General features: G+C 40.7%; 2 protein-coding genes and 1 pseudogene across 9 annotated transcripts in view; 1 reads left to right on the top strand and 2 right to left on the bottom strand.

Annotated features, from left to right (window-relative positions):
- Positions 1 to 4371: 4371 nt before the first annotated feature.
- Positions 4372 to 8915, bottom strand: LOC138818991 (serine/threonine-protein phosphatase PP1-gamma catalytic subunit pseudogene; annotated as a pseudogene).
- Ndufaf4 (NADH:ubiquinone oxidoreductase complex assembly factor 4) lies at positions 8701 to 31433 on the bottom strand. Of its 5 annotated transcripts, XR_011369353.1 has the most exons (6): positions 31247 to 31433; positions 30469 to 30572; positions 26489 to 26763; positions 22216 to 22260; positions 15445 to 15578; positions 8701 to 8774 (listed from the first exon to the last, which is right to left on the bottom strand). XR_011369353.1 is itself a non-coding variant. In XM_070010534.1 (5 exons), exons 1-4 carry the CDS (start codon positions 31380 to 31382, stop codon positions 22236 to 22238), a joined length of 540 nt encoding a protein of 179 aa, XP_069866635.1. In that variant the 5' UTR covers positions 31383 to 31433; the 3' UTR covers positions 13702 to 15578; positions 22216 to 22235. The 5 variants fall into 5 exon arrangements, 3 of the variants coding, with proteins under 3 accessions (XP_069866635.1, XP_069866636.1, XP_069866637.1); XR_011369354.1 differs by lacking the exon at positions 22216 to 22260; XM_070010534.1 differs by lacking the exon at positions 8701 to 8774 and having other exon boundaries at positions 13702 to 15578.
- A 28057-nt stretch (positions 31434 to 59490) lies between these two features.
- Positions 59491 to 60948, top strand: part of Klhl32 (kelch like family member 32) — a 195429-nt gene continuing 193971 nt past the window's right edge. For 2 of the 4 annotated variants that reach the window (XM_070010229.1, XM_070010227.1), the window contains exon 1: positions 60307 to 60715. The gene's annotated coding sequence lies outside the window, so the exon portion shown is untranslated. Of the gene's footprint in view, positions 59564 to 59743; positions 59804 to 60306; positions 60716 to 60948 lie in introns of those variants that run through there. The other 2 variants (XM_070010225.1, XM_070010226.1) reach the window with 2 other exon arrangements.

Genomic DNA, 60948 nt, shown 5'->3' with positions numbered 1-60948 from the left:
CCATGAGCTCCCTTTAGAGGGCACCTTGTGCATGACTATAAAATAGAGAAACACAAGTCAATTTCAGTCAAATCAGGGACCTAGTAAGAAAACTCACCAAAGAGATGAAGCCTTTAGACAGCCAAAGTTATACAAATTGGGAGAGCCAGGCACCAGTGGCTCATGCTTGTAATGCTAGGCTGAGACATGAGGAAGGCAGTTGTTTCCAGCCAGCCTGGGCAGGAAATACTGAGAATCTGATCCCCAGTTGATCAGCAAGAAGCAGTAGTAGACCTGTAGTTCAAGTGGTAGAGTGAGCTCTGAGCAGAAAAAGCTCAAGGACAGGACCTAGGTCCTGTGTGTGCCCTAGGACCATATGCCATGGGAACAGAAATAAAATTGAAGAAAGAAAGAAGACACCAGAAGGTGGAAACAGCTCCCATAGTTCTAGTTTGACAGAATTAACATTAGGAAAAGCCCAAAGACAATCTACTAATTCTATGGGATACACAAAAGATACCGGTGTTATTCTTCTTAGAGAATACAGCCCTTAAATCATAGAAGCCGAGGTGCAGAGAAGAATCACCCATGACCCAACTGTATCCTGAGCTCACCAGGCCCAAGCCAGAGGCAGGCTCTGCAGGTCTGAGGTCACCTTGCTTATGCTTACTGCTGGGGTCACACCAGCACAGGGAATCTGTTACATAATTGCTTTCATCTGCATTTTTAACCTTCCTTGCCAACTACTGCAAGCTTCCCTTCATTTGTGCTTTCTGAATAGTTTCCCTTTCATCCTCTCAGCATGTGTCTTGGTGAAATATGTCCTCCATTTGGGACAACTTTCTAAGACCCTTCTTTTGAAATACTCAGAATTGGCTGAGAAGGTAGCTCTGTGGCATCATATTTTCCTTTTGCTTCTGCCTGGAGTGGGGCATGACCTTAGAATCTTGTGCTTTCTCTTGGCTTTGGTTGCTCAATGCCATGTATCATTGGAACCACATCCCCAGTTCCAGTCATTTTACAGAAGATTGGAGATAGGAGTGTTCAAACTTTCCTGCTTGCTTTGCCTTTGAACCTCAATGCTCAGATCTATCTCACAAGGAGCTAGATTTTTTTTTAATTTAATTTAATTTTATTTGTGAACATACTGTACAGAGAAGTTACAATTACATGGGCAGCATTGCAGCCTCCTCCTTTGTTTACCCTTCACATCCCTTCCCAGCCTCCCCCCTCCCCCCCAATCCCAATCCCAATCCTTCTCCTTCCTCCCCCTTTCCCCCCCCCCCCCCGCACCAACGTTGTAAAGCTCGTTTTGGACATGACAACTTGTACTTCTCATTGTTGCAACAGGTCCACCTGTATCCTTAAACAACTGGTTTTTCCCCATCTCCTCCACAAGTTATACTGACATCAAATATAGTGAAGGAGCTAGATTTTCAAGTGTGACACACCAGCAATTGTCTGTTGCTAGGCCTGTTCCATTTCCTGGAGCTCTAAAGACCCTCTTGAGTTCCTGCTTCTGGAAAGACGGTTACTCAAAAGGCTGTAGCTCAGCAGAGCCCCTGAGTTGTGAGCATGCTTAGGTGTCTGTTGCAGACCCTGAGGTGCCAGGAGCTGGCAATGGTGAGCAAAGGCTCCAGGCCATTGACTCCAAGCCTCGGGGCTGCAGGTACTTGGCCTTTTGTTTGAGGCAGTGTTCCTCTCAGCTTCTGGGCCTGGGGGTTTATCTGAGGGAGTTTGGTAGACAAAGACTGTCTGCAATAGAATGAGGAAGGATGCTTACTTGCTGCTCTTGTTGGCACAGTGGGTCATGAGCATTTGACAAATAGAGAAAGTGTATATAGCTGAGGCTTTTGCTGGAATCTATAGAATTGTGCCTTCAGTCACACGTTCCTCTGTCTCCCCCTGCACCCTCCTTTCTTTTAGCCTCCCCACCCCAGTCCCAGACAGATAACTATACACCAGGGGTGATGAGCTAAAAGATTTCCTTGAACCATCAATAAAACAGAGCACAGCTCAGTGAGCACCTACTTGTTTACAGGCTGAGATGCTGTCTCCACACTTCCAGATGTCTTGTGATTGTCACAGGCAGAGAGGGAGGGCAGCAATAAAATCGGTGGCAACAATTACATTTTTTCTTGAGTCGCTTCAAGATCGTGGATGCTACCTTTGCTGCAGGACCGGGGATAGGAGTGGTGCTGCCTTCCCTGTCTCCCTCTGGGCCCCGGGCGGCCATTTCTGCTGCTGCTGTTTCTGTTGGACGAGGTGTAGAGGGGTGCTGCCCTTGAGCTCTGCCTCTGGGCTCCTGGCGGCCAGTTCTGTTGCTAGTGCTTCTGCAGCACAAGGGGCTCGAGGGGTGCTGTCCTCCCTCTCTGGCCCTGGCCCCAGGCTCAATATTTCTAGTACTAGTGTTCCTTACTGCTGTCCATTGTGTCCCCTGGGCCCTGGGGGTTTGACCCTTCTGGGCCTCGGGCAGCCAAGCTGATACCCTTCTCCCTTTTTTTTACTCCTTGTCCACGTATTATATAATATCTGGGGGAGGGAATCAGCCCTGCTGCCCACCTGCCTCTCCTGCTTAGGGGGCTGGGTACATCAGCTGAGTAGGTTGGTGCTTGGGGAGTGTAGTTGCTGCAACTTCTGGAACAGGGCTTGGCATGCTGCCCTCAGTGTCCTTCTGTGTGTCAATTGTTCTGAGTCTCCAGAGGAGGCAGGGGAGGCACATTGACTTGCTGCCTTTCCTGCTACACTCGTGCTGCTGCTCAGCAAGCGGGCAGGCAGTCCCATGGTGCCCAGGCTCGCTGGCTCTCTTCAAGACTCGTTTTTGACTGCAAAGCAGGCAGGGGGCAAAGCGGAGACCCGGGAAGTGGGCTCCTCACCACATCTTTGGCCTGATCTTGTTGCTCCTCGAGCATACAGGAAGTGGCTCTCTCTTTATTGAACTTTCTCTGCCCAAGTGGGCTGCCCACACCGCCCTCCTGAAGCACATGCATGAGGCTACCATGTGAATGATCGCAGGTTCAGATGATGCCGGCTGGGGCTTGGTGAGGCTGCTGGTGATGTTGGTGTTTGCTTTAGCCAGGGGTGGCGTAGTACTTGTCTGATGGTTGGCCTCTTCTTTGGATTATCGGTCATCAGATAGAAGAGCATTCTTGAGTTCAGAAGAAAAGGATTTTCGTAGTTTGAATGTGCCTTCTAAACCTCAATTCTCAGCACAGTCCATGATCTCCCTTTAGATGGCACGTTGCCCCTGACTATAAAATAGAGCAAGACAAATCAATTTCAGTCAAATAAGGGACCTAGTAAGAAAACTCACCGAAGAGATAAAGGCTTTTGACAGTGAAAATGATACAAATTGGGAGAGCCAGGCACCAGTGGCTCATGCTTGTAATGCTAGGCTGAGATGGGAAGAAGTATTCCTCTCATCTATTAGGCCTGGGGGTTTATCTGAGGGAGTATGGTAGACAAAGACTGTCTGCAATAGAATGAGGAAGGATGCTTACTGGCTGCACTTGTTGGTTGTTGGTACAGTGGATCCTGTAGATAAAGGACAACATAGTGGAGCATGTTCATTTCCAGCGGGAAAGCAAACAGGGAAGTTTGAAAACTCCTATCTCCAATCTTCTGTAAAAGGACAGAAACTCGGGATGTGGTTCCAATGATACATGGCATTGAGCAACCAAAGCCAAGAGAAAGCACAAGGCTCTAAGGTCATGCCCCACTCCAGGCACAAGCAAAAGGAAAATACGATGCCACAGTGCTACCTTCTCAGCCAGTTCTGAGTATTTCAAAAGAAGGGTCTTAGAAAGTTGTCCCAAATGGAGGACATATTTCACCAAGACACATGCTGAGAGGATGAAAGGGAAACTATTCAGAAAGCAGAAAAGAAGGGAAGCTTTCAGAAGTCTATGGCAAGGAAGGTTAAAAATGCAGATGAAAGCAATTATGTATCAGATTCCCTGTGCTGATGTGACCCCAGCGGTAAGCATAAGCAAGGTGTCCTCAGACCTGCAGAGCCTGCCTCTGGCTTGGGCCTAGTAAGCTCAGGATACAGTTGGGTTTAAGGGCTGTATTCTCTAAGAAGAATAACACCGGTATCTTTTGTGTATCCCATAGAATTAGTAGATTGTCTTTGGGCTTTTCCTAATGTTAATTCTGTCAAACTAGAACTATGGGAGCTGTTTCCACTTTTTGGTGTCTTCTTTAATTTTGTCTTCAATTTTATTTTTCTTGTCCTTGTCCCAGGGCACATGGTCCTAGGGCACAGGACCTAGGTCCTGTCCTTGAGCTTTTTTACTCAGAGCTCACTCTACCACTTGAACCACAGCTCCACTACAGCTTCTTGCTGATCAACTGGGGATCAGATTCTCAGTATTTCCTGCCCAGGCTGGCTGGAAACAACTGCCTTCCTCATGTCTCAGCCTAGCATTACAAGCATGAGCCACTGGTGCCTGGCTCTCCCAATCTGTATAACTTTGGCTGTCTAAAGGCTTCATCTCTTTGGTGAGTTTTCTTACTAGTTCCCTCATTTGACTGAAATTGACAGGCTCCATGTGGCTTTTTCACAATATCTTCCAACTAAGGAGTATGTGATCTTCAGCTACTTACAGCTGAGAGTGCCAATTTGGGTTTCTATTATGGATGCAATCAGCCACATGGTCTACATTTAGGAGACAAGGGATGTCCTGACAATTGGCATTTTTATTGCCCCTGGAGTGAATTTGATATGACCCTTTGCCCTTTACACAAAGAGTTAAGAGGCTACAAACATCTGTCTCAAACCTTAAGGAAGTGTAAGATATTGAAATGCCTTAAAGATCAAAAGGGGATTAAATGAAGTAGGTAGCTTCCATTTGGGAACGACCTGACATAGCGAAGGGGCCTTGTTTGTCCAGAAGCCTTTCTATAGCTGCCATCTCCCTAAGAGAGTAGAGATAGCAATAATTAGGGGGTTACTTCCAACCCATGAGCCAGTTAGGAGACCATCAAGGTGAAGTTCTGGGTGAGGGGAGCTAGGAACACAAGTGATGGGAAAAGAGAGACACAAGAGATTGCAGTGCGGCCTGTGGCTTAGAAGGTATATATAAAGGGAGGGGGCGGGGATCCTTTTAAGGAAAGGAGCAGAAGGAGGAGGAAGGACAGCATGAAAGAAGAATCTGATGAGAGGAATGTTTTGAGAGTACTTAGCCTGAAGCAGCATCTAAACAGAGCTCATCAGGACTTCCCTTAGGGAGATGCAAAAATGAGGGATCAAAAGGAGCATTGAACAAGAGCAGTGAAGATCTCAACACATGGACAGAGTCAGGAAGTTTAGAATGTAAGAAATGTCTAACATTTCCCAAGAGTGTAACAGTTACATGGAGTAAGCTATGCTTGGACCTCACCTTCAGTCACCCAGTCTGTATTCTGTAAAGGCACATTACAGTAGGGGGCTTGGTGCTTTCACTTTCCATCAGTCAAGCCTAACTTCTAGGGTTTTGTTTGTTTGTTTTGTGGTTTCCAGAGCAATTTCTTCATTAAAATCTACTCAGTGCACCATCAGCAGTGGGCCTGTGTGTATTGTGCTGATAAATAAGCACTAAGAAGATTTAACCAGTTTGTCATTAAATAAGTCTCAGTTTTGTGTGTTTGTTTGTTTTTGTCAGTTGTGGGGCTTGAATTCTAGGCTTGGGAGCTGTCCCTCAGCTCCTCAGCTCCTCAGCTCAAGGCCAGAACTCTACCATTTGAGCTACAGTGCCACTTCCTGTTTTCTGGTGTTTTATTGGAGATAAGAATCTCAAGGCCTTTCCTGCCTGGTCTGGCTTTGAACCATGATCCTTAGATCTCAGCCTCCTGAGTATGCAGGATTACAGGCATAAGCACTTGGCCTAAGTTTCAATTTTTATCACATGGTATTGTACATGGTTATCTATTGAAACAGATTTCTTTTTTTTTTTTTTTTTTTTTTGTCGGTCATGGGGCTTGAACTCTGGGCCTGGGCGCTGTCCCCCAGCTCTTCAGCTCAAGGCGAGCGCTCTACCACTTGAGCTACAGCGCCACTTCCGGTTTTCTGGTGGTTTATTGGAGATAGGAGTCTCATGGTCTCTCCTGCCCGGGCTGGCTTTGAACCACGATCCTCAGATCTCAGCCTCCTGAGTAGCTAGGATTACAGGCGTGAGCCACCAGCGCCCGGCTTGAAACAGATTTCTTAACAGATCTTAGTATAAAAAAGTTATAGACACTGTGAGTTCTGTATAAACTGGTGGACAGCAAGTTAGTTCCTTTGTTCTGACTGACAAGCCTCAACTTCACCAAAGAATAAAGAATGTAGGCCAATGCTCAGTGACAGAGGCTTTGGCTTTCAAGTCCCAAGCATTTAAAGAATGGCTTCAGTTGTCAAGAGTAGTACAGGAGGGCTGTGCTTTAGTAAGGCACATCCTATCACAGGGGCTTAAGGGTACACTCCTACTGTTACAGCTAGGAAAACTCTGGTGCACAGGACACGACAAGGAGAGAAAGCAATACCTTTCCAACAAAATCTGAAAAAAAAAAATGTTCATGGTGATTTACATCAACAGTATGCATTACACAGACTCAGAGTACCCTAGGGCTGAAGAAAACGAGCATTTACACTATTTCATGGTTTGCACTGAATTAAAAAAAAATCAATTGTACACTTGCCCCTCCTACAGGACAAAGTGTCCTGGGGTGTACAGCTTTAACACCATCATTAACGTTGTTTGCAAAAGGAATGGGGAATTTAAAGACAAAATCATTTTTCTTTCGTTTGCTGTGATAACCAGCAAATGCTATCCTTAAATTGAAGAGGGGAGGGCCCACAGCCCTGGTCTGACTGAGCAGTCTGACCGGCACACAAGCGTGGTCTTAAAAATGAAGGCTATCTATAACTCTAAGGTACAAGTCCTGACCGCATGGCAGGGCGACACTATTTCTTTGCTTGCTTTGTGACCATACCTCGGGGTGGTGTGACAGGTCTTGTGGCATTCGGCTTCTTTTTTTCTGCAGGCTTTAAAATCTGGAAGGAACACATTAGCGTCTCATCCCTGCTCATCATGGCCCCTGCATTGTCAACTTCTCCACAGTAATTTGGCACAGAAAACAGTGACCAATTAACTGCCTCTTCGCAAAAAACTCAGATCTGTCTTCAACCACCTGATAGGCGCTACACATAAGGTGCAAATCATGCTTATGTAGAAATTTGGCAACCACTTCTACAACAAATGTGGAGGACATGCCACCTCTGTCATTGTCACCCAGCCTAAGTTATCTTGATCGGGGTCAGACCACAAAAGATCACAAAGACTACCTTAATCGGGCACATCAGCTAGTCGCATAATTCAACGAATCTGCTCCATAGATTGAAGATGTGGTGATTAAACCCCCATGACAGACAGAATATTTTCTCTTCCATGATGGCTGCTATCGGCCAGCAGTTAAAACAGTCCGCAAAAGTCTTCCAGAGTTTAATGTTGTATCTTCTTTTACATTCATCATAAAACCCATCAATTCTACTGATGCTGGCTCACTCGTGGTTGTCTTTGGGAAGAAAGAAGTTCTCAGAATACTTGATCTTGTAGGCCAGTAAGAGGCAGATGGTCTCCAGGGACTGCTTCCCCCTTGTCCACATAACTCCTTCAGAACATGTAGTTGCTTTCTGACAGGAAGCCCCTGTATTCAAAAAGTTGAAGCAAATCATAGATTTATGATATATGGATGTCACCATATATTTTGAGTGGTGCTTCAAGTTCTAGTAGGATAGGCTGACTAAGAAAGATCTCCTGGGACTTCAACCACAGTCCACTGATTTCATTCTCCTGCAACTGGACATATATATAATATACATTATATATATATATATTATTGTAAAGATACTATACAGAAGGGTTACAGTTCTGTAAGGTATCGAGCATTGTTACCTCCTCCTTTGTTTTTCCCTACCATCCCTTCTCTCGCCCCCTCCACAACTGCTCCCCTCCCAACAAAGTTGTATAAAGTTCCTTTGCTACCTAGTGTCTTGTACATCTCATTGTTACAATGGGTCAACCTGTATCCTTATTTCAGCATTTTGTTCTTTCCCCTCATGTCCCCAAATTAGAAAAATGTAGATATAAGATTCAGTGCACCAGAATCAAATACAGTGACAACAGGGGTTATAGCATAGGAGAAGAACCTACAAAAGAAACAAAAAACCATTACATAGTACATTATAACAAGGTTAAAAACCACAGCAAGAGAGACAAAATTACTTGTGTCCCTATATTGGGTTTCATTTCACTTAGCACCATCTTATATGGTCAAATGTACATAGCTTTTGACCTCTTCTGCTTGTCCCAGACAAATACTAGTTATTGCAAGTAAGGGAAACCATAGTACTTATGTTTCTTTGGGCCTGGCTTACTTCACTTAATATAGTTTTTTCCAAGTCTTTCCATTTCCTAACAAATGAGGTGGTGTCATTCCTTCTGATGGAGGTATAGAATCCCATTGTGTGTGTGTGTGTGTGTGTGTGTGTGTGAGTGTGTGTGTGTGTGTGTATAGAATCCCATTGTGTGTGTGTGTGTGTGTGTGTGTGTGTGTGTGTGTGTGTGTGTGTATCCCATTTTGTTGATCCATTCATCTACTGAGGGTTATCTGGGTTGATCCTTATCTTAGCTATGGTAAATAATTCAGTTGGACATTCTTACCTGGCTTGGACATTCTCACTTCCAGCAGTCAGTGTTTGATGCTGTGGATGTTGAGTTTGTCAATATCCACCACTGCCTTTTCACATTGCAATTTAACTGCCTTGGGACTTGATTCTAAGCAAAGAAGACAATGTGTTAATATTTTGGACATAGTTTTGTGAGGATTTAAATTTGTATTGAACTTTTTATTCTTTGTGCTGCTGGACACCAAATCCAGGGGTTGTGTATGCCATACATACCTTTACTGAGATACATCTTGGGGTCTATTTCCACTTTGAATGACTGAATTTCAGTGATACTAGTGAAAATCAAACTTATCCCTCTTAAGGTAGTTAAAAAATTATACCTGCAAGCATGCAGTTAAGATTACAATGCTACGTTCACTGGATCATGTTAAAATGACATTGATGTAAAGCTCTTCTAGAATATCAAGCCAAGTAACAAGAAACTGGTGTGGTGGCTCATGCCTATAATCCTACCAACATAGGAGGCTAAGATGGGAGGATTTTAGTTTGAGGCCAGTCTAGGCCAGTCTCAACAGAAGAAGCTTGGCATGGCACACACCTGTCATACTAGCTAAAGCAGAAAGAATAAATAGGAAGGTCCTGTCTAGACTTACACCCAAAAATTGTGGAATCCTTTGTCAAAGACAACAAGAGCAAAAACAGGACTGAGGTAGAACCCTTCAAGAGGTAGAAACTAGGCAAAGCATTGGTGGCTCACCCCTGTTATCCTAGCTACTCAGGAGGCTGAGACCTGAGAATCAGGGTTCAAAGCCAGCCTAGGCTGGTAAGGCCTTGAGACTCTTATCTCCAATAAACCACTAGAAAACCAAAGTGGCCTTGTGGCTCAAGCAGTAGAATACTTGCCTTGAGTTGAAGAGCTGAGGGACAGTGTCCAGGCCCAGAGTTCAAGCCCATGACTGACAAAGAAAAAGAAAAAGAAAAAGAGAGAGAGAGAGAGAAAGAGAGAGAAAGAAAAAGAAAGAAAAAAGAAAAGAGGTGGAACCTTCCTAGCAAGCATAAATCCCTAAGTTCAAACTCCAGCACTGCAATAAAAAAAAAAAAAACAGAAAAGAAGAAAACTATTGGAATCTCCTATTTCTGGGATAATGTCCTCTAGTTGGGTGCAGATAAAATGCAAAGACTTGGGAAGGAGGGAGGACTTGGGGAAGTGGGGAAGGAAGGGATTCTAGGAGAAAAACAAAGGAGGGGTAACAATGCTTGACAAGAAATGTACTCTTAGAAATGATGCTAAGTGAAATGAACCCCAAAATATGGACACGAGGTTTCTCTTTGCTGTTGTTAACATACTATGTGATTTTCTTTTGTTTCTTTTGTATGTTCTTCCCCCTATGGTATATCCCCTGTTGTCACTGATTTGGTACCCTGCATCTTGCATATACATTTATCTAATTTGGGGAGGGAAAGGGAATTAACAAAATGCTGAAATAAGGATGCAGGTTGACCCATTGTAACAATGAGATGTACAAGACACTATATTGAAAATGTACTTTACAACTTCAGAAGGGGGCCGGAGGACTCAGGGAGGTAGGGAGGGAAGGGATGGTAGGGGAAATACAAAGGAGGGGGTAACAATGCTCCATAGGAAATGTACTCATTACCTTATTCACATAACTGTAATCCCTCTGGATCTTTACAATAAAATATATTTGTATTAAAAAAGAAAAAAAATGAAAAGCACACAAACGTAAAAAAAAAAAAAAAGTGTTGGTGGAGATAGCCTAGGAATGCCAAGCGGCAAAGTTGCAGGGCGCAGGTCTGAGATGTTGTAATAACTCCATAATAGGGCCCTGATAGTCAGTGGGGCCCAATAGTCAGCTTGGCCCCATGGTCCAGCCTGCTGGAGGGGGCGGGGCATCAAGAGATGGACTGCCTGTTGGGATTGGAGAAGGGGCAGCATGGGGGAGAAGCATGAATACTTCTTTGAAACCATCAGTGGGTGGGTGGGTGGGGGGCGCAGCCTGGCTGGGTATATATAAGCTGCATGCTCAGAGGCCGGGTGGGGCTCCTGAAGAGAGGGGAGGTTAGAAGAACCATTAGGAAAAAGCCTTACTTAGTATGGAGTTAGCGCGGAGGAAGGGGAGGAGTAGGAGTGGAGGAGAGGTGGCAGGAGGGGAAAGCTTGCCAGAGCAGGGCAGGCCTGTGCAGCACAGGGCAGGCCTCGGGAGGCCATTTAGAGCTTCTCCAGGAGGTTGTTTGGGGCCTCCTCGGGGGGCCACTTGGGACCTCCCTCTAGAGAGCCCTTGGAGAGGCGCCTCCAGAGTAGAGCAGGGCAGGCCTGTCACATGGAGAGGCCTGCAGAGCAGGAGGAAGGGAAGGAAGGGAAAAGCCTTCCCTTTGGAGCTTTGGAGGTCTGAGGTTTGGTTTGCAGACCAACTAATAAAGGTCAGGGGGTCAGCACTGCGTACTGGAGGCTTGGAGGTTTGCTGGTGGAGGCTGCTCTTGGATCTGGGCATCTAGTCCAGGACAAGGTAGTCTCAAGACCCTTTTCTGGTGTGAAAGGGTTCACTGTCTGTGCCTCGATGGATTGTCTTGCCCTCAGGAGGTCATAAGTATGTTAGGGAGGCTAAAGCAGCAGCTAAGGGGACATTTGGGGGGAGCGGGAACTGCTGCAGGCCTTATTAGGCTGCCAGGATTAGAGGTGTGCACAGTGTGCTGCTGACATGTGTACCTAAGGGACAGACCCCCCCAGGACAGGCAAGGACACCAGAGCCGGTGGCTTGTGGGCACACATTGCCAGGCTCAAGAACCCCACCCCAAGCCCCAAAGGTCTATTCTAAGTAAGGGTCCTATCTGAATTAGGGATACTCCCTTTAGCCTCTACAAGGACAAAACCACTTCCCCTCAACTATTTTAGTAAGGCCTGTCCTGAAGATTTGTGAGCTACACAGACCTAGCCAAGCCCCATTCCTACAGTCTCTTCTCTCTACCTGAGGACCCTGCTCCACACAGGAGAGACAGATACTAGCAGCACCCACAAAGATGAAGCCACATCCTCTCACCAGAGCTGCCTTCTCCCTGTGCTCTCTTCTCAGTCCAGACACTGCATCATACTCACAGTGGAGATGATCTCAACACCAAAGCGGTTTGTCAGGTAGCCTCAGCTGGACTTGATGTGACTCGCAGGAGGGGTTCTTTTCAGTTAACTGACATTCCAAGATCCTTCGGTTGGTGTGACTTGGAGACAGAGGAGGACCACAGAGGGCTGTGGTCATGTGTCTTTGCACTCAATGTGCTCATCTTTAAATCAGTGTCAGCTCCCCGTTCTACCTTCCTCATAGGGAAGGTGGAAACCAGGATTTTTATGCTTAACAGAAAATGTCCTCATTATCTTACTCATGTATCTCTAACCCCTTGATATATGGCATCTTTACAATAAAAAAAAAGTATTTTTATAGCTCAAGGACAGCACCCAGGCCCTGAATGCAACACACACACAATCTTGATTGTAGTATAATTTGTTTTTTAACGAAAGCAACTAAATTGAATTTGATGGGATACATGTATTAGAAATTATTATACTCTTTCATTATGAAACCAAATACTGGTAATCTATTACCAAAATACCAAAATATGCAAGATAATTACTAAACTGGAATTTGTTCTCCGAAACAAAGTAAATATGCTCTTAATAGTTTCACTAGTAAATGTTCTCTTTCCTTTTTGTCTTTCTTTTTGCTTTTGCATATGTGTGTGTGTGTGTGTGTGTGTGTGTGTGTGTGTGTGTGTGTGTGTGTGTGTGTGTGTGTGTAGAGAGAGAGAGAGAGAGAGAGAAAGAGAGGGAGAAGGGAGAGGGAGAGAGAGTGTGTGTCTCATCACATATCCCAAACAGGCCCCAAACTTTCAATCCTACCTTTCTGGTGTTCTGGAATTACAAATGTGTGTCACTCTCCCTGGATAATAAATGTTTTCTTCGAGGTCACTTTTTAAATAGTTTATATTAGCATACATCATTCATGAAGTTGGTTTTCACTGTGACATTTTTAGACCAGCATACAATGTACCCCAGTCAAACCCACCCTGCTCTATCACTCTCCCTTACTCTACCATTCCCATCCTTAAATCAGTATCAACAGGCTATAGTTTTACTTTCATATATGCTTATACAGTATTTAAACCATATTCATCCTCATTTACCATATCCATTTGTCCTCCTCCCACCAAATAACATCCACTCCCCAATACAGCCTTTCTTACATGCCTGTCTTTGTTTTATAGTGTATACTAATTGTTCTCAGTGTGTGTCTTTTAAGTCTAGATTTCACAAATGATATTCATGATAATTCATGATATGTAGCTTTTTGAGTTTATCTTATGTTGCTCAACAAGATGAATCATCAAATGGGCAAGGAAGCTAAAGAGAGACTTCTCAGAAGAGATAAAAATGGCAAAAAAAAAAAAAAAGGGGGTTGGGGAGGAAATGTTTATCGTCCCTGGCTGTAAAGGAACTGCAAATAAAAACAACACGAGATCTACCTTACCCCAGTCAGAATGGCCTGCATCCTAAATTCAGCCAACAACAAATGCTGGAGAGGATGCATTGAAAGAGGAAACCTATTGCACTGCAGGTGGGAATGTATACTAATACAACCACTTTGGAAAGCAGTCTGGAGGCTCCTCAGAAAGCTAAATATAGACCTCCCCTATGACCTAGGCATCTACCTTGAGCAACAGGAAACAGGATCCAAGGACACAGGCACCTTCATGTTCACTGCAGTCCTGTTCACAATAGTCAAGATATGCTAACAACCCAGATGCCCCACTACTGATCAATGGATCCAAAAATTGTGGTACCTATATACAATGGAATATTATGCAGCCATTAGAAAGGACAAAATAATGGCATTTGCAGGAAAATGGATGGAACTACAGCAAATCATTTTGAGTGAGGTAAGCCAAGAGCAAAGAGACAAATGGCAAATGGCCTTCCTGATATGTGGTTGCTAAAGCCAAATTGGAAGGAGATATGACAAAATAAACAGGAGTCAAGAAACAAAGGACTGCCACTCATTTTGTCATGTAATTGCTAAATGATGCCATGTTCTTGACCACATATATGGTATATATATGCACACAATGGAGGGAAGCTAGGAGGAGGACTCAGAAATGGGAAAACATACAACAGAGGGTCCCATCAGCTGGTCTGGACATAGATGAAAATGAACTGAGCAACCCAAAGACAGAGATGGGAAGGGAGGAATGAGAGGGAAAGAGGGAACAGCTTACACTAAGCAAAAGGAAAGAAATGTAAACATCACCATATGTGGAAGAAATAATTGTATTGTCAAAGCTCATAGAATTCACAAACTTTATAGACCATAATTACAAATTTGCCTTGTGAAAGTTAAAATGTGTTTGTGATTTTAACTAAGTATCACTATTCCACAATACTGTGAAATATGTGAAATTTATGTAATCACCTAATCTCAAAAAAAAGAAAAAAAAATTGAGGAGGGACTTGGAGCGGTGGGTGATGTGATCAGACACTTTGTATTCATATACTGTTTTGTAGAATGGGAACTTCTTTGTACAACTACTTAAAGATAATAAAAAAGAAAAATTAAAAAATAAAGAAAAAAGGAAAAATTTGCTCAGATTCAGAAACCAATTTATTGTCATAGTTATGGTGATATCATTATCATGATAGTGTGGGTTTTATTTTATTATGAAGATCACATATTTATTTTTTTGATATAATCTTGCAGCTATAAAAAAAACTTTTGAGAAACTTTTGTTAGCCAGGGATGAAATTGAGGATGTTACTTCCCAATAGCTAAGACACCTGATATTCAAACATAGGGATGTTCTGCTGTGATACTCTTTAATTTAATTTACTTATGAAAAACTGTCACATGAATTAAAAAAGACTGCCCAATTTTATAAGCACTAGAATAAGTTTAGTAGCCCACAACTACTATCTACTAGTATTTTACCTCTGAGAGCAGAGAAACACTAAAATCTTACAGCATTTCCAGATCATCTTAAGAAAATTAAGTCTTATTACAAGGTAGGTGAATTAAACAATAAAGTGAGGAGAAGGGCCCTGGGGTATTCTGGGCTCTAGAAACTGCATTTAATTATTTGATTTTAGATATAAACCTGAATCTGGAAAGGTTTTGAAAATAACTTTGGCACCATCTGATACTATATAAATATTCAAAGGGAGAGCCCTAATTACTAGTAATGAAAATATTCCATTTCAATTAAACTGAGTTAAGCTTGACACAAAGTCAAATATACCAAGATCAAATATGTCCTTAAAAAATTTCACAATATGCAGCTAAAATGTAACACGGTTTGATATTATGGGATCATTTTTTCGTGTCCTCCCTGCTTCGAAATCCATATACTGAGGTTCCAACATCCAACTTCTAGAATGTGACTGTATTTGAAGATAGAGCTTTGAAAGACATAAATATCTAAATGAAGTTATTAGGGTAGGCCCTAATCTAGTGTGTGAGTTCTTATAAGAAGCAGTTAGGACACAGCAGAAAAGCCAAGTGGAGACATCTACAAGTCAGCAAGAGAATCATTGGGAGGAACCACACCTACATCTCAAACACCCATGCTTCAGAACACTGAGAAAATAAAGGTAATTTTTAAGCCCACACAGTCTATGGCCTTTTATTCTGCAGCTTGAGCAAGCTGATACAGTTGGAGCTTCTACTGCAGTTATATAATGAAATAATTCCAAGGTATATACATATAAATCCTAGCTATGACAAGGACAGTAGGAATTTAATGAAATAGGAATCACCTACACTTCGCCAGAGGGTGCACCTTCTCCATAAACATTAAAGAAAGGTCTCTCAGGATATCAGACTCTGCACAAAAGGCCTCTAGTGAAGCAGCACCACAGAGTCTCAGCCTTCAAGGCACCAGCCACCCCAGCACTCTGCAAAGAGAAAAATTAAATGCCAAACAATAGCTACCAGCATGGGGAAAAATCAAAACAACACAAAAAGCAAATCATTATGAGAACCTCTCAGGAAATGTATGTGCAGAAAGTGGAAGACCTTCTGTGTGCAATTACCAAATATGCCATCCACCCAAAGGGAATGGCTTCTGGGGCATATTTATGTAATTTCTCCTATTAAATGACACCTTCATCCTCCTTGGTACTTGCCTTAGTTAAGGCAAGTAAGTTCTGCTTAACAGGGCTCTCTTCTCTGCCTCCTTTGACACTTGATTGCAGTATTTTTATACTTCTGAGGATATATTAAATTTTTCCTGTGGTGGCACTATTTATACACATTTCTTATCTCAACTAGTGAGCAAGGAGTATATGTATGTTCGTACACCACTGACAAGCACTGATACTCATTAACTAGAATGAGCTAAACCACTCCTCTCTGAGATGTTAATTTTGTATGTTAGGTCATAGGTAAGTACTTATCTCAATAAAAAAAACCTTAGGAAAGCTGTTGTCCACATGGGAAAGTAGTAAGAGATGACTTTGGAAATGTTAACTAGACAAGTAACTCTATATAATTTAAGGAGACTGGATATTATCCTAAAACTGTCTGCAGAGAGTTATGAATGGTTATGAAATTCTCTGTGCAATCTGAAACTGCTATGTACTGTTGCAAAAGCTACCCAGCCAAGGCTAAAGAACACTTCTAGAATTCTCATACCCTTCTATAATCAGTACCTTATTTATTATAAGAGGTAGGGGAGTAGTCTTACAGTAAGCAGCCTTACGGTGCCACCTCAGTCAAATTATTAAAGTTCTTATCAGCGAAATGACAAATTGACATTTTTCTGATGATATACTGAAAAATGCAAAGATGGCTGCATGTTCTTTGAGATTTTGCATGAAGAAGTGCATCCTAGGTTCCTTAGCTTTAAACCAACTACCCTTATGACTAGTCTAATAGAATAAAGAAATGACACTTTTCTAGTTTTGGAGGCCAGGCCTAAAGAAGCTAGCTAACACAATTTCTCTGCCCAGCAACATTTGTTTTGGGATCCCAGTCAATCACCAGATGAAGTCCATGTACCACTGATAGCCTGACTTGATAGCTTCACTGGTCCACAGCATTAGCTTAATCCTTAGCCAGCAAACAGTATCAAGTGCTGCCCAAAATGGGGGCTATATCCAATGTGCAGCCCAGTTGAACATTCTTATACTTCAGGAGACTTGGGACTTGGTTATATATATTCCTACTATATCCTAAGTTTCTAGTTAAGAACCCAATACACAGTAAACAGATCAATAAATATTTGTGATGGATGAGTAACTAGCAATATTATTGAATTGAGAAGAAGACTTGCAAAGCCACTGTCAGTTTTCAAATTTATTAAGCAGTTTTAATATTTGTCTTTTTATTTACATACTTGAGAAAACAGAGGAAAAACATTTTAAACATCACAATACTAGCCAGGCTTTAGTGGCTCACATCTGCTATTCAAGAGGCTGAGATCTGAGGATCATGGCTCAAAGACAGACCAGGCAGGAAAGGCTGTAAGACTCTTATATCCATTCACCTGCCCCCTAAAAAAGCCAGAAATGGAGCTATGACTCAAGTGTTAGAACACTAGCCTTGAGCACAAAAATAAATAAATAAATAAATAAATAAATTTAAAAAAAAAAAAAAAGCTCAGGGACAGAGCCAAGGCCCTGAGTTCAAGCCCAAGAACCAGCAGTGAAAAAAAAAAAAAAAAAATCACATTGTTTTTATAATCTACATTCAGGAGTCACACATTTGCCCTACCTAGAAGTGGATCTCTTTATAAAATAGAATGACCTAAATATTTAATAACCTCATTAAGATTGTTTTGAGTCTTTAGAATCTCATAATCAGATTTTTAAATCTCTCAACTTGTTTCTATTCCTCCAGAAGCATCAGGGCTAGCAATAAAAGAAAAGCAATAATGTAACTAACGAATAACCTAAGAAGAGGAAAGGTACTCTTTCTTTGGTGACACTGTAGTACTTCTAGGAAGATACTTAGTAAGTCGAAATATTCTTTCTCCTTTTCCCTCTCCCTTTCTCTCTACCTGCACCTCTCCGCCCTTCCATAAGGCATATTTTAAATGGCTTTTTTTGTTCCTACCCTCCTTATTTGAACTGATGGCATGTTACATAGTGACTGTAGAAGCAGGAAGGGATACAGAAATGATTGACTAATATATGAATACTGGTCTAAGGAACAATGAATATGAAGTTTGATACACTTTGACTCTGTGCACTGGTTTCCCTATACTCATAATAATCTAAACAATAACTAGCTGCTCATTGTATCATTTCTGCTATGGGTAGTTACAAAGCAGCATTTGTCAACTCCCATAAAGATAAATCAAATTAATACCATATGTGGGAAGTTAATTTTTAAAACTCAAATTTAAATCTTACACAGTGCTGTGCAATAAGCATCCGTGAAAAAATAAAAGGACATTATAGATGATTATAATATATGATCAGTAATCTTTATTACATAGTTTTGTTAAATTATTGGATAATCTGTATTCTACTTACCCTCAAAAGGCATATAAATATGTAAGGGCAAGCCTGGCTATGTTTCAGATGCAATATGCTATGAAGTATAGTAAATTTGTTCAAATTGCATTAGTTCCAAATGGAATTTCTGCCAAACATATACACAGGTTAAATCCATATTTATCCTTCTGTAACCAGAAAAAGGCCTGGGAGTAATTTTAGAAAGTGTTGTATCTTTCCTCAGTGCCCCCTGCCTTTCCTCCCATGAGTAGATGTTAGTAATGATTCCTGTACATAATCTTTTTATTAGTCTGCAGGTGGTGCCGTCATAAGCAGGGTTCTTTGTTGTTCAGGTGACTGTCTTATTTCACAATTAAATAATCTTCTCTGTGCAGCCAAGATTTCTTGCTCATCAGGACTGAACTTGTAGTTATTTATTTTCAGAAATTACATCTCAATTTCCAGCTTGTAGATAGTTATAGCTGTTTGTATATACTTATATCCCATTTTGAGTAAATTCTTGTTCTAAAATTACTTTTTTTGTGCCAGTTCTGGGGCTTGAACTCAGGGCCTCTCCTTTAGCTTTTCTGCTCAAGGCTAGTACTCTATCACAGCTCCACTTCCTACTTTTGATAATTGGAGATGAGTCTCCAATTATGCCTGGGATTCTGTTCTAGATATTTAATTACCCAACTACAATTACACTAATGTATTTTTTCCACTTCTTAGTTTGTTCTAGAATATGATTCCAACCTATGAGAATAGACCCCCAAGGGACAGTAAAATCCAAAGAGAGAGAGGACACAGACAGACAGACAGAGGATTGCAAAGACAGAGGATTGCAAAGAGTGCAGTTTTCTGGAGACTTATCCATGGAAGGTTCCAGAATATTGAATTCGGTGCAGAATTAGGTGCTAAATATATCAAAACTTTCAAATAATGACTCTATGAGAGTAGGTAGGACTGCCTGGGTGATGGAGGCCTACCATTAGGATCAGGAAGACAGGTGCTGATTGGTCACAACAAAAGTGATTTAACCCAAGCCAGAAGTACCTGGCTTATCTCAAGCTAATAGCCCATTCCTGGTGCCATGACTTGGTCCTCAAACTCCACATGTCCCTCTAATATTTTTCAATTGTTATGCAGAGAAATGCAAGCAGGGTTACTCAGAGGCAATCATGGCAGTTACAAGTGTACATAAGGTCAAGCTGAAACTAAACATTTCACCTCTCCTAACTGGCTCAAAGAGTGTCACGTGAACTTCCCTTCCATGTGTGCTTTAAGCCCACTAAGTGTTTCAGCATTGTATGTTTGGTGGGCAGTGAGACCCTTTATCTAGCCTGTAAGCAGGGAGGGTCCACAGCAACAGGAGAAGCATAGTTCAGAAAGAGACAAGTATACAACCGAACCTAAAAACCAAATTCCCCATCTCAAGGAGCCATAGGAACCAAATCAACAATCTATTATTATGTCTCCTACTGAAGGAACAGGATGACCTACGGTATACGAGGTATATGTGTTTTGTCATGCTAACAGTACAAGCTCTGAGGAAGACAGTAAAAATAGCCACAACCTGAAGCTATGGACAGAAATATTAACGTTCATAGGGACTTGCAATGGTAGATGGGTACCATCAAGCAACACAATCCTGGTAGCATTGTCTGACCACACATAATGACCAATATCACAAGTCCATTAGTAATTCTTAAAATGAACAAGACAACTGAGCTCATACCTTGAGATATATCCTTTGGTCTACTCAGGGCATAAGCCATGATCACTGGCCTAGAGTCTGACAGGATCAACAAGGATCAAGCTAGGAGAGCGGAAGATTCCTCACAGCCAAGCCATGGTGGGGACAGGGTGGGTGCAATGTACTTGAGCATCTGCAACTGAACTGCCCTCTCCTCTGTTAGCAATTATGTATGCAAAACAACAACGTTCTCTGTCTATATTTGCAGTATAGTACCTGTATATGCAGCTTGACATAAGTGTTCTTTGGGAAAGGAAACAGAGCTCCCAGGCATGCATACTTAGATAATAGGTCACTGACAATGTTATGTGAATACCTATATATCACACTTAAGTTTTCAAGACCTTTGAAAGTGATAGTTTGTTTAGTTCTTCTATTAGGAAGGTCCATAAAGGCAACAGTTATTCTGCATGCTATGGTGCCCTGCTTAATATGAGGCCTTGGTATACTTCCCTGTTGTTTGTCCAAACTAGTTGTCACGGCACTAACTTACTACCAGTACTACCACTTGTAATTCTTCCCATTGGCTGCTCTGATTTTCTCCTGTGCCAAACTAGTTAGCAGTAGCAGATTGTGTTATAACAGCAGTTTAGACACTTGGGTTCCCCCTGCTGGAACCATGTGGGTACTGAAAGGACTGTAGACAAGTGGTAAAATCCCAACCTTCTTTAATTCTTCTGAGATGTCTCTATTTTTTTATCTTAGTTTTCCAGTTCATGAGTACAATGCATCTTAATCAGTGTCACCCTTTCATCATTTTTTTCCCATTTCTAACATAAGAATACGTAGTCTTAAATTTTCCCCCTGGACCAGGGAGATAAGAAGCACTCTCCCCTAATTCCTTGATATAATATTCTTTGTTCTTCTCTGGTGTCATTACTCTACATTTCATTTAGAGTTGCTGTGAGTCAGAGTACAGTCATCATCTTTATCACCCTCCCTTTTTTCTCAGAGGACCAGTCAACAGGAAGTTCGTTCTGAGGCCTATGATGATCTACTGTAGTCTTAGCTTAAAGGGAGGGGGGTGCCTACTCCTATATAACTGACAATGGTAGAATGTGGAAGCCTCTCATCTTCTCTTACTGGGGGAGCAGGAAGAAAAGTTCTAACTGTTCAGACATAAGTTCCTTCCATAAGACCACCAAGATTGTATTAGGCTGCTTGTCTTTTCTCTGAGTATCATCATGAGGAAAATCATGCCACATCCATTGTCTGGTTATTATAAATTCTACCCCCCTCCACCACCCCCTTCTCTCTCAAAAATCCTACCCGTCTTTCTTTTGGTCAGACTTTGTGATAAGATACAGCCTGGCTCAACTACATTCAGTCTCTAGCTGGGTGGCAGTAGCCTCACCATTATTTATTTTTGAAGCCTCACATTATAAATAGACCCATGCTTGTTGTTGCATTTTCATCAGTTGGGGCTGACAGGGGAGAGAAAAGGACATTTCATTAACTTATTTTTCTTTCCATCATAAAGACTGCTTTATCAGGTCCCTGAAAGGCCTGGTGTCCACTTCCCCCAAAATACCCTGGCCTTCCTCAGTGCGTCCAGGGGAGTGCCTATCCTGAAAGATACCACCCCTATGCCCCCAAAACAAAGAAATCTGTCCCTGCCTCTCCCATGCCCAAAGTGATACAATCTTTAAGGAAATGATTTCCTTGGATTTAGCAGGCACTCCCTAGGAGCCTAAGGGCTTGATTGAGGAGCAATATTACTCATTTACTTAGATTCATTTCCTGACAGAGAAATACCATTCCTTCTGCTGTCCCAGAGTCTCACTAACTATCCAGTTAATAAACTTACAAGGTAGTCCTTTAAAAGGTTTTATGTGTGGGGAAGTAGTGCTGTGGCTCAGTGGTAGAGCGCTAGCCTTGAGCTGAAGAGATGAGGCTAGCCTTGAGCTGAAGAGATGAGGCTAGCCTTGAGCTGAAGAGATGAGGGGTAGGGCCCAAGCCCAGAGTTCAAGCCCACAACCAAAAATATAAAAATAAATAAGTAAAAGATTTTACATGAGTTGGAGGTGTGGCTCAGGTAGTAAAACACCTCCTTTTCAAGCACAGGATCCTCATCCAACACAAGAGGCTGAGCCTAAGGATCACCGTTGGAAAACAGCCCAGGCAGGAAAGTCTGTGAGCTGGGAGATTCTTATCTCCAATTAGCCACCAAGATACTAGAAGTGGCACTGTGGCTCAAGTGGTAGAATGTGAGCCTTGAGCAAAAAAGCTAAGGATAGTTCCAAAGCCAAGTTTAAGCCCCAGTACTTGCACAAAAAAAGAACAAGGAAAGCAAATCTCACATGTAGGGGGAAAGGGCATTCAATCACATCCTGTACTGACCTCAAGATGATTATTCATCTCTATTTCTCTTCCAGTTTTTTCCCTCTGTTGGAAAAAAGCAACAAGTTAGGATTCTAGCATCTTGGACTGCTATTTTCTCAGCCAGGGAAGAGACTAAGAGAGGATTGTGAGACCCACATCTTTTTCAAATTCTAAGTCTTTCACAATGTGTAACACTCTTATCTGCAACCAACTGGGCATCAGTGGCCAACTGAATTACCCAATGGCCATCCCACTGCTGCAGCCAGGCGCTGCCTTTCCTTTCTACACTGGCATTAGTAGCATTCTGCAATCAACAGTTCCAAACTCAACGGTAATTCTGGAATCTACCCATACTCACTCAGTGGGCCACAAGCATTCAATGCATCAGTAGCCCTTCCCACATGGAGTTAAATGGGGAACCTGATATTGTTCTTGTTCCTTACCCATATCCTTAGTCTTTGGGCTATCTCACTGTTTTTGAACAACCCAGTTTCAGTGTCTGAAGGCTGTCCCAAATGTCCTGCAACCAAAGAGGCAGATCCAGGATTGCAGAGTGAAATTTAGTAGGACTTACTGAGCTTGCATTCAGATAGTGGCTAAACCAGGTGGATCCTTTGAGTCAGAAAGAGGAGCTTCTACACAGGCACATCCCTGATGCCAGTGTCTTGTTTATAAAAAGGTCTACGCTACACTCGTGTATTTATGGCATACTTGAAATTATGCAGGGGAAAGCAACCAGATTTATTCAGGGACAGTCATGAGAGTTACAACTGTAGATGGCTGGAGTCCAGATGAACCCACTCACATTAGAAAAAAAATGACATAGGGAATGCACAGAATTTTTCTTTCTATTTAAATGATTGGGTTTATAGATCAATCGATCGATAGATAGATAGATGAATTTAGACCAAATGTTTCTGATGTTTCATTTCTCCTCACTAACAATTCAAGTCTTGGCTTTTTGAGGTTTACAGAATACTTTTAGTACTTGATACTTGCTCATTTCTTAGGTTTTCAACTTGTACACAAGTTATCTAACCATAGCCCCAGTCAAGGGTGCTTAGAGCCACTCCAGTTCTTCCAAATATAAATAGATACTCCCCCATGATGCCATGAATTGTCCAGGACCCTATCTCCTTTTCTTGGGGTTACTGATGTTTTGGGGACATTGAGTAAATACAAAAAGAGGACATACAATGCTGAGCATTTGCAGGCCAAACAAAACAGTCTGGCACTGGGTTATCCAGTTCCCACATCACCTGGAAGACTTCTAATAGTTCCTTTTGTGGTTAGGATGACCACTTAATGCCTATTGTCTTAATGTGACTGTACTCTCTTTCAAACTAGTGTATCAGTTTGGACAATCCATCTGTCAAATCCACCCACTTTTCTGCCATCAGAGCCTGTGTTCTGCTTTGCCTCTCAGTGCCCTCATCCTAGTTCTCCTGTTTAGCCTATTAACTTCTGTGTCCTTGGCTTTGCTCATCTTAAATCTTAGCTCAGAAACTTGTCTTCTCCCCTCATCTGTCACTCAGTTTCACTCCTTCAAAATCATCCATCTACCTCTAGTTCATCTTTTACAATAAACATTAGACCCAAACAATGTCTGCTAGTGTGCTGAGACTGGCACACTAGAAAGGTACCTATCTTTAAAGAATCTGATCTATGATCCCCCTAGGCCCCCCAATTCCCTAGGATTCTCCCAGACTTAACACAACCAACTTCTCACAGAAATGGCTCAAAACAGTCAAACCAAGCTCCCACATAAGGGGCTCAGCTATCTTCCCAGAGCTCCATAGGAAATTCTCAAACACCCACATTGGGTACTCCTGGCAGACAACCTGCCTGCCAGCTCACTTAGTTCTTATAACTTCCAGAACAGTAACACAACAGTAACACATTGTAGCAGTTTGGAGCAGAGGAAGCTGAAAAATCACCTATCAGCATTTAAATCCAGTTTTCAAACATACTAAATAATCTGAGGAGTTACTGAAGCTCCCTGTGCTCCCTGTGCTCCAATGTTTTCTGTAAAAAATATACTTAGCTTCATAACTGTGGTAAATGTTTACCAAGTAAATATGTAAAGCACCTAGATTAGTGTATAGTAGAGCAATTGCTTTTAAAATGTTAGTGGTGATTAGATATTTTCTAGACAAGAATCCCAAGGTGACACGCCACTTGTGCTGAGATATAAATCCAGATTTTCTGAATATAAACTCAATAAACTGTGACACGAGTATCCAACTGCTCTCCTGTATGTTATAAAATGCAGTACAGCTGGCTGAGGAATATATGCAAGTACTTCATTTTGTAATAGAAGCTATATTTGCAGCTGCCTGACAACCCAATGTAGATCTAAAGAGGAAAGATAGATATATTGGTGATTCAAGTATCAACCGTGTAAAGGAAAATGGGTCTCAAATCCAACTTAATAATGATTAAATTTCTTCCATGTTTTCTTAAAAGACTGTTAATTTTGACTCAAAAATAAAACAGGTATCACTTTTTAAATATGGCACTAGATTTGAAAAGAAGCCAAGTCTACTTTCTATTTTTACCATTATTACCAACCCCCCATTCCATCCTTAGTGAGTTCCTCAGCATCTGCCACACCAGTGCAAGGAATCTGGGGAAGCTTCCATGTTATCTTCCTTCAAAATACCCCAAGTCCTATTTCCCAACTGCCTTCTCCTCATTTGAAATATGCCTATTTTTGCCAAAATAGAAAAAATACACAAGGATTTTGGAAATCTAAATTATGGGCCTATTATTTATTACAGGAATTAATGTCATGTGTGTTCCTCAGTCCAAAAAAAATTCATATTTTCGTGGTCCTCTGCAGTTAATATTTACTTTCACAGTAATATTGCCCTTAGGCAAGAGCATTATGTTCACTTTTTAGAAATTCAATCCCAAAGAGGTTGCACAACCTAGCCATGATTTTAGTTAGTAATACACTGAGCTAACTTCAATAGTCTAACTCAAGGTCCCAGCACGGGTTTATACTGGGCTCCGAGGTTTAAGTGAATGAAGCTCTGTAATTTTCCAGTTCTCTTCCGAAGGTATTTTAAGCATTTACTTGCCTTTCTTCTAACTAGCATGAAAATCAGAAAATATATTATTTGATCATCCACTCAATTTCACTTATCCTGGGGTACTTTGTGTTTTTGTTTTTCTCTTTTTGGTGCTTGACTGGGACTTCAACTCAGGACTAGGCATTCTCTCTTAGCTTATTCACTTAAGGCTAGTATTATTACTACAGCTCTAACTCCACTTCTAGTTTTTGCTGGTTTTAACTGGAGATAGGAGTCTCACAGATTTTCATGCCTGGACTGTTTTGAACCTTGATCCTCCTGAGTAGCTAGTGTTACAAGAGTGAGCCACCAATGCCCAGCTGAAAAAGTTATTTTTAATGTGTCCAGTACTTACAGCCTCTTTCATCACTTTGAATTTATCTTTATCAGAGATTGCTTTCATTTTATAAGCACCAGTTTAACTTTAAAATGTTATTCCATACTCCTAACCAATTCAAAGTAAAAGAAATCCTTGTTAATTCTGATTCCCAAGTAGTAACAAAAAATGTATTTTTTCTTTTTTCTTTTTTTGTCGGTTGTGGGGCCTGGGCACTGTCCCTCAGCTCTTCAGCTCAAGGCTAGCACTCTACCACTTGAGCCACAGCATCACTTCAGGCTTTTTCTGCTTATGTGGTGCTGAGAAATTGAATCCAGGGCCTCATGCAAGCAAAGTAAGCACTCTACCACTGAGCCACCTTCCCAGCACACCTTCCCCCCCACCCCACACACAAGTATATTTTCTATCTAGTCTCCTCACTGTCTTTATTTGGGAAATTATATTATTCTGTATTACTGTCGAAGGTCTCTTTCCCTAACAAGAAAACATTACATTAGTATAGGAGTCAAGAAAGCTCTTATTTTAAAACCCCACAACAAAGTAATTCATCACCTTAAGTGGAAGGAAATCCTTTGAATTTTAAATGTGGAATTCTGGCTACTTGATTTGATACATATGCCTACAATGACACATTCTCTTTAATTTACAGTAATTTTATAGATGTGATTAGCCATGCTAATGTATACACAGAACTAGTACATAAATCAAATTAACGTTTATAACAAAATATATCCTAGGAACAAATCCTAGAAACTGAACTCAATACTGTCTTCTCAGACTTGGGAGCATGAGACACACTGTGACTGGTACAATTTTAGTAGGCTGAACAGAAGGGATAAACAGCATACAGCTATAAAAAGTCATTTTGTGATGTTCTTACTTTGATTGTAGTGCTTTCTTATTTTCTGGAGAAAAGACTTCAAAAGTAACAAAATATCTGAGAAGGGAATTTACATCATTCAGTTCTAAGTAGTATTCTTGTGCTATTTTCTCAGCAGTCCACGTTTCTGGATAAAGTTTATGATTATTGAGAAGTGTCAGTGCTTCTACAATGGAAATTTTGCCTTTAGGAATGCTGGTGACATTCATTTCTGAGTGATGGTCTTTCGGCATTCTGAACTCCTTTGGCACTGGCTTTGGTTGAACATTTTTTACCTAGAATTCAAAACAAAGCGTGAGGGGTACGAGACAAAAACCTTATGATCTAGGCAGTTCTCTTCAAATGCATACTGCACATACTGCATTTTCTCATTATAACCAGCCATATGGTAGGGACACTTTTACCACATTCCTTTTCATAAATACAGCTCATCAGCAGGAAGAAATTTCAGTAGTTCCAGAAAATAATTATCAACATTCATATGACTCATTTACCACAGTTTCATATAAAGATTAAACAACCTAATCTAAAAATCTGAATTACTCTAAAATCCCAAACTCTTATGGAACATCATCCAAAAGATGTCCCGAACATCCTGTATTAAGTCTGTCAAAATGCAGATATACTAAAAATGCTGGATAAAATTACCTTCAAGTTGTATGGATAAGATATATATGAAAAAAATTAATTTCACATTATACTTTGGTCCTATCCCCATAGAATCTCTTTATACATATTCAAATATTCAAAAATGCAAAACAATCCCAAGCACTTCAGATAAGGAAAAGCTGTATGTTAAAAGTTGTATACCAGAACAAGAATCAATCTGATTAAAACTGCACCTGTTTCAGGGCAGAATTGTGATGACACTTAACAGCTTGGTAAGGTCCACTCTTGCCCAGTTTATTTTATATTCAATACTTCCAAACATCCTGAAAGAATTAAAAGTATTTGAAAGTTCCTGTTTTATATGAGAAAGCACTTCCAATATTCCACATAAAGAAAACAAAGAAGGGGCACTGTGGCTCAAAGGGTAGAATGCTAGCCTTGAGCAAAAGAAGTTCAGGGACAGCATCTAGGCACTGAGTTCAAGGCCCACAACCAACAAAAACAACAACCTCAACAACTTTTTTTTGTCTTTTTTTTTTTTAATTTTTATTATCTTTAAGTGGTTGTACAAAGAAGTTCCCATTCTACAAAACAGTATATGAGAACAAAGTGTCTGATAACACTGTCACCTATCGCTCCTACAATTTAATACACATTCATCATTCCATCTGTCTATCCCAAGATTAATCCCTGACTTTGTGTTGAATATTCCATATAGGTACTAAAGTTGCTTTTACTGAGGAACACTGACTTCTTACTGGGGCCCACAAATTAAAGGAAGGCCGATTAAAAGCTGGACATCCTTTCCACTTCTGATCTGTGCTCTGAACCAGTTTCTCCTCTATCTACCTTATATTCTAGGAAGGATAGGACTGAGTGATAATTATGCCTACCTCTCCTCAAAGAAACCAAATACTTTTCTCCCTGTGGGGGAAGGACTATCAACCAAGACATAACAGTTTCAGGGATGTGGTGTCAGCAAACATGGAGTTAAGAGGCCAATGCCTGGTCTGGGACATGCACTGCATCAAGTACCTTGAAGCTGAGTTCTTGAGTTTCTCTTAAATATCAAATATTGTTCCTCAGAAGTAGGACTGTGCTGCTGGGATGCAGCTCCGAGGTAAAGAGCTTGCCTAACTTGCACAAGACCCTGGGTTTCATCCCCAGCACCAACAAGTACCAAATGAACAAACAAACACAAACAGTAGGACTGAGAGTCTGAGGCAGTAATCCATACAGTAAATCTTTACTCGCTCTTTCCTCAAAACTCAGTTCTGTTATTTGTAGGCTGGCATTGAGTTCTGGGGGCCAAATTCCTGGTAATACATTTTCATGACCTAACTCATTCCAATTATTACCTTTACCTTTTCTTTGCAACTTCACCCTGCCCATGCTACCTTTTAGTTAACATATAAAAGTCTATGGCTGGGTTGGGAAGGTGGCTCAGTGGTAGAGTACTTGCCTTGCATGTATGAGGCCCTGGGTTCAATTCCTCAGCACCACATAAGCAGAAAAAGCCAGAAGTGGAGCTGTAGCTCAAGTGGTAGAGCACTAGCCTTGAGCTGAAGAGCTGAGGGGACAGCACCCAAGCCCAGAGTTCAGGCCTCACAACCGGCCAAAAAAAAAAAAAAAGCTCAAATATAGAGTACCTGAGTAGAAAATGTGAATCTAAATTTAAACCCTGTGTCACCATAAAACCAAAAGCGAAACAAATCAAACAAACAACAACAAAAAATATAAAAAAACAAACTTGTACTAAGTCACTATCTTTTTTTAAGTTGACATATATTAAGCTGGACATAATAATGTCGTAATTGCTTCTTTAAAACTCCAAAACTCAAAACCAACACCCATTCTGAGCAATTTCCTATCCTGTAGTAAAGGTTTATGAGATAATAATATTTACTATCACTCACTAATCATCTCCTATTCATTTAATTCAGATGACATCACTCTGAAGACCTTATGTGAACTTCACACAGTATTTCCCTATAACTAATGCTGTGGACCACATCTATACAGCTGTGACTTTCTTCCCCCTTAGATTCCATGCTACACCTTTCTTGGTTTTCCATCTCTTCCTGCAGGAGTTCCTTCACATTCTTATGGACCTGGGCCTCTGTTGTCTTTGAAATGTTATTATGTCCTAAGTTCTAGCAAAACCCTCTTCGCACTTTAGGAATCCCTTACACTTGCCTACCTTTCACCACAGCCAACACATTATATCTTCCAAATATGTGATCTCAAGCCAAGACCTTTTATTTTTTTCTGATCTCAGGTCCAAAACTTGGATGCACCTCCATATACTTCAAACTTCCTATGTCTAAAATTGAACCTACTAATTCTACCCCCTCACAAAATCCATGCCTAAAACCAGATTAAACCTGGCATATATTTCCCTCTCCTAAGTATTTCTCCTTCTTTGATCATTAAATTCCTTTAGTCCATGTTATATTTATGCAGAGACTGTTTTCCAAAAGCATCACTCTCTCCTATCTCCATGCTTCAAACACATATTTTACTTCTCCCTCTTGTAAACATTATACTAAAAACACTATTTGAGATGGCTCTTCTTATAGACAACAGATAATTTTAGAATTAAAAAAAAAACTGAATTGTAGTTGGCCTTCCTTGCTCATTGATCAAAGTCTTCTTTCTACTTAGTACTTTCCAGACCTCACAAACTCTAATTCATCCTTCAATCCTTAGACGGATTCATACTCATCTACCAATTTCAAGTAAGTCCCTGTGGTAAGTTTTCAGTGTCAATAATTATGCATTTACAGGTGCACGGCAGATCATATGTTTAATGTCTGTGTCTCACATACAACATTGACAGCCCAATAAGAGGAAGGACAAGGCCTGTTTTGTTCATGGCTATATATGTAAAGCACTTGTCCCTGGCATTCTAACTTGTTATATATGTACTTGTAATACTTATCAGATGAATTCCCACTCTCAATATAATCTGACTTTAATTTACATATCTGATCTGAATACATCCTTAAAAATGAAAAAAAAAAACCCACAAACCCAACATTAGAAATCCTGAAATAAGAAGGGTACTAGTGGTTAACTGTTTTTTGTCACACAAATGTTAACCACTAGAAATGCCTTAATCATGTCCTGCAAAGTCTGAAATAATATTTTAAAAAATGCACAGTGGAGCATTCAATCAATACTTTCTCTAGTCTTAGAATTCCAGTAAATCACCCAATGAAACAAGGCCTTGCCTAGACCGCTGTGCTTATTGGCTTAACCTCTGCCAAGACTCCGGGGCTACGGCTACAACTACACTGACATTTATTTTTGCACTGGCAAAGTACTCAAAAAAGTATGTTCTTTATCTACTTAATTAAGGCACACATTACCTTCAGGGAAGACACGGGATCTCTGGAATCAACGTATATATCTTTCAATAATGAGTGCAGCTTGTTATCCTTGTTAGTAACTTCTCGTTCAATATCTGGATGATCTAAAGAAAGGACACCACCAACACACACACACACACACACATTTAAAAAGGAAAAAAAAACTCTTAACAAAACTCATATGCTTTACTTTACAAGAAAAGACAATCATCTGGACAGTTCCGAGACTATTTTTTAAAAGTGAAGGGAATCAGCTGGGTGCCACTGGCTCACATCTGTCATCCTAGCTACTCAAGAGGCTGGGCTTATAAGGACAGCGGTTCGAAGCCAGCCTGGGCAGGAACGTCCGTGAGCCAAAGCCTGAAAGTGGAGCTGCGGCTTTAAAAAAAAAAAATCACAGGGGCAGCGCCCAGGCCCTGAGTTCTGGACCAAGGACCAGCATCACCACCACCCCCCTGGAGAGAAATTAATAATAACAATAATAATAATAACCAACAGCAGGCCGGCCCGGCATGCAGCCGGTGAGATCACCGGGGGGGGGGGGGGGGGAGACTGCGCTGCACACGATCCTCGAGGTTCGGACTCCCAGTTCCTGGGTCCCCAAACATCCACGCCAACCAAGGTCGGCGTGGGCGCGGGCCGAGGGGGCCGCATGACGTCACCTGCCGGCCGGAAGCCCCGCCCCCTCGCGCTCGGCGGCAGCCGCGGGCCTCCACCCGGCCTCGGCCTCCCCGGAGCCCGCGCCCCCGGCGCCCCGGGCTCCGCGGCCCCCACTCACGGCTCATCTGCTCCACCAGGAGCTTCTTGGTGGAAGGGTGTCTGGGAGCCGAGGACGGCTTCCTCTTGCTGATCTCCCGTTCCGCCCGGTTCTCCAGGTTGAAATTCCTGAGGGCGCGGAACACCGACGCCCCCATCTCTTCAGAGCATGGTGACCTCGGGGCTCGCGGCGCACCGGCGTGAGTGACCTCCGGACGCAGGGAGCATGCGCACGTCAGAGGTCAGAGAGGAACGCGCGCTGGACCGGAACACTCAAATTCCTGCTCGTCGCCCTCTGGCGGTCGGGAGGCTGCAACACTGGGGTAGTAAAAGAAGCGCTTCCTGCCCGATGTAGGACTCCTCCAATCAGAGGCTGTGCCCGCGAGCGAGGGGCGGGGCCTAGGCTGCGGACGTTGGGCGGTCCGGGAGGCGGAGCTACAAACCATGGCCTGGATGCTCGTCGATGCACCCCGCCCCACTGGGGGCGGAATTCAGCCGGCCTGGCATTGGTTACTGCTTCCCACGTGACCCCCGTGGCATCCGACTTGACCCAGCCCCCAGATAGGTTTGGAGATGGTTGACAGACCTGCATTCACCCTTTCCCGCTTCTACGAGAGGAAACGAAGGAAGCCTTGTGCATTCTCGGTGACTGACTTTTCAGCATCCTTCATCTTCCTGGTGCGTCAGCCAGCCGCCTTCTTCTTTCTCCATGACCGTTGTGGGTGTGTGTGCAGATCCTGAACTCAGGCTCTCCTGGTGGTTAGTTGGAGATAAGAGTCTCGCAGACCCCCCTGCCCAGGCTGGCTTCGAACCTCGTTCCTCACGTCTCAGTCTCCCGAGTAGCTCGGATTACAGGCGTGTGCCACCGGCGACACCCAGCTCAGGTTCCCTCTTATTTTCCTTAGAGTTGTGAATATTAGTTATACATTCCATTACCTACTTTTTTTATTTCAAATTTATTTCCCCGTATAAACGAGCCCATCTCCCTCTTCTTCCTCCCAACTTTGTTCCAGCCTATCCTTCCCACACTCTCCATCGCTGGATGAGTTTCTGTGATGCTGAGTTTGTTTAAGGTTCTTTAGAAATGCTGAGATTAGTCCACAAAAAATGAAAGAGAAGCGCTAGGGAGGAAGCAGTAGCTTTGACATTTAGCATATCTTTTTACAGACTGGCTGCAAGGTCTTTTGGTGTTTTCAGCTTTGCTGTATGAAGTAGATCGGTTGTTTTGTAAACCAGGTTAAATAAAAGGAATAGATACAACGATAACTGAATCAACGTAAAAACTTCAAGAAATAGACAATTTGATTCAAAGCTGATGTCATTAAATATAAATGCTTAATCGTAGCAAAAGCAGAAGGAAGAACAGTTTCTATCTGATTCTTCTGAATTTATAGAAACGAAGTGTTTTCTCATAGTTAATTGGTAAGATATCCTGAAGGTGGCAGGCTGATTCAAGATTTCTTTCTTTCAGAATAGTCATAATTCTGTGCTCTTTAACCGATTTCTATTGTCAAGACACTTGTCATCTGCTTCATTGTTTCAAAATGTACTTCAACACAGTGGGGGTGACAATTCCACTCACTGCTTGTTAACATTTTAAAAGTAAAAATCTTATTTTCATAGAAAAAATGGCAGCATGAAGCAGTAATGTGAGACAGAAGCTAGAGTGGATATTACAAAGTGAAAAGTTCTTGAGTTCCTATTTTAGTCAGAGTTTGAGTTCCCATTTAAAAGCATATCCAATGTGAGCCAGCTGTTTCACCTGGCACTGGCCTGCTCAGGCCCTCAAACAGCAAAACAGGGCACAGAGGTACTTCATCAGAAGTGTATAGTGGGTGGACATTCCATTAGGGAAATGGAACCTGAACAATCCTTGCACAATTCCAGTTCCCATGTCAAAACATATAAATTAACAGGGAGTCTAAATTTAAGAACTTTTATAAGGTCTGTGGAAAAAGTCGAAATCAGATCTCATGGAAAGTTTAAGATGTTGTTCAGAAATAAACTTTCTAACTCGGTGGTGTGTTATTATAAATGTTTGTAGATTAGTCTCTTAAGAGAATATAAATATTTTAAGGACAAAATTTTGGGCCCCTGCTGGATTCAACACATGAAAGTGTGCTCTAGTACAAAGTAGATAGAAAATAAATATCAAATGTCAAATGTAAAGACAAGTAGGAAGCTTGGCCCTGGATAGGTAGGTGGTCTTTGTTTGAATATTTCTAGAAGTGAGTCCTCTGAAAGTTCTTTTTCTTTGGGGGCGGGGGAGGTCTGGTTGTGGCGCCTGAACTCTGGGCCCTGGGCACTGTCCCTCAGCTCTTCAGCTCAAGGCTAGCGCTCTACCACTTGAGCCACCGCTCCACTTCTGGCTTTTTTCTTTTTGCTTATGTGGTGCTGAGGAATTGAACCCAGGGCCTCAGGCATACAAGGCAAGCGCTCTACCACTGAGCCACCTTCCCAGCCCTCTGAAAGTTCTTTAATCTGGTTGACTTAATCTTGTTGGAACTACTTTTCTGTTTTCTGGAAGTACTGGTGTTTGAACTCAGGTCCTTGCACTTACGAGGCAAGCACTCTCCATTTGAGCCAGGCCCTAAGCCCTTTGGTGCCTTAGTTCTTTTTTTTTTTTTTTTTTTGCCAGTCCTGGGGTTTGAACTCAGGGCCTGGGCACTGTCCCTGAGCTTCTTTTGCTCAAGGCTAGCACTCTACCACTTGAGCCACAGTACCACTTCTGACTTTTTCTGTGTATGTGGTACTGAGGACTCAAACCCAGGGCTTCATGCATGCTAGGCAGGCACTCTACCACTGAGCCACATTCCCAGTCCGGACTTAGTTCTTTTTCAGATAAAATCTCCTATGTTTGCCCAGGAAGACTGGGACTAATTTGCATATGAGGTACTTCCCATGTACCTGGGATTACTGGAGTGGATCACAACACCCAACCTACTTATCTTAAAATTGGATTGATAGTAATTGCCTAATGCATATTACACAGATTAATAGTTTTAAATGTCTAATATGGTCTTAGAATATAATAGTCAATATTTGCATGCCTTCCATCTTCCACAGAGGCAAGGGGAAGTTTGAAAAAGAACAAAAATATACTTTAGTTATAGCATATAAATGAAAGGATAAAATGATTATTTGAAAATTAAGAATTATTATTCAAGCATTGAATTCATATATTGGTAATATCTGTATCTATAGGTATGTATATATTTATATATATATGTTCAATTTTATATATATATATATATATATGTTCAATTTGCTGATTAGCAGACATGGTGGTGGCATTATTGAGCTATTAAAGTTGAGGTATCATGTTGGGGGCATAAAATCATAAATACCACCTCTGTTTTCCTTGACATTAACTGCATTAATAACTCCTGGCCAGTCTCCTCAAGTCTCTCCTCCATCCCGTTTATTCTTTCTCACTCTGTTTAGACTGGTATCATTGTACACTCATTCCTTTTAACGCGTAATTCAAAGCAGTCTGTGACTTCAGACACTGGAAGACAAGTGACTCACAGAGCCCAGAACAAGGCCCCAGGGTCACTGAGAAAACCCTAACCATAGTGAGCAGGGCAAAAGTTGTACAGAACAATGACACCTTGGCAGAAGTGTTTGGTGTTCAGAGAGAATGTCTCCACAGTCTGGACTCCAGATGAGGAGCAAGGGGATTTGTAAGTCTTCAAGTAAGGAACAAAGTTCCCAAGCTTGGTGCATTTCATAGTAATAAAGTGCTGTATGTTTCTGAAAAGTACATTCGTGAGGTACCTCTATCCAAAACACTTAGAATTTGTGCAGATCCAGTTCTCAAATGGAGAAATACTAGAGGTTCAAGATTAGAATTATTAGTTAGCAGTTACACACAAATGTAACACTGTTGACTTTTGTCATTGTATTAGTTTCCCATTGTTGTTGACAAGTTATCACAAAAAAATGGCTTAAAGCAACAATTATCTTACAGTTCTAAAAATCAGAAATCCCAAATATATCTGGTAAGATAAAAAAAAATGTGCTGGGAAAGTTGTGTGTCTCCTGGAAACTACAGGAAAATAGCTTTTCTTGTATTTCTCTGCTTCTAGAAACTGCCTGCATATGTTGGTAGCTGGATACTGCATCACTTCAATGTTAGGTTTCATTCTCTTAAGTATGACTCTCTTGCCCTCTTCTTTTCCCTTTTATCCCTTAGTTATTATTCCATGCTTCTCTTGGTAAACTAAGGTAGTCTATTCATCGAAATACCCTCAATTTAGTCACATGCATAAAATGCTTTTTTCCATTTAGGATTACAATCCATAGATTTAAGGAATAGCAGACAAACATCTCTAGGAGCTATGATTAGTTCAGTAAAACAGAATGCTTGAGTGCCTACTATGATTCATTCAACTTCACGGACCTTACATTCCTTCCTTGTATTCACCTTTAGAAAGTAGGTACTCCTAGGGAAGGTAATCCATTTGTGGCCTATTAATTCTCTGGACTTAAGTCTGAAAAGAGGGAGAAAGGAATGAGCAGAGCAAATGTCAATGGGAAACAAAAGAAATAAGAAAGAAGGAAAGAAAAGAGCAAGAGTGCCCAGGCAGAGAGGGAACACGTATGCCTCCATACAGCTGAGGAGACCCACCCCAACTCCCCTTCCAGCAGTTTCTTCTCTTGCCACTTAATTGTGTGAACTATAGTGAAAGATTTTGAAAGAACTTATTAAAACCTGTGGACCAGCTAAAGCAATACTGAAAGAAAATATGTGTATATTAAATATTTTGTATATGTATGCATAGTAAATGTAACTCAGAAAACTAGAAATATGGAAGATACATGCATGTGAAGGAAGCATTCAAGTTAGAAAGGAAAATCAAAATACAAAAAAAATTGAAGTAAGCATTCAAGTCAGGAAAGAAAAATACAAAAAAAATTAAAGATGAGATAAAATATAAAACAATTATCTAGAAAAGAAAACTGGTTGTTGGAGACTATAAAATCGGACAAATCTGAGTAAAAATAAGGGAGAAAATAAAAGACCTTAAGAATATTTTGGAATTAATATAGTAACATGCATAATGAAATCACCAAAGAAACATAGGTCCCATGGTTTCCCTTATTTGCAAGAACTAGTCTATGTCTGAGTCAAGCAGAAAAGGTCAGATAAGTTGATGTTAGTGGAATGAACCCCAAGATAAGTATTCAAGTGGTTTTTTGGTTTTTTCCTTTCATGCAATTGTTTCTATCATATTTATAAGATGATTTCTATGTTGCTTTGTATGTCCCTCCCCCACAGTATAACCCATACTTTCATTGTATTTGATGTTGGTATAATTTGTGGAGGGGAAGGGAAAAAAACAAATCGTTTAACTAGGGATACAGGTGGACCCATTGCAACAATGAGATGTATAAGTCGAAAAACGAACTTAACAACTTTGGTGGGGGGTAAAGGGGGATGGGGTGGGGGGAGGGGAGGAGTATGGGAAGGGGGCAACGATGCTTGATAAGAAATGTACTCGTTATCTTGTCTGTGTAATTGTAACTCCTCTGTATGGTATTCTCACAATAAAAAATAAATAAAAAATAAAAATAAAGCTACCAGCACAACTAAAAAAAAAATTGAGAGAAAACAATACATGCCACTTTCTGAACAACTATAATTTAATCTCATCTTCTATGAATTGTTCTTAGCCAGAAGAACCCAATATGATTAGAATTGAATAGAAGAGAAGTGAAGAGAAGAACAACATGCAGACGCAGGACAGATTAGAAAACAGAGTAGAACATGACCACTCACATGATTACCTTACATTATGCAAAACTCCTTTGGACTTAAAAAGTAAGTTGCATTGTTAAAAATTTTTGAGTGGGGCTGGGAAGGTGGCTCAGTGGTAGAGCGCTTGCCTTGCATGCTCAAGGCCCTGGGTTCCATTCCTCAGCACCACATAAGCAAAAAGAAAAAAAAAAGCCGGAAGTGGTGCTGTGGCTCAAGTGGTAGAGCGCTAGCCTTGAACTGAAGAGCTGAGGGACAGCGCTCAGGCCCCACAACCGGACCCAAAAAAAAAAATTTTTGAGAAAGCCTTTAAGAAAGCCACATAGAAAGCAACTTTTAGGATCTTTAGGAAGTTAAAGGAACTTCCAGGGAAGTGAATAAGAAACAGCTCAATTGAAGTAAAATTTTACATATGAGAAGTACAACAGTATCATATTAAATTGTGAAGTGTTATAAGAAGACTAATGAAGTCAGTGCCTTCCATATTTTGAGGGTCCTAGCTAATTCAAAATAAAAAGTAAATACTAATCACTTTTTTGTCATTGGAAAAGTCTGTATCTTGCTAGAAAAAGAGAATAATTCAAAGGACTATTTGACATAATAAATCAATCAAATAAAGTAGCAATAAACTAGCTGTCCTTCATATAACTTAGAAAGAATAATGAACCAAAATGTTTTTGATAGTACAATAAAACTGTTACACATCTAGCCAGGCCCTGATGGTTCACTCCTCTATTCTTAGCTAATCAGGAGACTGAGAGCTAAGGATCAGGATTGGATTTGAAGCCAGCACAGACAAGAAAAATATATGAGATACTTATCTCCAATGGACCATCAAAAAGCCAAAACTGAAAAAAGTATGGCTCAAGTGGGAGAGAGCCAGCCTTGAGGGGAAAATGCCAAGCAAGAGGACAAGGCTCTGAGTTCAAAGCCCTGTACTGGCATCTTAAGCTTCCAACAATACGTCAAACCCAAATTGAGTAAATGACAAAATTTTAAACAGAGTCTAACACACATGAAAAGCTGTAAAGAACAAAGAAACACCCTAGAACTAGTTTTCATTTCAAAGAATTTAAAAGCAAGACACGGAAAACAGAGTATTCCAGGGAGGCTTACAAAAAAGGCTTTGAAAAGTCTGATTTATAGATGGCTGAACTTACCAAATTCTTCATTATGTCATATAAAAAATGATTATTATTCCTGAAATTAATCCATACATGCAATATCTTTCTCTTTTTGTGGGACAAAGTGTCACCAAATAGTTCAAGCTGGCCTGGAATCCTGGAATCTCCTGCTTTTGCCTCCTAAATGCTGGGATTACAGGCATACACCACTTTGCCCATGCCTGGCTAAATACACTTCCAAACGAAATTGTAACAAGTTGAGAGACTCAAAAACGTATGCTGAAGTTCATCAGGAAGAGAAACTATGAAAAATTAGCCAATATATATTTGAAAAACTACAAAAAGAGAGGATTTGCTCTACAAGATATCAGGAGAGAATATAAACCTTTAAAGTGTGGTATTGATGAATAGTGGAATCGAATAGGATGAATAGAATAGAAAATAGAATACATACAGCACAAATAAATCAGTGAGTACAGTAGAGACATGACATCTAATTATATATACATAGTCACTAAATTCTTTCCCTCATAAGTACATAGCTAAATTTCCAATTGTTTTTTACCACTTCCATTTACTCTCCATTTCTGTTTGAATTCGATTCCCTGTCTCCTATTTTCACACCAGTTTTTCCCGCATCAGAGAGTTTTCATAATGTCTTTGTCTCTCCACATCCACACGGCTTTGGTTTTTAGGGACGAACAGAACATTTTATAACAGCAGTTTTGATTCCAATGAGGTAATTTTGTTCTGGCTGTAACAATTTAATTAGTGCAAACATTCCCTCCATTTGAGTGCAGGCTACAGAAGGTAGTTTTTGGCAATTTAGCAAGATATAAAATGTTCAAAAGCTCTAAAAATATTACTATGTGAAACCATCTTGATATTGGTACTTGGGCTTCATGAACACTTTAGAGATGAGAAAGTAGGACTTTCCGTTAATTTATTACATTATGGCAATGTTCTTGAGTGTTATACCCCATCATGAGTATAACGCTCCCCCTTTCCCTCTGTAGCTTGTCTTTCCATCACATACAGCCACTCTTAAGATGTAGTGCATGCAACTCTGCTAAGTCTCTTTCTGTTGGCTGTGACAGAGAGGCAGGCAGGAGTGATAGGCACAATGCTGAGCCTAGTGACTCTAAGCAGAGAACCCTGTGGAACTGCCTAGACTTCTGCCCTACAGAGCTGCGCAATTCCACATATTTTTGTAAAATATTTTGTACATATTTATGTACATAAATGTATATACCCTCACAGTTCTGTAGGTCATTGTGTGTGTGTGCACGCACGCGCACGCACACACACACATTGTGTATAGATATGCTGTTTTAGGCCTCTAAATTAGTGATGATTTGTTACAAAGAAATAAAGTACAAATAAAGTACAAATACCTGATGGTCTAATCTATTCTGTATTCTCATGCCACTTTTGGCATAGTTAATCGTGTGTGTGTGTGTGTGTGTGTGTGTGTGTGTGTGTGTGTGTGTGTTCCAGAATGTGTCTGCTGCATTGAGCAGATTTTATAGCTTTTATATATCCCTTCATGTTTTTTTACTTGCTTTTTATATTGACATTAGACTGTTTGGAGAAATGATTTGGTTTATGGAATATATTTTGAATATAATATTTCTTCACATTGGATCTCTCTTTTAAATTCAAAATAAGTTATCCAAACTGTTAGCGTTTACTTATTTACTTTTTATTAGCATCTATTGTACAATGGGGTTTTATTTTTACATACTCATATTTGCTTACAATATACCCTGATCAGATTGGCCAATCCCATTGCTCTCCTTTCTCACTCTTCCTTCCTTCCTAAAACAATTTCAAGAAGTTTCATTGTTCTATTTTCATACATATGTGTGTTTACTTAAACCATATTAGCCCTCTTTTCCATTCTCCGTTTGTACTCTCTTTTCCCACTAGTAATCCTCACATACCCTGTACAAAATCTCTTTTATACTCCTGTCATTCATATTAGGTATATGTTAATTATTTAAAGAAGTTTCACTGTGATATTTCACATCTATACATATTATGTTAGTTATACTTACACCAATTACTCTCTTTCTCCTTCCCCTTTCCTCATATCAGTCAAGTTTTCAGTGAGTTTCTTTATGATATCTAGATACACAGACACAATGAATTTCAATATTCTTTACCTTCTATCACTTATCTTTTCCTCTGCCCTCCTCCTCCCAGTCCTCTCCAATAGTTCTGTGATTACAAACATGTTCTCTACATAGATAGATGGATAGATAGATAGATAGATAGATAGATAGATAGATAGATAGATAATCTATGTATTTATATATGCTTATCGTTTTAAGTCTAGGTTCCACATAAGAGGGAAAGCATTTGACCTTTGTCCTTCTGAACCTGGCTTATTTCACTGAACATGATGGTCTCCAGTTCCATCCATTTATGTGCAAAAAATGTATTCAAAATAATAGTTTATCATGTATGCATGCCACATTCATTAATTATAGAGAATCTGGGTTGTTTCAAGGTTTGGCTATTGTGCATACTGCTACAATAAACATGAATGTGCAAGTGCCTCTTTATATTCCCTCAGATATAGTCCCAAGAGTAGTATCATTGGATTATATGGATCATAGTTTTTTACAGAAACCACCATACTGATTTCTGTAGTGGTTGCATGAACAGTGTATGAAGGTCCTTTTTTCTCTGATACCTTGCCAGTAGTTGTTATTTGTGCTCTTGTTGAAGGCCATTCTCACTAGAGTGAGATAACATAATTTTGTTTTGATTTGTATTTTCTTTATGGCCAGGGATGTTAAATATCTCTTCACATACTTATTGGCAATTGCATTTCTTTTAGGAATTACCTTTTCAGTTCATTTGCCTACTTAGTGATTGGTTATTGATTTGTCCATTTAGTATTTTGAACTCACTGTATAGTCTAGTTATTAATCCCTTTTCAGGTATATGGTGGGCATAAAATAGTTTTTTGTTAAGAAAATTTCAAACACATTTAAATGTACACAGTCTAGTATAATGAATATCTATATGTTATCACCCACAATTCGTAATTATAGATTATAATTTATTAATCATAACAAATTTATTATAATTTATAGTCAATCTGATTTCTTCAATGTATCTTTCCATTTAAAAAAATTTATTGTAAATATGATGTACAAAGGTGTTACAGTTACATAGGTCAGGTAATGAGTACATTTTTTTAACAGTGTCTCCTCCTCTCCCATTTTCCCCCATTTTTTCCCTCCCAAACCCCCTCCTCTATTTTTCCACACAGTATCTAGCGAGTATCATTGCTGCATTTGTTCACCCTTTGTCCCACTATTTCTATCTTCCAGTTATTTTGGAACAAGTTCTATTGTAAGTGACAGACCTTAGCCCATCAAAGACATCTTTCCAAAGACAAAAGTTGCCCTTTCAAGACATAACACAGAATAATCATATCTGTGAATGAGAAAAGTTGCAGTAGTCCCTAATTATCTATAGAGGATTCATGACCTCCATTGGATTCCTGAAACAACAACAGATGTACTAGTCTATATATAATTGTTTCCTATACATACATATATTCTATGATTTAATTGACAACCTAGGCACAGCAAGACATTAAGAACAATACTGATAATAAAGCAGAGCATTTACCCTTCTTGTAATGATCTGAGACAAACTGAGATGAATGATCTAGGCATTGTGTTGTAGTGCTAGGCTACTATGGAGGGATCATTTGTACATACACATACTCACACACATACACTATGATCTTGCTGCAGTTAATTTGACAACAAAGATGGGTATTAACTAGTGTCACATATCCAGTAGATATGCTGGACAAAAGGTGGATTCAAGTCTCAGGCAGGACTAACTGGATAGAGATTTTTTTTTTTTATCGTACTACTCAGAACTTTCAACTTAAATTCGTGAATTGTTTACTTCTTGGATTGTGCGCTTAATTTTTTCAGATCTTGGTTGATGAATTCTTTTTTGTTTTTTTAGTTTAGCTTTATTTTGTTTTGTCTGTCATGGGGCTTGAGCTCAAGGTTGGTCTCTGAGCTTTTGTTTGTTTTCTGTTTTATTTTATTTTTTGTTCAAGGCTAGCACTGTACCACTTTTAGCCACAGCCCCACTTCCTGGCTTCTGATGGTTCTTCGGAAATAAAAGTCTCACACAGCCTTTCCTGCCCCGGCTAGCTTTGAACTGTAGTCCTCAGATCTCAGCCTCCTGAGTAGGCTATATTAGTTTTATTATGGCTGCAACTAAATACCTGACAGAAACAACTTTAACTTTTTTTTTTTTTTTTTGTCGGCCGTGGGGCTTGAACTCTGGGCCTGGGCGCTGTCCCTCAGCTCTTCAGCTCAAGGCGAGCGCTCTACCACTTGAGCTACAGCACCACTTCCATGACAGAAACAACTTAAGAGAAGAAAGATTTGTTTTAGCTCACAGTTTCAGAGGACTCATTCCGTGGTCACTTGGCTCTTGTTCTGGGCCCAGAAAGAGCTGAACATCAGAGTGGGGAACACATATAATAGAAGAGTTCTTTACCTCATTGCCAACAGGAGGGAGCGGCAGAGACAGAGAGAAAAAGGAGATGGAGGACTTAGTAAATCCTTCGAAGACATGCCCTCAATGACCTACTTCGTACAGCTAGGCTCCACCTCCTAAACTTTCCACAGTCTCTCAAAATCACTCAGCCAACTGGAAACAAATATGCAGCACATCAGCCTGCAAGGGACATCTCATATTCAAACTATGATGACTGACCACGGGTAACTAAAACATCAGAAAATGAAAAATACATGTATAAATGAGGATTACTCTACAAGATTGAATGGGTTCACAGTAAATTTTGTTTTCTTCAGTGAACTTGGGTAATAAAAATGCTGTGACTATTAAATACTATGCGCAAGAACTCTTAAACATATGGCTTACCTTTCCCTTTCACAGTACTCACAGCTTCCCATTCACTGGCTTTCTTCCCACAAAAAGGCTGAATACTTCACTGCATGTCAGCAGAGTGACTCTGTGATCTCATTCAGCTCAATTCTGTGTCAATTCTTACTAAAATATCCTTTTTAGCTTATTAATTACTTGATACAGTTGAGGAGTGAAACATGATTCATGTAAACCATATCTGTTTTATTAATTACTCAATACAGTTGAGGAGTGAAACATGAATCATGTAAGCCACATGTAAACCATATCTGTCTGCTTTCTTGACAGACCCTTATCCTCACTGCCCCAGACCAGGGTTCTAGTCAGTGCCAAAGGTATATGACTTTGCTCTACTTTGTATGAAAACAAGCAATAACTGTTCATTTTCCAGCTGAATTAAAGACAGGAAAACAGACAGCCAGACCAATAGACTCATAGACAGTGGAAATTTGAGGGAAAAATTGTTCGAGAACAAGGGAACAGAAGCTGCAAAGGATCTGAGTCAGAAGCTTGCTTGATCTGGTCCTTGTCTGTACCCAGTGTGTCCCTTCTCTAGCAGCTAAGCCGTACCACCACTCTCCCACCATCACAGTTCAGCAAAACCATCAGCAAAATATGTGTCTCTGAGATCCAGCAAATGCATGCCTTGATAGGGTATGCAGGAAATACGAGGGAATGTCAAGGTAAATTAAGATTGTACTGTGTTGTGGCAGCCCAACCTATATAAGTACCAAATTCTAGCTAATTTTTTTCAGTCACTGATTAAATTCCCAGACGAGAAGAATGCTGATTGAGCCTGGGTCATGCACACATCTTTTGGTAAGATCAGAGAGTGTGGCATCTAGACCAGAACCACACAGAGGTAAGGATGTTCAAAATATAGACGACATACAATGGAAAATATTCCTGCCAACTCCTAAAATGAACAGTTTTGTCTGGAATTTCACATGTGTGTCATGATTTGGCACTTGTTGTTCTGGATATAATGGCCTGTTTATTCAGTTCCACAGTCTTATGTGATTGCTCTTGATTTTGGTTCTGGACTGTTTTGAAATCCACTTTATCCTACTGCTTTGGAGAAAACAAAGCTACTGAAAACAAAGCTCACTGTGATATTGGCTATTCTTAAGCTTAAGCTCACAATGAACATGATGTAGCAACAGACTCATGAAGGATACAGTGGCTTGCCTACATATACTTAAGGGAACCCAAGGATACTGATTCTCCATTCAGGGATCTTTCCCATAGCAGTTAATTATTTTCAGTCCAATATTGTAGACCTAACCAAAACAACAGAATAGTTATTTCCAGGACATCAGTGCTTTCAGAAGAGTAAAGATGTGTGTGCCTTTTATAAAGGAAATGTGCTTTGGGCACATTATTTGTTAGAAAACAGAATGTCAACAGTGACATCCTGATAGGACTATACACCAGGTTAAGATGAATGGTAGTCTTGATATAGAAGACTTAAAGGACTTTATCATTTACATTTTCCATACATGTGACAGGTAAAAAATGGGAAATATCAGGAGGAGCATGGGATGTATATGCCAGGAGTTCAGAAGCAAAACACACACACATCCAGGTCTGGGATGGGAGCCATGTTACTGTTACTGCAGCTCTAATCTGTAAAGTGTCATTTTCCCTACATCTATAACAGCATCCTGTTGCTGTGGGACAGAGGCCAACACCTGGGTCTTGTTTTCACTACAGACTTTCCCACTTGCCCCAACAAATCCTAGCAGGATCTTTCTCACTTGGAATCAAGGATTCACATCTTTACTCCACAGTTAGTATTCTTCTGTTTGTAATAAACTCAGTTCTATCAGGAGACCTGTAGAAACATTTCAACAAAGGATAATGCCAAAAAGTAGACACATCTTAATTAACTCTATGGGTAAGTCAGAGAGGTTACTCAAAGGAATTGGGAATAGCCAGCCCAGCAGTAGTGGTGCCTTATGCCTGTCATTTTTGCTACTCAGGAAACTAAGATCTGAGGATTGCAATTTGAAGCCAGCCCCAGGCCGAAAAGTTTGTGAGGTTCTTATCTCAAACAGCTAAAAGCTGGAATGGAGATGGCTCTAGTAATAGGACACCAGCCTTGAGCAATAATGCCAAGCAAAAATATGAAGCTCTGTACTTGCACAGGAAAAAGGGGAAAATCCAAGGGTTGTTTATGATAAAGTAAATCTGGATCCCTCTCTCTCAAGGAAGAGAATATGAACAGTGCTGTAGGTAAAGTGTGTTTAGTGTCTCCTATGCCCAGCCAATCTTGTGTTGTTTATTGTCTTTACTCTTGCACTGGATCGCAAGTACATTACAAAACCAGTGATGCAGTACCATGATAATCACCGGCTCCCACGTGTCTCCAGCATTTATAGAGTTGTAAGCTTAATAAATACTTATTGCTAATAATAAAATGCAGAGTAACCATTTTTGTTTTTAAAGTCAGTTGTATCTTAATGACAGTTACTCAATTTTTGCCATACTTAGACATGTAATCCTTTAAGCCTTTTATGTAAATCCTCCATATTAATAGAAATATGATTTTAATCTGGATTACCCTGAGGTAATTATATTTGGCATACAGTTTGCTGATAAAACTCACAGAGCATAGAACTACAAGAGACTCAAGCCTTGACTCCCAAGTGACTGCTGTCCAAGATACAAAATATCTGATGTTATTTAAACTATTACTAGTTCCTAAAATTATTTATATTATATATGATAGATTTGGTGTGAATATGGATCAAACAACAAATGCAGTTAATTGAATAAGCAACACAAGAAGCCACTGTGCTTCAAATACCTTTGTCTAGCTAGTTCTTTACACAGCTAGTACTTTGACATTCTGTGTTGCTATTTGGAGTACTGTTACTAAGTATACAAACTGGGAGAAGCTGGGTGCTGGTGGCTCACGCCTGTAATCCTAGCTACTCAGGAGGCTGAGATCTGAGGGTCGAGGTACAAAGCCAGCCCGGGCAGGAAAGTCCGTGAGACTCTTATCTCCAATAAAACCACCAGAAAACTGGAAGTGACGCTGTAGCTCAAGTGGTAGAGCGCTCACCTTGAGCTGAAAAGCCCAGGGACAGTGCCCAGGCCCAGAGTTCAAGCCCCACGACCAACAAATAAATAAAATAAAAAATAAACAAACTGGGAGATTATTGAAGAGAAATATGTTGTCTTGAATTCTAGAGGGGAGATGTCAAAAGGTCAAGATGTGTGAAAGCTATGAGGAAGAAACTGTTCTGCGCCTGTCCTTAGACTGTTTGGATTGCTAGAACAAAAATACCATGGATGGGTCGTTCCTAAATGATAAAAATTCTTTCTTAGCATCTGGAGGCTATAAGCCCAAGATCAAAGTGTTACTATGGTCTGGTTCAGGTAAGGGCCTATTTTTCTGAGTACACTTACATGAGAGAGAATGACAGTGTTCTCTGGGATTCCATTCATGATGATTGTACCCACCTACTTGCACACCACCACACTGAAGATTACAACTTCAATATGAATTTGGGGCGGGAGGGAGGGGGAGTAAGGCAGACATTCAGTCTATGGCAACATCTCTTATTGGCAATCTCTGTTGAGGGCTTTCTGGTAACCTTTGGTGTTCCTTGGCTTGTAGAAGCACCTGATCTCTACCTTTGCCTTCACATGGCATTCTCCTTCCTGTGTGCATATGTATATCCAAACTTCTCCCTTTTAAAGGTTTATCAGGAGCCTATACTATTCCACTTCATCTAAATTAGAACATATACACATGCTTTGAGTCATATGACTATATACATAAACATGTTCACTAAAGTAGGGTATCTGCAGGGGAGAGTTCTAATGGTGTAACGCCTTGAACAGCTACTTAAAGTTTAGTGAAATGAAGACCAGTAATCTGGTTGAGAATACAGAGAAAGGAAAGATGGTGAAACATAGAGAGGGGAAAGGTGGGAGAATGCAGTCATATTCAATGTACACATGTGAAAATGGAACTAGGCAAACTGAGGCGATGGATGGGGTTGAGAGAGATGGAGAGAATGATAAAAGGGGCCACATTGATTAAGGTGCAGGACATTCACAGACAGACACAGTGAATTAAATCCCATTTGTTACTTAAGGATAATGATAAAAATGAATTCTCTTAAGTTGGAATAAAAGGTTTTCGAAAAACTCAATGACCTTGTCTCTAAATAAGGTCACTTTCTAAGTGACTGGGAGTTTGGATTTTACTATATGAATTTAGGAGGACACAATTCCACCCTAAAACATTCTTATAATTAAGAAATTATCAATCTAAGAACATTTTGTCTTCAAGAACATCTGATTATTTGGAGAAAATTACTGCTGACATTTGCTTGTTTATTTAAAAGCTATCTGTTATACCAGGAAAACATCATAATGTTGCAACCTGACCAAATACATAATCAAGGATTGATCTAAAAAAATTAGGAAGATCCTGGATGCTTCTCTTTCACTGAATGATCATTTGTTTCCTGATGGGCTTGCTGGCTGAGTCTGAGAAGAATGCTCCTTGTATGTAACTTTTCTGACCATGTGATTGTTGCTGTTGAAATATTGGTAATAGATATAGGCCTTCTTTGTTATCCTTAATGTGTGCTCATTTTGTATAATGCCCATGAAAACATGCAGGGCACATGGAGCAAGGACTAGAAGCAGGTTGGACTAGAAGCAGGAGTCCTGTACACAGCACACAGGTTTTGAAATTGGCCAGAACCTGGTTGTAACTACATTGAACTCTGATATCATAGTCTCTCCAGAACTTGTAAGTCTTCTGAGTATTTTTGTTTGTTTTTGGATGTACTTGGTGGGTTTTGAATTTAAGGCCTTGAGCTTGCTAACCAGTTGCTCTAACATCGAATCAAACTTCCAGCCCTATTTATTGCTGATCACTTTTAACATAGGGCATTACTACCTTCATGGTATGTGCCTGGACCAAGATCCACATGTGTTTTGTGTGTGTGTGTGTGTGTGTGTGTGTGTGTGTGTGTGTGTGTGTGTGTGTGTGTATGTGTGTGTGTGTATTAAATACTATGGCTTGAACTTGGGGCTTCAAAGTCTCACATGGATTTCTTGCTCATGGATGGTGTTCTACCATTTGAATCATGACTCAAGTCTGGCATTTTACTACCTAAGTAGAGATGGAGACACAGATTTTTCTACTTTGGATGCCTTCAAAGTATTCTTCTTAGGTCTGAGTCTCCTGAGTGTCTGGGCATGAGCCATTTGCACTTGGCTTATCATTTTTCTTCTTTTTTTGTGGAACAGAATTTTAAACTCAGGGCATTGCACTTGTTAGTCAGGTACTCTACCATGTTTGTGGCTGTCTGTTACCTGGCTAAGATTATACAATTTATATGTCATGCTCACTCCATTTAGTCACATCACAGATTCTGTTGGCCTCGGCCACAATCCAGCAAATAATAATCTTGAAACTTGTACTGGAGAACAGATCCTAAATTAGATGAAATTGTGATGAATTTGGCCATAGAATTTGTCTGGGAGACCCAGAAATATTGCAGTAGCCAGTTATTGCCTTTCAATTGTGATAGGAGTCTCAGCTTGAGTTGTGTGTGTGTGTGTGTGTGTGTGTATGTGTGTGTATGTGTGTGTGTGTGTGTGTGTGTGTTTAGCTGGTCCTGAGATTGAGAAACAAGGATTATAGGTATAATCTACTATGCCTGGCTCAGCTGGAATATGATTACATACTTTCATATACTGTTGGCTGAAGCAATGGTTGTTAGCAAATGTTTTACTTAATGTTTGGTTTTTTTATTGTTTTTTTTTTAACTTCACAATTTTGTGACTGTGATATATATCCAGTACAAACTATATTTGGAATTTGAAATTGTGAACCTTCCCTGAGCTGGTGAAATGCATTACATCCTCCTGAATGACTGAGCAGTAAGAGTGTGCCACAGGTACAGGTTTTTATCAGCCACTTGAAGCAAGAGCAGACAAGTGGTGAGCTACAGTAGATGATTGTGTTTCTAAATCCTTCATGTTTGTTCGGTGGCTGAAATGCACTTCAACATACATTATTTTCAACCTATGTTAAGTTTTGTAGAGGAGGCAATCATGTCTTTAAAACTACAATGGGCCCCGTCAGAACACCAGAGGTTTTATTTGGATGTTTAGAGTATCTGTTTTGTCAGGAAGATTGCTGGGTGTGGCCCTCTTTGTGCCCAGGACCAATTCCCATTTTGTCCTCAAGAAAAGTCAGGGAGTTCATTTCATTTTCAATATGGGGGTGGAGGGAGGAAGGAGTTGGGGGGATTGGGGGGAAGAGAAGGGATGTTAGGGGAAAAACAGGAGGTAACAATGCTCCATAGGAAATGTACTCATGACCTTACTCATGTAACTGCAACCCCTCTGTGCAGCATTTTTACAATTAAAAGCATAAGAAAGAAGAAAATGCTTAGCCTAAGTGGAAGTAAACATTAAACTAATGTGTGTGTGTGTGTAAAAAAAGTCAGAGTTCATTTTCAATATGGGGGTGGGGAGAGGGAGGCTTTGGAGAGGTGGGGAGGAAAGGGATGGTAGGGGAAAAACAAAGGAGATAACAATGCTTGAAATGTACTCATTACCTATAACCCCTCTGTACAGTATCTTTACAATAAAAATATATGCAAAAATGTTAGTAATTAAAAAAATAGAAAAGTCAGGAAGAGAGGCATGCTTCTAAGGGAAAACAGAGGAATATGTTTAGTTTAAACATACCAGAAGACTACTGATTTTTTTTTTGTCAAGGTGATGTACAGAGGCGTGACAGTTACATAAGTAATAAGTACATTTCTTATGGAACTTTTTACCCCCTCCCTCATTTTTCTCCTACTTTCTTTTCCCTTCCAATCCACGTCCTAAGTTGTACAGATCATTTCCAATATGTTGACTTGTGATTATCGCTGTTGCATTGGTTTCCCCCTTGTCCTTTGTCTCACCATTCTTTTGTTCTCCTTCCCCAATTCAGATAAATGTGTATACAATACCAGGGTACCAAAATCAAATGCAGTGACAACAGGAGATAAACCACAGAGGAAAGAACACACAAAAGAAACAAAAAATCACATAGCACATTAAAAACAACAACAACAAAGAAAAACCTCTTGTGTCCATGTCTTGGAGTTCATTTCGCTTAACATCATCTTATATGGCCATATGTACATAGCTATTGAGCTATTCTGCTCATCTGCTAAGATTATCCTAGATGTATACTAATTATTGCAAAAGGGAAACCATGGGACCTATGTTTTCTTGGGTCCGGCTTACTTCACTTAATATAATTTTTTCCAAGTCTTTCATTCCCACTTCTGGGCATTTACCCATATGATCACAAACAAGGCCATACTAAAAGCTACTAGCACAACTATGTTTATCTCAGCATTATTCACCATAGCTAAGATATGGAACAAATCCAGATGCCCCTCAGTAAAGAAAATATGATATAATATGTGTGTGTGTGTGTGTGTGTGTGTGTGTGTGTGTGTGTGTGTGTATCCATCAGAGAGAAGGACTATGAATTTTTTAGGACAAAAATATCTGTTCTACAGATTATCACAAAGTCTAGCTGTCTAAGACTCAGCTCTGGGTGTTGAAAAGCATTTCCCAACCACAGATATTTTCTGGTGGAGGAGAGGGATGTCCTGTGATTGCAGAATATATAGCAGCATTCCTGAATCTACCTTCTGGGTACCAAGAGCTTTTCCCCCTCTCTAATTCTATAAGACACTAATGAGTCCAGATGTTCTGTTCCCTAAGGCACAAAGTGATCTTTTCTGGAGAATCATTGCCTAACTGGAAGGAACTATAATTTTTTTAAAGAGTAAGTAAAAAGAAAAAGAGCTGATACCTAAGGCATCTATGGAGTCTAATTTACAGTAGTTGCAACAAAAAGACCATTTCTCGTGCCAAGAAGGATAGGTTGGCTAAGTCAATAGGATTCATTGATAAAATACCTTTGAGACAACTTAAAATAAAATTCAAGAAGCTTGAGCCTTCTGGTTTCTGTTAAGCAGACAGGCTGAAGCCTGAGAAATATTTTTGTATTATTTTTGACAATCATTTTTACCTGCAGAAGGATGTGGCCCTGAGAATGTTAGTTAACTTTTATTTATTAGTGCTGGACCAGGGGCTTGAATTCAGGGCCTGGGTGCTGTTTCTGGACTATTTACTAATTTGCTCAAGGCTAGTCCTCTATCACTTGAGCCACACCTCCACTTCTGGTTTTGGTTTTGTTTTTGGTAGTTAATTGGACATAAGAGTCTTAAGGACTTTTCTGCTGAGGCTGACTTGAAACCTCAATCCTCAGATCTCAGCCTCCTGAGTAGCTATGGTTACAGGCATGGACCACCAGCACCAGCATTAGTTAAATTTTAATGAATGGAAGATTTTAATGAATGAGGTTAATAATAATGAATTTTTCTTAATGGCATGCTTAAATTTGTATATTACTACTGGGAGGTTACAATTTTAGAAGTGTCAGTTGCGTTGATCTATGTTACACTTACTACTGTAGAATAGCAATGAACTTTTTGTGCAAATTGATGATCCCACACAGATAGTTCTAAGATTAGAAACTAAAATTTTAATGTATCACTGAATATGCACTTTAAGTTCTGTGATAGGTGGCCTAATTATAAGAGAACTTTCAAAATAGAGTCCAGAGATGTCTTTGCATTCAGTGGATTATTCATCACTTGTTTAGAAAATTTAAATCATTAAAGAGATTTTGGCCAGATGTGGGTAGATGAGGATGAGATCTGAGGATCAAGGTTTGAAGCTAGCTCAGGCAGGAAAGTCTATGAGATTCATATCTCCAATTAAACATCAAAAAAAAAAAGCTGGAAGTGGAGCTGTGGCTTAATGGTAGAATGCTAACCTTGAGCCACAGAGCTCAGTGACAGCGCCTAGGCCTTGTGTTCAAACCCCAGGACTGGCAACCAAAAACAGACAGAGGGAGAGAGACAGAGAGACCAAGACAGAGACAGAGACACAGAGAGAGACAGAGAATCAAAATTCTGATTCTGTCTGAAATATTTTTTGAAGGAAAGGAAGAGAAATTAGAAGAAATAATGAAAGGAAATAGAATTCCCTAATTAAGTCTCTCTTTAAAAGCTGGTGAAAATTAATAGTTCCTATTGTGGGTGGCACATCCTTTACTCCTTACTGAGGTGAGAGGAAACTCCTCTGTTTCTACTGGGAAATACCATTTCCTTGTTCCACAAGGTCAATCTCAGCATTTCCAGAGGCTTATAACATAGAGTAGGAGTTCGAATCTTACATAGAGTGAAGTTACTTGGTTTTCTGTTTTTATTAAAAGTTTGGGTGTTCAGATTTCCCCTTCTAAGTCTTTCAGTTCTATAAACTGAAAGAGCCTTCGTATCAGAAATTAGCAGTGGTGGAATGTATTAGTATAAATAAGAAGTTTCTTTGTGAGTATATCTTACCTCACTTAATACAATTTGTTCTGGGTACAGTACATCCATTTCCCTGCAAATGACATACCATTATATTCTTTCTAATGAATGATTAAAATTCCATTATGTATATGTACCACACATTCTTGATCCACTTATCCATTGTAGGGCATCTGGCCTGTTTCTATAACTTGGCTATTGTGAATAGTGCAGTAATGAGCTAAATTACAACTGTGCATGATTACATAAACAAGACTCAATGCATTTACACACAAACAAACTGACTAAAGGGGGATTTATTTATTTAGGGGAGGATTCTTAAGGGGTAACTCCTCTGAACAGCTACTTTTATCAAAATGAACATCAGGAAGTAAAAACATGTTTGGGGGAGGGAAAATGAGGAAGGGGCACAGAAATGGGGAAAGGGTGAGTGATTGTAGTCATTATATTCAATGTATATTGTGTAAAATATGAACTATGTAACTTGGGGGTAGAGATGGGAGGGGAACCTGGAGGAGAACAAAGAAAGGGATGATATTGACAAGAAGCATTGTACTCATAACCTGAGTTACAGAACTGTAACCCCTTTGTACAACTGCTTACTAATGACAATAAAAAGTAAAAACTAAATAAAAAAACCTTTCACTATTTTGGAATCAACCTATAAAAGTAAGTTTCATAACACTTGATATTGTATTATATATAATACAATTACCCAGGGGAAAAGTATCATTAAAACAATTGCCTGGATGGGCTGGGAAGGTAGCTCAGTGGTAGAGTGCTTGCTTTGCATGCATGAGGCTCTGGGTTCAATTCTTCAGCACAACATAAGCAGAAAAAGCTGGAAGTGGTGCTGTGGTAGAGCGCTAGCCTTGAGCTTAAGAGCTGAGGGACAGGGTGCAGGCCCAGAGTTCAGCCCCCACAACCAATTTAAAAAAATTATCTGTAGATGTGGAGCACTTGCCAAGAATGTGTTGCTTTAAAATGTTTAAAACTGGAGCCAAAGAATTTTAACTCTTAAGAAAGACATTAAGAAAAAATATATTGTGTTTATTTTCTATGCATTGAGATGGGCCTATCCTAATTCTACTGACAGCATGTGACTGTCAGTCCCCTCAATGAGAAAGTAAAACAGTGTCAGTCAGGCAGTGGTGTGACATGGGTCTTCATGCATGTGGGACTCAATGGAGCCCAATTGAGATTCATCTCTTTTTCCCCTGAGCTATTGAAATGGAAAGATACACCTATCATATACATCTCTCTCCTTTACTTCCTTCTACTCTCAAACTAGATTCCCTATACCTATTGTACTTCTTTTTTTGTTGTCTTACTTAGTAATACATGTTTAAGAGATACACTATTTTTAAAAAATTAGCTATCGCTAGGCACTGGTGGCTCACACCTGTTCATTCCCCTCTCCAGGCTCTGGGATGAACATGACTGAAAGCACAGATATAAACTTGGTACATCCAGATGCTGGTGGTTCACGCCTGTAATCCTAGATAATCACGAGGCTGAGACCTGAGGATCACAGTTCAAAGCCAGCATGGGCAGGAAAGTCTGTGAGACTCTTATCTCCAATAATCCCTAGAAAACTGGAAGTGCTATGGCTCAAGTGGTAGAGCTCTAGCCTTGAGTTGAAGAGCTGAGGGACAGCACCTAGGCCCAGAGTTTAAGCCCCAAGACTGGAAAAAAACAAAACAAAACAAAAACCTAGATGTAGGTTCCTTGTCCCCAAACAATAGCTTCATCTCTGTCTTGGTTTACCCTTCGTCCTCACAAATTTCTTCTTCTTCCTATTGTTTCCTCCTCCTCCTTCTCCTCCTCCTCCTCCTCTTCTCCTCCTCCTCCTCCTCTTCGTCGTCCTCCTCCTTCTCCTCCTCCTTCTCCCCGTCCTCCTCGTCGTCCTCCTCCTCCTCCTCTTCCATCTCCTCCTCCTTCTTTCTTCTCCTTTTTTATTGGATATTACTAAATTGTCAAAAGAATCTGTTTATGTGAGTCATTGCACAGTTTGTTTGAGGTAACCCTAAAATTCTTCAAAGCAAACTTTCAGGATATAAATATTGACAATTTGCGATGAAAAATGTTTGTATTTGCTTGCATTCTTATATTTGTCCATATTCTTTCAAATATTAGGCACTATTTCTTGTGTTAGTCAATTGAGAGTTGCTATGATAGAATCACTTAAGATACACAACTCGAAAGAAAGGATTGGTTTTCTTCAGGTTGTTTCTGGTCCATAGTGAGGCAAAATATCACAGCTGAAGGATATGGTGCTACTTCTCTCATGGAGGCCAGGAAGGAGAGAGGAAAGACAGCATCAGGGATAAGACTTTTTAGGGACACACCTTCCAGCGACCTGGTTGCCCTAGCTAGGGCCCACTATAATTTCCAGCACCTCCATAATGGAACCATGAGGTGAGTACCAGGCATACTGCATATGACCCTGCAGGTCAGATTTAATATTCAAACCACAATGCTTTCTTTTTATATCACTGCCTATCTGAAACATAAAAAGGTATAATTTATTTTTAAGTTGCCTTATCCGAATGGTAACTAAGGATTTCTGTCATCTATTTAAGTAGTGTGATTGAAATATTCTTTTATATTATATTATATTATATTCTTTTATATTATATTATATTCAGTATAAGCACCCATTCGATGTCTAGTTAATTAGACTGAAATGGACTGAAAACACTTATTACCAGAGAATATAGCAGAGAAAGTGTAAACATTAAACATTTTAACAGCAATGCCTTTCCCTTGGGGCAAAGTGTTGGGTGACACTGGATCCTAATGAATAGGACAGATAGGCTACTAAATGAACTCACAGGTAGTTGAAAAAAAATTGAAGTTCTAGCTAGAGTTATTTTGTGTTATTCTCTTTAAAATAACTGGTAGATTTCAGCCAAAAATCAATTGGGGTTTTGGCATAATTAATATCGATCTTTTCTCTGTGGAAATACAGTAATTAGAAATAGGGCTCAGTGACTCCTTAGTGTCACAACTGATTTGTGACAGAAAACCATGACATTGGCATTAAAGATGACACCTCCTCACTTGCTATGAAAAAAGACAGCTATAACAAGTTTTTTCTCTGGAGTTGAATAAGAAACCGTGACATAGCTCTTCTTTATGATGCAGTTTTAGAATGAAATCTGACCTATGTAGAAAACAACTCCAAGTTTCCCTGATTCTCACAAAGCTGTTCAAGTAGATTGTACAAAAAAGTCTATGCTAATGTTAAATTTATGCTGTGCTCTTACATTTTGGTCCAATAACTCATGATTGAGGGACTCAACAAGATGTCAAAAGCATATTGCATTCCAAAACACTTCCCCAGAATATAAGAAGTAAGCTAAAATATAAATGTACTTATATTTTACCAAACTCTTGGACATGTTTAAGGCAATGAAAGAGGTTTCTATAGTACAAGATCTCAAGGTCTTTAATACCCATTGTGCCAGGAATCAAGATCTTGAGGGTTTTCCCAATGCCCAATTTTCTATGATGAATGTATGTGATTTCCAGCCATCATTTGTGTTCCTGTAATCTTGGAAGGTCTGTGATCAAGAACATATCCTAGTCCATTTGTGAGATTGGCCATGGCTTCAAGTTAGAACAAGTGGAAGCTGGAATCTGAATTGAGGATATGAAGAGCAATAGATTGGTGTTCATCTGTTCCAGCAATGGAAGACACTTGCTCAGAATATCCCCACCCCTGACTGCCTGTTGTTACTCTAATGTTTACCACCTTCCCATCCTGGTTACCTAGGGAAACTGCCCACAAATTCTCAAGCTCTCAGTGTCCTTCTATGACATTTCCATTGCTTACATTGAATGAAATAGTTTCTGTTGTTTGCAATGAAAAGACTTCTCCTTGTTCTTCTCCAGCTCAATTCTCATAACATCACTAAATTGAAATAGGGATATCTCTTTATTGACAAACAAAAACCAAATTTAAGCCCGATACTGTTTACCCACCTAACATACTCTAAAAGGGAAAAAGCTGTGAACAAATGAATAGTATTTCAATAAACATGTTTTTATTTTGTCCTTTTAAAAAGTATTGTATATATACAATAGTTATACAAAGGAGCTACCATTCAACAAACCAGTTATGAATACAATGCATCTTTAAAAAAATTTTATTTTATTGTAAAGATGCTGTACAGAGGAGTTACAATTATGTGAGTAAGACAATAAGTACATTTCTTGTCAAGCATTTACAGTGCATCTTGATGAATGTTACTCCTTTCATTATTCTCCCCTATCACTCACAACCCCTCCACTAAATTTTCCTCGTTTAATAGGATAGGTGTTGAATATATGACAGCATTCTACCCACCTTCCTCTTTTCATTTGTCTACCCCCCTCCTCTACCCCTGACCTCCAAACCCCCACTCCTTTCAAGTACCAGTTTTGTGGTATTCATTTTGTTGGATATTGAGTTCGTTTTCCTGAGGAATTGAACTGTTTGAATTCTTCCCTGCAAATACCATACTTCAGTTCATACATGTATGTACACTTACATATAACCACATATGTTTACATGTACATTTGTAAATTAGCGCTAACTTCAATGGATGAGATAAACATTCATCCTTTATCTCTCTAGACCTGACTTCACCTCACATAATTTTTTCCAGACCCATCCATTTCTTTAAAATGATGTAATAATATTCTTTGTAATGGATGAGTAAAGTTCCATTGTGTTTAAGTGTCACATTTTCCTGATCCACTTGTCCATTGAGAGGCATCTGGGCTATTTAAAAACCTGGACTGTGGGAAGTGGCACTGTAGCTCAAGTGGTAGAGTGCTTGCCTTGAGCTGAAGAGCTGAGGGACAGCGCCCAGGCCCAGAGTTCAAGCCCCATGACCGACCAAAAAAAAAACAAAAAAAACAAATAAAAACCTGGACTGTGATGAATAGTGCAACAATGAACAAAATAGTGCAATTAGCTTTAATATATCCTGATTTATAATTATCAAAAAACAACTTTTAAGAAATATTGTCTTATTTTATGTTTTTCAAAAGGAAAAGGGCCATATTTATGCTGCCTGAGAAAGATACTATCTAAAATATTGAGTCACAGAGTAAACTGGAAAATACTTTTGTGTTGGGTTTTGATGGTTAACAGAGTTGCCTTTTAGAGGAAAAAAAAGACTTTTTTTTTTTTTTTTGGTCGGTCATGGGCCTGAACTCTGGGCCTGGGTGCTGGCCCTCAGCTCTTCAGCTCAAGGCTAGTGCTCTACCACTTGAGCCACAGCACCACTTCCACATTTTTTTCTGCTTATGTGGTGCTGAGGAATCAAACCCAGGGCCTCATGCATGCAAAGCAAGCACTCTATCACTGAGTCACCTTCCCAGCTGCCCCACCAAAAGGTTTTTAAAAACATAACATTCTATGTACCATTCAGCCACAAGGAAAAATGAAATAATGTCATTTTCATGAAAGTGCATGAAACTGTAGCCGATTGTCATTTTAAGTCAATAGCCAGACTCTTAAAGACAAATAGTACACATTTTATCTCATGTCGCATCTAGATCCATAAATACAAACAAAACTATGGATCTAAATGGAGGACTATTTGGAGAGGATGGGTTTGTGTGTGTGTGTGATAAAAGGTGGAGATGGGAGATGGGTGGTTGACTTTCATCCATGTGCAGTGAAGCCAGTGAACTCTTACTGATGAACGTTTTCATCCATTTTCCATTGATTTTATGCCCTCCCCCAGAGTCCCCCAGATGTATATACAGTGTATACACTGTATATGAGGTAAAGAATACAAAGACATCTGAAAACAAAAAGACAAATTAAGAAAAGGTCCTTTGTTTACTTATCTTTAGAGTTTATTTCAGTATGTCTATTATTTTATATGCATACAAAGAAGTGACTGGATATGACAACTTGGTGATTTTTCTCCTAAGACCATCCTCTTTTGGTCTCACTATATGTGAATAATGCAGCAATGAACATGGATTTGCAGGTGTCCTTGTCATATTCTGGTTCATGATGCTCAGGGTAGATGCCTTGGAGTGGAATGGCTGGGTTGTAGGGAAGGTCTATGTTTAGTTTTTTGAGGAACCTCCAGACTGCTTTCCAGAGTGGTTGTATTAATTTACATTCCCAATAGCAGTGCAGTAGGCTTCCTTTTCCTCCATATCCCTGCCAGCATTTGTTGTTGTCCAAATTCAGAATACTGGTAAGTCTAATTGGGGTAAGACGGTATCTCAGGGTTGTTTTGATGTGCATTTCTACCAGAGATGATGCCATTATTATCTATTCTCACCTAGACATTTTGCTAAGCAGTTATCTTGAGCATTTAATACTGAGCATCTGTGTGTCAGTAAGCAATATTTATAGAGCCCTTTGTAGAGGATAGCCATTGCATAGGATCATGGGATACAATATTCAACAAGAAACACTCAGCTAGGGCAAGAAGAGGTCTTTCTATGTACACACATAGGTTGAAGTGGGGGTAGAGTTGGTAATATAAAGATACTTTTTCTTAGGTGCTAGTATCTCACACCTACATTATAATCCTAGTTATTCAGAAGTCTGCCAGACTCCAGCTCAAATTAGACAGCAAAAAGAACCTGGAGTAGTGGCTCAAGTGGTAGAAGGCTAGCAAATATGAAATCCCGAGTTCAAATCCCATACGGGCAAAAAAAAAATATTCAAAGGATTCCTTTTGTTTATACATGCAATTACTGTCTTTGAGCTACTTAGTTATACTTCATGGATTAAGTTCTTTTTGTTCTAGACATATAATGTATAGGTTAGACCTATAGAGTTCTTTAGTACCACTTTATGGATTTAAAACAGTGTTTTCTTTCCTGACGCGGGTCAAATTATGTTATGGGTTCAAAAATTTGGTCTCTTGGTGTAAAACAACACCAAATGAAAAGCCTGTGAAATTCTAGTACATGATTCAAATCTTACAGCAGCTGAAATCTTGAACCTCTACAAAACAGTTTGCCAGTTTCGTGTCACTTTCTGTTGCTGGTGGCTGTAACTCCACATTGGCTCACTTGGAAGGTGCAGGACTTACCTACCAAAGTTACAGATGTGGTTCCTCAGCCTGCTTTAGGTAAGAATGACATAAATGCCTGGCAAGCTTGCCAGGCCCTGGAACCGAGCGGGGGTTGTGTGCGGGGGTCCGTGCGCAGAGTCCTGCGACACCGCCTCCGCGTCCAGGCCCAGGAGTCCGGCCCATCCCTGTCGTTTTCTTGCAGTCATACTGAATTGATTCTCCGCAGTTCCACCTAATGTCCTCTCCTAAGAAGGCTGCCTTTAGGAATCGAGGCAGCGCGGCAACCGGACAAGTTCGGTAGGTCAGGTCCGCCCGGTACTTGGTTAGCGCGCCCAGTGGTGTGCTCGGGTGGCTCCCCATCCAGCTCTGGGACGGGAGGTCCACAGTCCCCGCGCGTGGGGGGTGGGTGGGGGTGGGCAGCTGCTGTCGGTGGGGGGGCTCTGGGGAGACCCAGCGGCCAGCGGTGCCGGAGCCTGAGTGCGGGCAGGGGGGGCTGTGCGGAGGAGGGGGACTTCCGGGGAGGGCGGGCTGGCGTGTGCGCGGGGCCGGGGGTGGGGAGGGGGGCGGTGGGAGGGGAGGGAGGAGAACTGGAGGGGGAGGGGAGTGCGCGCGGGGGTTCCCAGGCGGTGGGGGGGGTGGAGGAGGGGAAGGCGGGGGGGGGGGGGGGGGGCCGAGCGCGGGCTCGGCGGGGCGGGAGCGGGCTGGGCCGCTCGGGCGTCTGGCGCCGCCCCGCCAGGGCGGGGAGCGGGGCGGGCCGCAAGGTGAGTCTCCGGGCTAGCACGGCCGCGCGCGCGGGGCAGAGCCGGGCAGGACGTGCCGCCCGCGGGCACGCCGGGGCTTGGAAGCTGTTTTATTGACGAGGGACACCGGTGTCGCCGCCGGAGATTCCGGGAGCGCGCAGGCGGGACGGCGCGCGCAGACGCACACACACACACACACACACACACACACACACACACACACACACACACACACACAGATCTCACACACACAGATCTCACACACACACACACACACACACACACACACCCAGATCACACACGCCAGCGCGCTCGGCCATCCCTACTGCAACCTCCCCCCCCCCAAACCCGCAGCGCGAAGCGACCGCAGCTCCTCGTCACCCCCAAAGCGTCGCGGGGCGCAGCAGAGCCGCTGGTGCAGTGCTCAGGGGACCAGGTGCCCGCCCCAGCAGACCGCGCACCCCATCGGGTAAGCCAGACTGTGTCTGTCCGGGGTGGATGCCCTGCAGATCCGCGGGGAGAGGGTGGAAGTGCCGGGGTGCCCCGAGGGGCGAGACCTGGAGGGGACGTCTCTGGGGGCTGAGCGTCTAGCTGGAGGAATTACTACTGGGGTTCCTTGCCCCCACCCCCACCCCGGTAGGTACTATGCTCCTCGGTTGCCAAGGAGACCTGCTTCAACACCAGCCCTGGGACATCCATCAG

This window comes from Dipodomys merriami, unplaced genomic scaffold (assembly GCF_024711535.1).
Source record: "Dipodomys merriami isolate MVZ:Mamm:240054 unplaced genomic scaffold, mDipMer1.0.p SCAF_8, whole genome shotgun sequence".
Lineage (NCBI taxonomy): Eukaryota > Metazoa > Chordata > Mammalia > Rodentia > Heteromyidae > Dipodomys > Dipodomys merriami.
The sequence above is the reverse complement of the archived record's forward strand: the minus strand, read 5'-3'. Positions and strand labels throughout refer to the sequence as shown.

Coding starts and splice junctions, on each gene's coding strand:
- Ndufaf4 (XM_070010534.1), bottom strand. CDS start 31,382: ATGGGGGCGTCGGTGTTCCGCGCCCTCAGGAATTTCAACCTGGAGAAC. Junction 26,764..30,468: donor ATCCCGTGTCTTCCCTGAAG/GTAATGTGTGCC, acceptor TTTGAATTCTAG/GTAAAAAATGTTCAACCAAA. Junction 22,261..26,488: donor AAGAAAGCACTACAATCAAA/GTAAGAACATCA, acceptor TTTTTCCAACAG/AGGGAAAAAACTGGAAGAGA.